This window comes from Salvelinus sp. IW2-2015, linkage group LG19 (assembly GCF_002910315.2).
Source record: "Salvelinus sp. IW2-2015 linkage group LG19, ASM291031v2, whole genome shotgun sequence".
Taxonomy (NCBI): Eukaryota; Metazoa; Chordata; class Actinopteri; order Salmoniformes; family Salmonidae; genus Salvelinus; species Salvelinus sp. IW2-2015.
The window spans coordinates 14,461,774-14,533,365 of NC_036859.1; the positions used below are offsets into that span (position 1 = coordinate 14,461,774).

Below are 71,592 nucleotides of genomic sequence, written 5' to 3' on the forward strand. Positions count from 1 at the left end.
TGTAATGATGTGCAAATAGTTAAAGTACAAATGGGAAATTAAATAAACATAAATATAGGTTTGTATTTACAATGGTGTTTGTTCTTCTTTCTGCTGTGGTTGCACACATATTTCACCCAATAGATATGTGAGTTTATCGACATTGGATTTGTTTTGGAATTCTTTGTGAGTCTGTGTAATCTGAGGGAAATACGGGTTAGGAAGTGCAGCTCAGTTTTCACCTCATGACTATCAAACTACTCTCCCCCTGTCATAGTGTTTTACAGCAATCGTGTAGTTATTTAGTGTCATTTTGGAATAAGCTCAATAACTATCTTTAGTTTAATTAGTATTTTAGTGGCATACTCCACTTCTCCACCTGTAGGCTACCTAATCAGTCAGTGCCCAGGACTGGATCAGACCAGACTGGACTACAACTAATGTCTGTGTCTGTGTTTGCTCAGGAGTGTGTGAGACTTAATTAGATATGAAGGTAATAGAGTGTATTCACAAACAACACACAGTACAGACTGAAAACACACTAAATGCACACATACTTCTTTGGTTGAGGTCAAGTGACATAACCCAAAACATTTACACACTTTTTGGAGATAAAGAGGGACCTTCAACCGAATAACAGGTTGTGTACTCCCACAGCCCTTTACAGCGTCAGATACAAATTACCTCCAAAAATGAATGACAAACAGACGATAGGCCAGAATACCACCACCCCTGAGATTTGGACTGAGCTGAAGGAGCTGAGAGACATGGTGCAAAACAGTGAGGACCAGACAGAGGAGTAACAATTGCTCTTGCTTGTTTGTTTCACTTTTGTGAAAGCATATTCAAAGAGTCCATGTCTGTTTTCATTATGATTACCATCTGAACATAAAATATCTCTTGGCCTGAGTTGCACCATCTATTTCAATTAGCCTAGAAATCAAATTCCCTGTTTATTACATGCCACCGAAACGTGAGAAATTTCACATTTGATCTCTGGGAGAGAGCGACCTCTACTGGCACACATCACCACTAGCCACATTACCGCAGGACTTTCACACTGCGCATGCGCTGTTTTGTGTATTCAAGCTAAACAACATGGCGGCGAAACGAATCTAGATCTCTATTTGAGTTTATAAAACGCCTTCGACGTGGATAGCAACTAATTGGCTATATTTATAGAATAATACTTCTGAAATAGAGAGGTAATTGTTTATATATATATTTGTTTAGACTATTTTGTGAAAAAATGAATTGTACCACGAACGTAGTGCAGGTGACAAACGTGTCGCCAAGCACAACATCCGAGCAGATGCGAATGCTGTTCGGGTTTCTTGGAACCATTCAAGAACTAAAATTGTTTCCACCAGAGTAAGTAGCTCATATTTGTTGAACGGTTGTCGCTAACTATATACAGTTATTGTTTATTTAGTTAATCACTTCCTACCACTTTGTGATTTGATTGATTTAAATGTAGTATTATTATTAACGATGCTAACGTTAGCATCAGGAGGCCCCATCTCTGGCCGTCCCCGAAACCTAAGAAGGCGAATCATTAACTACTATAGTTGGGTAACAATAGGTTGCTTAGCTTAGGTTGCTTAGCTACTTCGGGGATGTTTTGCTATATACAATCTACTATGGTGTCGCTAGCGGACTAACTGACGTTAGTTAACTACAAAAACGTTTTTTATTGCAGTGAATCGCCTCTGCCAGTGACGTCGCGTGTGTGTTTTGTGAAGTTCCAAGAGTCGGAGTCCGTGGGGGTGTCTCAACATCTGACCAACACAGTCTTCGTGGACAGGGCGCTGATCGTCGTCCCTTTTGCCGAAGGTTGGTGCTTTGTTCTTCCCTTTCTGTATGAATGATCCTTGATTGTATGATGTAGTGATGGGAGAGTGACGCCTGACGGCCCCATTGATTTCAGGATGGAGTTCTATGAGCCTGTGGTTTGAGCCACTGTTAAGTATGTATCCTAACTATTTCAGATTATATCAGTTTCACTTGCTTTAGCAATGTAAACATATGTTTCCCATGCCAATGAACCCCATTGAATTGAATAGTATCCATTTTTGATCTGACAAGCCTATCTGATTCTGTGATCAATGATGTCATGCCACTCTTCCTGTCCTATCTTGTACGATCCCTCTGCTAATTGCAATGAGAGAGGTGTCTACACCAGCTCTCACAACCCAGACCCTTGGTATACTGTGGAACTAAAGACCAAACCTATAACCATACACATATTATGTCTTATATAAAGTTGCTGCCACACTGTAAGGTCATAATGTCATCCATGATGCGTTGGACTTGGTAGACACTAAACACAGATGCCCTTGAGTAGTCTGTAGTAGTCTCCAGAGCCAATTCTTTGTCCTCCTCCACCAGTAAGCACAGTATACCAAGGTCTGCTTTAGGGACTGGGACTTGCTCCGACTGAGAGGGCTGAACAAGCCCAGACCCATGGGCAGACAGACGTTTCWCCTCAAAAGAAAGCAGAGATGAACTTACATGTGTATAAAAACTTAACCATGCTTTTTATTTTCTCCCCCATATTGGACTATCCTCTATTAAACTTCTCTCTGTTATTTGTGTGTGTGATTTGTTGTAGTGGAGAAGGCAAATGCAGAGCCCCCTCCTTGATGGCTGAAAGTGGTCCTCTGCCTGCCAACAGGGGATTGTAGGCATTTACAAAAGGCCAGCAAGCGTTCAAGCAGCCCCCCCAGACCCTTCTCTTTCTCTTTTTTCCTGTGTCCTTTCTTCTCTCTTTATCTCTCATTTTCTCTTCTTTAGGGTATTTTAGTTTAAATTGAATGCAGTAGCATAGATATTACTGTTAATACTATAATGCATATCACATGTATTACACAAATATTACTTGACTGCTCACAAGTACATATTTATCAAAACAGGTGTGTTAATAATCTGACCTGTATAATGTCCAATCTGGTTTTCTCATTGGATCCAAGTGGTAAGAAGTAAACCATAGCAGAGTAACAGAACAGTAAACTATACACTTCTCAATAACACAGATATTGGTATACCTGCATTTCATACTTTTTTCACCTTTAGCGTTAAGGCACTTCCTGGTTTGGGGAATTGGGTGGCCAATAGTATCCAATTTAAATATAGKAAGAAATTATATGCACTCACTCACCACTCTGTCCCTGAAATTGGCGGATTAAAATAGCTAGTCTGTGTGTTTTCGATGTTGACCAGTGATGCTGTACTTTAAGGTTCCTGACTGTATCTAGTTGTTAATTGTCTTAGATATCCACCCCACATGGCAATGGCAACTGGTTCAGTGCTCTCTCTTTAACAGTGGTCTTTCTTTTTTGTTGTTGTGTTTTACAGTTCTTTTTCCTGGCTCAGCCAGTCCTGTATACCAGGCCCCGCTGAAAATACCACCCAACCGTTTTGTCTCCTGCAGCTAAATTCTCTCCCCCATGTGCCCTTTTTAAATGTTGTTTGTGAGTGTGTGTGTTTGTGTGTCTTCTGTAAAAAAAAAATGTTAATTTTGCTATTGTATCTTGATTAAGATATTGTATGTTTTCTTTTTTTAGGTAGCAATGGCAACATTGAGATCTGAAACCATAGTTTTTTTTCTTTTTCTGATCACTATGTTAGGCGAACAAGCTAATCTAATATTGCCAAGATGATTTTACACTTAAACAAAAGGCATTGGTTCATTTGTTGCATATTTAATGCAGTGACAGGTAAGGTTCTTGGGAGCGTAGATATCACCTACCCAAAATGTGAATGCTAGCTGGGTTTTTTTTCTACTTATTACTGTATTGCTGGTAAGTAGTAGAAAATGTCAGTAATCACTGTTGACCTCCAACTCTCTGAAATTCTTTTTGTTTTGTGTATCTCGATTTTTCTCTGTGTGCTCCTTAGTAGTGAAGCCGCCAACGTGAGTCGCTTGTTCAATCTAAATGAAAATTGAGAGCACACCCCACTGGAGAAGCCGCTGTGCTAGCTAACGTTTGGTTCATGACTTAAAAAACACGTTCAGGTGATACAATCTTGGCAGTGTTCACTGGAGTAGTGTGTATTGTGATATACTATTTTCCCAATCTTAGTTATTTTTCAATCTACACTGATTAAAATAATAAAGGGAACAAGCCTTCTCAAATCTAGCAGCTATCAAAGGTAACAGTATTGAAACCTTTACAAATGTTTTTGAAGAATATTTGATCAAGTCATCTGTTTTTTTTGTTTTTCAAAATGCCTCTCCTTTTTAGTAGAGTCTAGACGTTGATGTTCTCTTCTTCCCCTAATGCCTGTTTGGTTTTTCTGTAGGCGTTATCCCGGAGGAGGCTAAAGCTTTGTCACTGCTGGCGCCAGCAAATGCTGTTGCAGGGATTCTGCCCGGAGGAGGTCTCCTTCCAACACCAAACCCCATGTCTAATCCACAGGTAGGACTTCTCCCAACACCAAACCCCATGTCCTATCCACAGGTGGGTTCTCAGCACAGAGATACAATGTTTAATTGTTCTATTTAATTCTGTGGTCCTTAAGTTATTCAAATTAAACATCTGTCTTAATGACTTGATAATAGTCCGCTTGTGTATATATAGACAATGAAAGGGTTAATGATGTGCTGTTGTTTTTTTTTAGATGGGTGGCAATCCTTTCGGCGGTCCCTCCATGGAAGCGATGGCAGCGTTCGGGTTTTCAAACCCCAATATGAATATGAACCCCCAGGTGAGTGTTGACTTGAAATCTGGTGATATTTTTGTGTGCGCACACAACTGCTGGTGTCGAAGGGAAATGTTTAAAGGATATCAGATCTCTAACTTGTATATTATATATTTCACACTTTTCTTCACTCTTCTTCCCCAACAGTCATTTCCCACTGACCAGCTTCTGAAGTTTATGTCGCAGGTGGATCCAAAGTAAGTCATCATGCCTCTAGAAAATGTCCATTACAAGACATGAAACACCTATGAGCTGTTCATTTGTTGGATGGCCCTCCAGTGTGTTCTAATTAAGCAATAAGGCCTGCGGAGGTGTGTTATATAGCCAATATACCACGCCTACGGGCTGTTCTTGTGCACGGAGGGCCTAGATACAGCGCTTAGCAGATGTATATTGGCTTTATACCACACCTCCTCATACCACAAACCCGAGGTACCTTATTGCTTTGTAAACCGTTTGCCAACATAAGTATGACAGTAAACAAGTCGTTTTGTGTCATACCCTTAGTATATGGTCTGATATACACACGCCTGGAATGCTGTTTCAGCCTATCAGCATCTTGGACCCAAACTACCCGGTTTATAATCACCACTAAATAATGTCCTCTTCTTCAGAATGAACCACATGGGTGTAGGGATGAACATGAACATAAACATGAATCCGGGCCTGAAGGCAGACTCCTCCAACAAAGAGATAGAAGAGGCCATGAAGAGGGTCAGAGAGGCCCAGTCACTCATCTCTGCTGCCATCGAGCCTGGGAGTGAGTAGCCCAAGCATTGCATCTCCAAAGGATATATTATGTCTGATAAATTACTGGTAGCCCTAGCTATAAGCTGTTATTTGCTCTACCAAAGTAACTTAATGTTTTGTTTATGCAGACAAGGAGAGCAAGAGGAAGCACTCGCGTTCCAGGTCCAGGTCTAGACGCAGAAGGTCCCGTTCTCGCTCCAGACACAGGTGAACACAAACTCTATTCTCCTGACAAATAATTTGGATTTTGTTAAAAAATAAAGGTAGTATGTTTTTTTGTTTGTTTTCATATTGAGGGCAGCGACTAATGTTGTGTTTGTGTGATCTGCAGGCGTTCAAAGAGCAGGTCAAGGCGACGCTCGCACTCCAGGAACAGGAGACGCTCCAAGAGCCCCCGAAGGAGGAGTGGGAGGTCCCACTCCAAAGACAGGAGCAGACCATCACCAAGCAAATCCAGGTGAGCCACAGAGCACAGACTTGACCCATTCTTAATCCTCAAACTGCACAATCTGAACTTCTGAGACAGCCCTGCGATTACTGTCTACCTCCTTATCACAACTCTAATCCCAATATACAATAAGAAATGTTGATCAGATGTAATTAACTTGTCTCCGATCCACAGGGATAGGAAGAAAGAGGAGCGGGATAAAAAGCGCTCCAAAACACCTCCGAAAAGCTACAGTACTGCCAGGAGGTCTCGCAGTATCGATCGGTTAGTGCAGCTTTCATTGGTCAGAGTTGTGGCTCTGTTTCACCATGCTGTCCCAACATGTTGTTGATTGGTCAGATATTTACTACATTTTTTTTCATGCTGTTGGGTATAGAAGGCGGAGAAGGAGTCGCAGTGCCAGCCGATCTCCTAAGAAATCCCCCAAGAGGAAAGTCTCCAGGACTCCCTCTCCTAGAAGGTTGGTGTTTTGGGGATCTCGATTCTCATGATTCTCATAGAACAAGAGAATTTCCTTAGTGAACACATTTTCAATATGCTGCCAGTGGTATTTTATTGCTATTTTGAGACTGAAAATGATGGGACATTTTGGTATACAAAGTGTAACTGTAAATGCCCTCAGAACACTCACTCAAAAATGTATTTAGATTCAAATTTCAAGGTTTTTTAAATCAACCTGGAAATAAGCCATTTTAGACAGTCAACTACTACACTTCTCTTTGGATTTGGAGACTTTGTTCCTTAAGCTTTTAACTCTCCTCTCCCTACAGACATAAGAAGGAGAAGAAGAGGGACAAGGAAAGAGAGAAGGACCGTGAGCGCAGGAGCGATAAAGACCGCAGTCGGGATGAAAGGAAGGAAAAGAAAGAAAGGAGTAAAGACAAAGAAAAGGAAAGGGAGAAAACTGATGGGGAGAAAGGAGATGTAAAGGTCAGCACCAATGTAGGATGTCCATGTTAATTTTATTTCTTCCTTCTGTATTTTGACCTCTGTTAGAGATCTAGCGTTTCCTCGCTGTATATGAAAGAATAACAAGTGATATGAAATGAGCGTCTGAAATATTAAACTTGGTCATTTCAAATTTCCTTAGGCGTCTTTGCAGGTTACCAGAGACTATGATGAGGAAGAGCAGGGCTACGACAGTGAGAAGGAGAGGGAGAGGCTGGACAAGAAAGATTCCGACCAGGACTCCGGAGCCCAGTCTCCTCACTCAGTGGAAGGTAATGGTACTGGGCTTTCCAAAGTCAACGGAGACGACCACCGTGAAGAGGACGACATGGATGTCAGTGATTGAGTCACCCAATAATAGAGACGGATGTATAGACCTCTATGTACCCAACCCTCCATTGTACCAAAACCTCCATGCCCCACCGAGCTTACTGTATTCGGGCTTCATTCAACTCAACTCGATCCTTTATCTCAGTTGAATTGTTAGTTTTCCTTTTGGATAGACTAGACAAACTAGATCAAGTAGAAGATGAACCGAAAGAATTTTCTGTTTTGTCATAATTTTCTGTATGTATTATAATTATTTGGTCCTATTTTGATGGTGAAAATGTGAAAAGGGTGTGGTTGGTTGAAAGTTTTATTGCTGTAATTTGAAAGTGGATACTATTTGGCAAAGTGTGCAACTTGATTTTCTTTTTTTAAGCATAGGGCTTACATGATGATGATGATGATGATGATAATGGCATTTGTGTATTTTTTGTTGTTTAACTCTAGTTTCTACACATTGCTAGGAGCAGAAGCAGCCAGTTACACTGCTTGAGAAGTTCACTGTATGTCCATTTTCATCAGACAACATGGCTGCTACATAGAACAGCGCTGTGGGCTTAGCTTTTTATTATTGAGCTTCTGTACTGAAGTCGCCTCAATAAATTCACCATCTATTCTCTGTCACTCCTATACGTGGTATATTGTGTTTATATCCCATCCGTTATTATACGGAAGATGTATACTTATACTGAGTCTTGTGGCGCTATAATAACCTGTCCTTATATCTCGCACCTATTCACAATACCCAGTAGATCTGATGCTCGTTGTAATTCTTAGAAGTTTGTATTGTTTTATCAGTGACTTTTTATATACAATAAAACCCTGGGGAAAGATTTGATTTATTTTGTTTTAAACTTCAGGTGCTCATTTTAGGTTTAGGGCAAAGTTTTAACATGGGCCCTTGTATGACCCAGTATCAAATGCTGAGCTATCTGAGGCCTGAATAGTATGGTTGATCAATAGAGAATTAGGCCAGGGTTTCTATTCAATCCGTATCGTGGACGTTCAGTGTGATTTAAAGGCAATGGTGCCGTGTTAGTGGAGACTGCATTCACGGTATATAGCCTACACTTTCTCATTAACTTGTAACATGGGTAGGGTATAAGGATGGGTGTGGTTTCGTGACAATGACCACAAGACCACCCATTCACCAATTTGACAGCTCCAATGTAGTTACACCGCCGACAAAAGCATTGAGGTATACATATGTATGCTACCGGGGGTTAACACTGATCTGATTGAATCCAAATTACACTCCCATTGGATTATGGCCAATGTCTTGGAGGCTTGACTCCATGGATTCAGAGACCTAGCTACAGTCTGTTGGAGACTACAATTAAAATACCACTGAATAAAATACAAAGAAACAGACAGTGCTGAGAAGTGATGGTGCTGGTGCTTTATTTAAAGGGATGGGAAGTTGGAAAGCTGCAATACATTTAGAAATACCAGTAGGCCCGAAGCCAGATACACATCTGATTTCAAAAACCATATGGATCTTACATTTTAATGAGCTTATACCGTCCAACTGTAAGCTCATTGAAATGTAATGAAATTGTACAGAAAAGTCTAAAGTAATACAGACAGGTATACACTCAATGAAAGTTGCAGTTAATGCTTAAACCACCTAAGTACATTTGACCAAAGGGTTTTAGTGTGATTACAATATTTATACGGTAGAAGTTAGTCTTCCTGAATAATCAGAAAGGATAGGGAGATGGTAGCAGGTATAACAAGTGTAGGAAATATACGCTCAAGAGTATACAAGTAATCCAATTGGGTCAACGTAGCATGCAATTAAATATACTTAATGTCAGTGCAGTATCAAACTAGAACAGCTTTCCTGATACCCCATCTGGGTTCGCTCACACACAATCTCACACACACACAACCCTTTAAAGTCCTCTCTCGCACACAAAACAGATTAAATTCACAGTCACTTGAAACAGACAGTGATAGCCAGGAGGTAAGATAGATGAGCTAACCTGCACTAGAGAGAAAAGGCTTGGGTGTTGATATCTTTGTAAGAATGCAGTTTTACACCATACTTTCTCCCAGCTGGTTTAAAAAAACATTCTTATGTACTGGAAATGTATTGCTACACAGTGTTGCTCCTTTGACACACACGTACAGTACATTTGGTACATCATTTTCTCAGTTCAGTTATGACATCTTTATATTTCTAACACTTCATTTATACCATAGTCATTTACAGGCAATGAATGTCCAAGGGTACTTAAATATGTTGAAAAAGGGGCAGTCCCCAAAGGGCAGACGCTAGATAAACTGGGTGCAGTGAGTGCTAAACCTGGAGAAGTGCACGCTTAAGATGTCACAGATGAAGCCAACTCCATAACGTTTCACAGAAGCTGGTTTGCAGTACAAAGCAGTGATCACGTAGTCGGTGAACAATAAGCTGTTACGGAGATGACATCAAATATTTTTTCAAACTCCTCATCCCCTCAATTCTTCTCTTCTGGAGTTTGACCTTGTGCTGTTGTTGCTACACAGCTGAAAATTGTTGATTCTTGTTTGCTATAAGGAAATATCTACAAAATGAAAAAAACTCAGGGCCAAGAGATAATTCCCCTTTTTCATCAGAATACACAGACAGATATCAAATAATACATTGGCATCCTTTTATTTAATCTCAACTGTCTTTAGTTGGTTCTTTTCCTTTTAATAGTGTAGGTAGGCAGAGTTCGTTTCTCTGTCAGTTTCCGAATGGGCGGGGCCGGGGAAACCTCTGGTTGCTACGACAACCAGGTCAGAGGTCAGGGAAGCGACTGGGATCCTCCTTGTAGTCCGCTGGGATGGAGAAGATGGACTCCTCAAAGTCATCATAGCGGAACTCCTGGAAGGTGACCGTAGCTGTGATAGTGGGGAACACAGGGATGTCTGGCACACAGAAATAGGAGGGGTTATTTAGAGCGTTTAATATGTCAATTTCTTCATTATTTCACAATATTTCACTTTTTTTTAACTGTAAAATAAAATTGTCCATGTGGCCACACAATGTACAGTAGATGCATACCAAGCTTGACTGGGAACCCAGGAGGAAGCTTCAATTGAACGAATTCTCTGAGTTTGTTGAAGTGCTTAAATGGGGCTATGACCTCCAACACGTTCAGTAACCTGGAAGACCGAAAAAAAGGGGGAAAGCTAAATCATTAGGGTCGGGGTTAAATCAGAAATGTTCTTACAGTACATTCTTTGATGAGGTCCCATTTAAACAATAAAACCAATAAGTAATAAAAAAAGAATTTAAAAAAAGAGTTCTTTGAAAAGCATTAGCTAGACACGAATCTGCAACAGCCTAATATATATTGAACTAGAACCTGTGTGCACAACAGTGATCAATACATGGACGTTTCCAATAGCACTGCAGTCAGTGATGAGACTGACCAGAGACTATTAGCCAATAAGAGGAAGGATTCTACTCACGACTCAATGCCCAAAGGGAAGTCCTGGCTCATGGCTACGTTCGCTTTGAAGTTCTTCTTGCTCTCCTTACACACAAGCTCTCTCCCAAGATGAGGTGCCCTAAGGATGAACACACACTGGCTAAGTCAGCATCATTGGCGTATACATTTGGAGGTTTAACAGTAAGCCACTGCTAGTAATGATCTTCAATGCACCGACTTGTCAATAACTCAATAATAAACACAGTGGCTTGAAATTCCTCCGGACAGTAGTGTCATCTGTGACCTTTCTTAAAAGGAATAATGCAGGGCTTACTTTCCGTGCTCTGCAGAGATGTACTCCTCCCAGGAGATAGTGTTAGGACCTGGAGCCAAGAGGGACAGCCTTCTCTGAGGCTGAGGGAAAGACCGCAAGGGAGAGGATCACATGTAGGCTTACTTTTATATCCATCTAATGTGCACCACACCCCAATCACCACTGAAGAAGAGACTTAAGGCCCAAAGCCTCCCTCATCCTAGTGCCTCCCTTCCATCCCTCATCCTCCCTCACCTCATAGTTCTGCTCCACCAGGTTCCCTCCTTTGCTCAGGCTCTCCACAATGGCCTTGTTCCTCAGGATGTCCTCCTCACTCAGGTGCTCCCGGCGCTTCCTGGACTCCAGCACCAGGCCGTTCACAGAGTAAAAGTCTGCCAGGAAGTTACCAACCCTCTCCTTCAGGGACAGACACAAGCCAGATGTATAATACACACTGGTGGCTGAGTTATGGCACCCTATTCCCCATACAGTACACAGATTATGAGACCCATTGTATTATAAGCTTTATATTCCAGTGACTGGCCTGGTTTGACCACAGGGTCGTATTCAGAACGACACGCCGTGAGAAAATGTTTTGCAACCGGTCAAAGAAATCTGTGTTCTAATTGGACAACTCTAGGTAGATCCCCATTTCAAAACATTTTGCCCCCTTCTGAACCGGACCCAGGACGGGGAGGGGTGCTTACCGTCTTGTCCTCCCTGAAGAGCCAGCCTATCTGACTGCGGGAGAAGGTGATGGACTTGGTGGACAGGGTGGCAGAATAGACGTCACTGCTCATCAGGATGTCCACCTCCTCCTCAGTCTCCATCTCAGACTCCTGCAGGGACACAACAGGCAGTCAGCCAGATAGGATCACGCTGGATGGTGACATGACTTGTGCACAATATTGAATCCGTGGAAATGTTAATTTTACTGTGACACCCTGCAGAGCTTTCAGTCAATACAAGCATTTGCAATACAAGCATTTCTGTAAGATCGGTTGGCTTGGAGGACGGTGATGTTAAATGTAGACCAGATAGCTCACCTCGTGGTGTATACGCTGGTACACCTTCTGCTCATTGTCCAGAACATAGAAGGACTTGGCAGGCGGAGCATCTCCGTTGAAGATGAAGCTGAGGTCTCCTCTCTGACACTTCATATCTGTGAAGTCTACCAGAGTGGTGTCCAGTCTGTCAGCGGAGAGAGGGGAGAGAAAGAGTGTACAGGGTTAACTCTGGAAGGTGAGTGGTTACAGACGCCAGCTATACTCCTCACAACTGTGAGGAGTATAGCTGGCGTCTGTGTCAGACGTGTATTTGATGCCTTACCTGATGTTGATCCCCTGCTTGTAGATCTTGCAGTTATCAGATGGCAGAATCCGGGAGAGCAAGGGCACTATGAGACGGGAGAAAGAGAAAGTAATGATCGACAGCATTTGATTCATAAGATTAACTAAGAAACTGAAGAGATAATACGTGGTATCATTACGTGGCATATAAATGAACACGGCCGTGGCTAGGCACTGAATCCCTGAGCCAAGAGACAGAGAGCCCCAAACCCACTGAGCAATTAACATCACACTAACAGCCAGGATAGAATGGGAACAGAACACTAATTAGATTGGAGAATGAAACGACTTGGCTAAGGTGTCCTCCACCCAGAATAACAATGAACGGAGACAGAGCGTGTGAAAGGAGATGTTGGCCCATCGCTGTAGCTTATTTTAACATATTGCAATATGATGTAGAGTCGACTCACCCCAACTTTGAAAGTCCCAGTGAAGCTCCAAGTAGAAGTCCCCAAGCTATGAAAAAAAAAGAAAGTGGTACATTATTATCTTGTCATGCAAGCCACAAAACACCAAACAAAATCGATCAATACTTTTTCTTTATAGCTGGAGGCATAACATGTCAGAGCATTTTAATAAGGGAAAGATTGTGTTTTGGTGAGCGGTAGGGGCTGTTACATTGGACAGATGCTAATGTTGGAGAAAAGGGGTAAAGGTATAGCAAGATAGTGGTTGTAAACCGAAACTCGGTATGGAGTGGACCAGACCTGCCTCAAATGCATATAAAATCCGTCCAAATACTTTTGGGACTATTCCATTTATTCCACTGTACCGGGCAAACTAAATCAAGTGCAGGTCAAGTATTTGACATATGTATATAGAGTGCAAAGATCCTATTTCTAACCAGACACTGTAGTAGTCCCTAGTCTAGTCGGCTGTCAGAACCTCACCTCTTTCAGTGCTCTTAGCAGCTTGGGCCTCTTGTCCTCCACACTCTCTCTGGACTGCTGCTTCAGCTTCCGCAGTAGAGCCGTAACTGAGGAGGGGAGAGGAGGGAGATAAACAAAGCACAACACCACACAAGAGAGACAATATATTCCATAGCCCTAGACATTCTATATGTGTATGTTTCTACACACACAGCAGAAGGGATTACAAAGGCACATGATCTTTCAAAAAGCAACTTTCACTAAAGTGAAAAGTGAACTTAGCAAACCCACACTTGAATGACAGTGAAAGTCATGAGCGATAAATCATTCAACCAAGTGATATACTGTAACAGTAATCCGATGGGGTTTAGGATGATACTACTCTGACACCGACAGTGTAAGTGAGCGGTAAGGTGACCCCAGGTCTTCTCTCCAAAGCGTGTCACGTCGCTGCATGTCATAATGAAACACACGTGTGTGACTGTTACAAGACATGAATGCTCAACACTGACGCAGCCAGCAATCTGGACAGTGGATTGTTGGTGCAGTAGAGTATTCAGGGGAGGCTGCGCATGATATGAGTCACCTTACACACTGCTCGTTCTAATATGCAATTAAATACAGGCTGAACCTCAGTTATATAACCCCACTTAGCAATCTGTCCAAAAACTCACAAGTCATAAGTGTGTGCTATCTTGCAATGAATTATAATTGGGGTGATCTTCTATCCAGTAATCTTGACCAGTGAGAAACATTAGAATGGGGATTTTGAGTGTGAGGAAGTGCTGACAAAGCAAGCACTCGCTGCAGGGGCAGAGCAGTGTTGCATGGTGGATATGGACACCTAGAGTGAGCTGCTGTCGCAGTGCGTGTGTGTGTGAGAGATGAAAGCCTAGTTACTATGACATTATCTGATCTTATGCAATTGAAAAAGGAGGGGGGGAAAAAAATCAAGGCTCCATCTATACGAGATTACTTTCTTTCTCTTCTCGCCGTAGGCCTCCCTCTCTGTATCTCTCTCAATAATAAGCCCTAGTACAGTGGTTCCCAACTCCAGTCCTCGAGTGCCCCCAACAGTACACATTTTATTGTAGCCCCTAGCACTGCCCTAGTATACGCTGCATTATTTTCATTTTACCACTACTAGTACTGCCCCAGTCACTGGCCAGAGTTTGGCTGCCTTTGCGTGTCCTTGCTGTACTGTGTGGCTAGAGCCATGCTGTCCTTTCCTCTGATCCCTGCCCCCCACACCCCTCACTGAGATCTGCCCTTCCCATGCCTGACCTCTGTGTCCCCCGTCTGCCAAATCATCCCTACTGCAGGACTGGAGCTGCATACTAATACATGCTGGGGTGACAGGGTCATAGCGCTAACCCGCTCAACATATAACAGGGAATTTAATAGGAGGGAAATAAAGATTTGCATACTGAACAAAAATATAAAACACAACATGTAAAGTGTTGGTCCCATGTTTCATGAGCCGAAATACAAGATCCCAGAAATGGTCCATACATAAAGAAACACATTTCTCTCAAATTGTGTGCACAAATTAGTTGACATCCCCGTTTCTCCTTTGCCAAGATAATCCATCCACCTGACAGGTTTGGTATACCAAGAAGCTGATTAAACAGCATGATCATTACACAGGTGCACATTGTGCTGAAGACAATAAAATGGCACTTTAAAATGTGCAGTTTTTCACAACACAATGCCACAGATGTCTCACGTTTTGAGGGAGCGTGCAATTGGCATGCTGACACCAGGAATGCGCTGTTGCCAGAGAGTTTTATGTTATTTTCTCCACCATAAACCGCCTCCAATGTTGTTTTAGAGAATTTGGCAGTACGTCCAACTGGCCTCACAACCGCAGACCACGTGTAACCACGCCAGCCCAGGACCTCCACATTTAGCTTCTTCACCTGCGGGAAGCTGATGACAGCTGATGAAACTGATGACAGCTGATGAAACTGATGAGTATTTGTCTGTAATAAAGCCCTTTTGTGGAACAAAACTCATTCTGATTGGCTGGGCCTGGCTCCCAAGTGGGTTGGCCTATGCCCTCCCATGGCTGCGCCTCTGCCCAGTCATGTGAAATCCATAGTTTAGGGCCTTAATTATTTATTTCAATTGACTGATTTCCTTATATTAACTGTAACGCTGTAAAATCATTTTAAATGTTGCATATTGCATTTATATTTTTGTTCAGTATACATTATCAGTATCTTTGGATATTATTTTAGTAAAATGATTTGCCTAACCTTAACAATTACTCACATGGAATTTTTGATGAACTAGCCTATTTTTATTTGATATTATGCAGGTTATGATTTTTTTGCCAACACGGCATTAAACAGAAAAAAACAGTATGCTAGTAAAGCCCATGGGGAAAACATGGCATTGGATTCAATCCTCTCTCCACTACTCCCACCATTTCAAAAAGGACACTCCACTTAACTGGCATTCCTTACAAACATTCAAATAATCAATACACATAAAACATATATTGAGGCCTTTAGTTTACAGTGCTGTGTTAAAGCATTAGGATGGGGCATTAAATGTGAACAGACAGAGAGGAAGCCAGCCAGCTGTAAAGCTGCTCAGTGCCCTCGCAGTCACACTAAGCCCCTGGCCAGGCTGGGTTCCAGGCCGTATGGCTGTGGATAGAGCGCTCAGAGAAAATCCCCTGCATGGCTTTGGCTGGCTAGGACAACCTACAACCCAACCTCTCATCAGCATCAGAGAGCAATCAGTTAGTCTACAGCCGGACAGCCCAGGAAGGATCCAATTAGGACAGCGTCAAACAAATACAAAACAAATAGAGGGAGGGAGGACCGTGAACTGAGAGAACCTGAGTGTAAATGTGTAGACTTAAATACAGGATAAACTAAAATATATGTAAAGAAAACTCAGGGATGGAACATCACTGTTCAATGATGCAGTATCTATAATATAAAATAATAGCTTTCCGGTCCCGGGTACAAAAAAGGATATAAAATAGCCCATATTCTTACTCATCTGCCGGTCTCCATAGCTGATGGCCTCTGCCAGGGGGCTCCAGCCCTGTGCATTCTTCACCTTCACAGGGGCATTATGGGCCAGGAGCAAGAGGGCACACTCTGTAGCACAAAAACCCCCAAAGAATTTAACAAACATCAAGCTACTTTTAGATTAATTGTTTTTGGCTAASCCTACTACCTGTGTCCATGGCCTTTGTACTTGGACAGTGGATTCTCATTATCATAGTTAATTATGTTACCAGTATATTACATTTTGACAGTTAATTTACTGTCTATGACCTTCACATAAGAGAGATGCTGCTTTGCATTTGAGTCAGACTAATCAATGGGATTAAGGGATCCTGTGGACCTGTCCCACCCATGAGACCAGCCGCTGCCATGCTGCTATGAGACTCCTAGACTATGTAACACACTGCAGTCTGCAGAGGTCAGCCAGGATAAGCTCAGTACGGCAGAACAGAAAGGGAATTTTATCCCAGAAAAAAAAGCCATATGGAGAATTTACTGAAGGAGAGCTGGAAAACATGGTGATTATGTTATGGGAATGGCAAAACCCCTGGCTGGACTTAGATTTAGGCCAGAGATGAGAATATGAGGTAAAACATCCTGTCAAACTCTGGTGATATGTGATGTTTAGAGGTAAGTAGTACAGATGTACTAGTCAGTCTGTTCCCAATGGGAAACAAGGCTGTTTGCATGTCTCTGTCCTGCCTATGTATCTATTATTCTCCATATCAGACATTCTTGATGACAAAAGTCAAAGCCCTTACCTTTGTGGCCCATCATCACAGCTAAGTGAAGAGGTGTGTTTCCTGGAAAGATAGACAGATAACTGTTATGAGATCATTTGTCACAGCTGGTGCACAAGGACAATGTTTGTGTAATTCAATGTACTTGTTGTGAGCAAGCACTGACTATGTTGGTCACATGATTGTCAGGTAAGATTTCATGGATCCAGAAGTAGAAGTGATAGCCTAGCTATGTGATTTCCTAGATCAATTACATGTACTAAGTTTGGGTTACCTAGATTTTGAAAACCCTTCTTATCCGTAGGGTTTTCAGCAGTTATCTCCCACGTTTGCTGCATGTTAACTCCAATTCTGACTCTGTGTTTTAACATTTAGAAACATCAATAATCACTGCTTGCAAAACAGTTTAAAATATATGCTGATATGCCCTTTATCTTTCATATCAGCTAGAAATAATCTTTCAAACAAAAAAATACACATATACTGTAGCAGTGTTGCACAGATCCATACGCTGTGTCTCCAGTTGACAAACTACACTTCCTCCCCAGTTATGCACACACACAGGTGTTCAGAGGATACTACACAGCTGAAGCCCAAGTGGCTGCCGATGTCTTCCATAAACATGTGCTGTAAAATGGAAATATGGCTGTATGGGAACACTACCCTTATAAAAACGTGTGTAGTAATTTAACCTTTTGACAATTATTTCCTGCTGATATGAAAACCGCTTTAACGGGCGTTCGGGCCTTATCAAAACACCCCCTGACAGAAGATACTAGCTATCATCAATAGGCGCTAAAGGTAGTTAGCGACTATAAATGGGTAAGGGTTACCAGGCACTCACCATGTACATCTTTCTGGGAGATGTTCTGGGTCCGAATGAGTGAGGACAAGCGACGCACATCTCCTTTGAACACACATTCGTGAACAGGGAATTCCAAATGGAAGCTCTCATTGCCATTGGTCAGAAGGATTGGGTTCTTGTTATTGTCATCGATGATGCTGACAACTGATTGATTGCCATTGATATTGTTTGCATTGATATTCGACAGCTGCTGCAGTACCAAAGGTTTCACCGTCTTGTTATGGTTCTTGTTTGATTTGTACGTGATGATGGTACCGTTGGGGGTTGGAGATGATATTGTCCCATTTGTAGATTCATCATAGGTTTCCATTATATCCCCATCCTTACTAGGCTTGTTGTTATGGTCTTTCCGCAACGTGCGAATCTTTTCCCCGGTCATGATTTAACGTAACTAACCAGCAAGCAGACTACCTACAATAAATGTTGTATTAATGATGTTGACTAATTGCCAACGACACCTGCAATTGCTACCTTAACAGTTAGTATTTAGCTAACCTAGTTAGCAGTTTTGCTAGCATAGAATGGATGTGGGTAGAGGTACAGTGTTGACAACATCAGAAACAACACACACACGTAAAAACAATGCAGATGGAAAATATACTCTCACTATTGTAACAATCGATTAAGAATGGAAATACCAAATTTTTCGGCTACATCCTTGATAACACTTTTTTCAAAAATGTGCCCGTTGCAGCTTGCAGTGCGGTTGTTTGCTTGCCTTGGTTAACTAACTAGCTAGAAAACAAGATTACCGAGTGAAAAGACCATCTGCCATTTTCCGTTTAGTATCTCACCAGAATGACAAACATCAGACCACGTTCCCTTAGATATCGCGATAATTAGTTGTGCATCATCTATTTAGAAACGCAAAATATTTTTTTAAGGCACACAAAATATATTGTTGTTAACTCGTGATGATATATGCATTGTAAAAGTACCAGCGTTGGGTATAATTTACAGTATTTGTTCTCAAACTTAAATCTGGCAATATGTTTGACGCCTACTACGGGTCTTGAATGAAGACACACTCCGTGTTTTTTTTCTTTCCCAAGCTTTCTGAAATTTGGTTTGAAACTCAATGAAAGAATGCCTCCAAAAAATAAGCAGAAGAAAGTGATACATCAAGATGAACTGCGACGGTTAATGAGAGAGAAACAAAGGCAAACGATAGATAAGAAGCGTGTCGAATCCCCATATGCCAAGTACAACAGTCTCGATCACCTTAGCTGCGTACTCTGCAACGAGCGAGTAAAGAACGAACTATTGTGGCAGACTCACATTCTTGGAAAACAGCACAAGGAGAACGTTTCCGAGCTCAAGGGGTCTAAACAAAGTTCTACAAGTCAAGGACCCCATCCTTCGCTTAAAAGGAAAGCTTTGGAATCTGAAGACACGAATGGGAAGAAGTTTAAACCAGTGGCAGGTACAGAGCAGTTATCTACGTCAGGGCTACCTGATGATTTCTTTGCTAAACCTGCCCCACCGGGGCCGAAGAAACGACCTGGAATATTGAAAAAAACGACATCTGCTAGGCTGAGTCTTTTGGCCGGAGTCTATGATGAAGACAGTGATGAAGAGGAGGCTGATGACCAGGGGGCAGATTCTAGCTTGGGTGTGCAGAAGGGGGCACCTGCCCCAGGACTCCCATCTGATTTCTTCGACAACAGCACCATTCCAGCTGTCCCAGCTGCTTCTCATTCAGGGTCTATCCTCAAACCAGATGAAACTGAGAAGAGTGTGGAGAAGAAGGGAAATACACCTGAAGCGCTACCAGAAGGCTTCTTTGACGACCCAGTGAGAGATGCCAAAGTCCGTAATGTCGATGCTCCCAAAGATCAAATGGATAAGGAGTGGGAAGAGTTCCAAAAGGAAATGCGGCAGGTGAACACCAAATCAGAGGCCATTGTAGCCGAGGATGACGAGGAGGGTCGTTTTGAGCGTCAGATTGATGAAATCGATGAGCAAATTGAATGTTACCGGAGGGTTGAGGTATTGAGAGATAAGCAAGATGTGGTGAAGAAGGTTGTGAAGGAGAAAACAGAAGACCAGGAAGACTCCAGCAGAAGTGATGAGGATGAAGAAGAGCTGCTCCACTTGTTGTCAAGGGACTGGAGGGCCAAAGGCGCCCTTGCTTAAAATTCCCAGGGCCTTTTGATCAAAAGGTTTCTCCAGATTATAAATAAGAGCGAAGTTGCATAGGAAGCCACTTCTTTTCTCCCTCCATGTCAATGACAAACATTTGTTGAGGATATCTAAAAGTGTTGTCTTCTACAGTTTTTATGTCTATATAAAATGCTTTTGTGGTAAATGCTGTTTTTCTACTGTCAGACTGTCGCACACTTGCAGAAATACTGTACTATCAGCATTCAATTAAAAAATTAATGGAAGCCAAATCCTAAATTCTCATTCCTGAAGCCCTTACACACAGCTCAAACCCATAATAAAATGCACACTAATTTAGTTTCCTCTGTGGTTGCACAACAAATATACAATCACAGCTAATACAAACAAAACATATTCAATTTACACCCCATCTGTTCCTCATTATCYGAACCTGGTGCATACTGGTACATGATACACTGCATTCCAAAACAAAAACTAGAGTCCTCCTTTATGAGGACCTTGACTTGAATACCGTCTAACATTTGAAAAAGTATGGAAACTACAGATTGTAAAATCCTGTTAATCCACATTTTCATTTATTCATTAGTGCTCGCACAAAACATTAATAAAATTCCCAAAGCACACATCTTTGTAGGGACAATATTCCTGTCGGAAATCTAAATTACAATTCAAAATCTGTTTTACCTAATTGAGTTACAGAATTCCACACCATTACCCTGCAAAACAAAATTACGTTCAAACAGTCCTTTATGTTAAATTGATAAATTACACATTCATTCATGTTACATTGAGAAACATGCAAAGCACAACGTCATAAAACAATTTCCATTACAATGCTGAGGATTATCTACAGTCCTCTAGCTATACAAAGCAGCCCAAGTCCCCCCCCCCCAAACAAGTCAATATTACATGATACCATATAAAACAATTCTACCATATTTACATCATACGACAGTGTTGAGTGATTTGACATGTTCTGATTTGTACATTTGCATTTCATCATGTAAAGGCCCACACAAAATTACAGAATCAAGAGGGATCAGTGCTTCTCTCACTATCAGTTACATTATCACAGCCAGGTGTGCTTACTTTTGTCTTTCTTCAGTACTACACACAACACTTACAGTACCAGTCAAAAGTTTGGACACACCTACTCATTCCAGGGTTTTTCTTTATTTTTACTATTTTCTACATTGTAGAATAATAGTGAAGACATCAAAACTATGAAATAGCATATGAAATCATGTAGTAAACAAAAAGTGTTAAACAAATCAAAATATATTTTATATTTGAGGTTCTTCAAAGTCACCTTGATGACAGCTTTTCACACTCTTGCTATTCTCTCAACCAGCTTCATATGGTAGTCACCTGGAATGCATTTCAATTAACAGGTGTGCCTTGTTAAGTTCATTTGTGGAATTTCTTACCTTCTTAATGCATTTGAGCCAATCAGTTGTTGTGACAAGGTAGGGGTGGTATACAGAAGATAGCCCTATTTGGTAAAAGACCAAGTCCATATTATGGCAAAAACMGCTCAAATAAGCAAAGCGAAACAACAGTCCATCATTATTTTAAGACATGAAGGTCAGTCAATACGGAACATTTCAAGAACTTTGAAAGTTTCTTCAAGTGCAGGCGCAAAACCATCAAGCACTATGATGAAACTGGCTCTTATGAGGACCGCCACAGGAAAGGAAGAACCAGAGTTACCTCTGCTGCAGAGGATAAGTTCATTAGAGTTACCAGCCTCAGAAACTGCAGCCCAAATAAATGCTGCAGAGTACAAGTAACAGACACCTTTCAACATCAACTGTTCAGAGGAGACTGTGTGAATCAGGCCTTCATGGTCAAATTGTTGCAAAGAAACCACTACTAAACACCAATAAGAAGAAGAGACTTGCTTGGGCCAAGAAACACGAGCAATGGACATTAGACTGGTGGAAATCTGTTCTTTGGTCTGATGAGTCCAAATTTGCGATTTTTGATTCAAACCGCTGTCTGTGAGAGACAGAGTAGGTTAACGGATGATCTCCGCATATGTAGTTCCCACCGTAAAGCAAGGAGGAGGTGGTGTGATGGTGTGGGGGTTCTTTGCTGGTGACACTCATTGATTTATTTAGAATTCAAGGCACACTTAACCAGCATGGCTACCACAGCATTCTGCAGCGATACGCCATCCCATCTGGTTTGCGCTTAGTGGGACTATCATTTGTTTTTCAACAGGACAATGACCCAAAACACCCTCAGGCTGTGTAAGGGCTATTTGACAAAGGAGAGTGATGAGTGCTGCATCAGATGACCTGGCCTCCTCAATCACCCAACCTCAACCCAATTGAGATGGTTTGGGATGAGTTGGGCCGCAGAGTGAAGAAAAAGCAGCCAACAAGTGCTCAGCATACGTGGGAACTCCTTCAAGACTGTTGGAAAAGCATTCCAGGTTAAGCTGGTTGGAGAGAAGGCAAAGCTGTCAAAGGCAAAGGGTTGCTACTTTGAAGAATCTAAAATATATTTGTTTAACACTTTTTTGGTTACTACATCATTCCATATTTGTTATTTCATAGTTTGTCTTCACTATGACTCTAAAATGTAGAAAATAGTAAAATAAAGAAAAACCCTTGAATGAGTAGGTGTCCAAACTTTTGACTGGTACTGTATATATACTGCAAATTGAAGTGATCACTYTAGTCCGTTAGTATAAGCTAATTTACATTGTATTATTGCTACATATGCTTCAGGAGTTAATATTTCAACATGATTCATTCTGAACTAGTTAAAAGTGTGTGTTTATAGCCCTTCAAATATTGCAGACTTAAAAACAAACTATGGTTGGGTTAAGGGTATGTCTACAGTCTCTGTGTTACATTAAAATCCAAATAAGAATACAGAAAATAACTCAAGACTTACAACAAAACATGTATAAAGACAGAAAATAAGCAACAACGATCTGAACTTATCTAAAACGGGAGTGTGTGTGTGGTAGGAACTACATTATAATGTGATATTTTGACCTTTCTCAACAATTCCTTTGACATCAACTGGTCTAAAATAAAAAATAAAAATAAATTCAGAAAAGTACAATTTTGTAAACTGTTCAGGAAAATAATAAGAAATATCGAAGCTTGGATCTGAGTTGCTTACTCTAGCTTAGGCGTGTAGGACCAGTAAGGTGTGTGTGTGTGTGTGTGGGGGGGGGGGATGCCAGTGCTACTGTTCAACATTCAGTTTGTTATTAATCATTTTGTTATTAAATACTTAGTTCAATAAAAGTGCAACCGTCTTTACTGTGAGGCACTCCACACACACCAGAGACCTCTTCTCCTTCCACTGCTGCCTCTGCCACTCCTCTTCTCACAGACCAGCAGCAGCTTTCATTTCAGCCAGTGAGAATCTCTGGTCCCCGTCTTTGTCGTAGCGATCCAGGCTATGGGGGTCTGGCGTTGCTGTGTCAAATAATTTCCTCAGGACTTGGTAAGACATTCCCTGAGAGGTGGGGTCGGTACCCGAGCGCTCAAAGAGCTCTTTGAGATCTATTGGAAGTAGGAGAGGTTTCAGGTAATTGTTAATTGGCCACAAAATAAAATGAATTCTGACTTTTACAGCTGCATTTCTCCTTGTGTATGCAGGATACTCTGTAAACAAGCACATTTCCATCCACAGTTTTTATGTGCGTAAAGTCATGCAGTATAAAATAAAATGACAGGCGTGARGGAAACAGGAAGTGTCGGTACAATGTCAAATGTCGAGAGACAATTTGTTCGTTCGACATGGTGGGATCTTTGTGTCGGTAAAACCATTATGCATCAATTGTCTTGGAAACTCCTTTATGTGCAAATATTGATATCATAAACCATGTTGAAAACTTGGAGTCACAGGATGAAATACTACGTTGTACTACCACTACGACGTGAAACGCATTAAGAGTTTATAGACAGATTAAATAAAATGAACTTCATGGTGGTTAAGTGATGGACGGTGATAAAATGCAATTGTGTTCGTTGTCCATTCCTTATGCCTGCCTATACCATAACCCCACTGCTAACATGGGGCACTCGGTTCACAACGTTGACATTGGCAAACCGCTCGCCCACACGACGCTGTCTGCCATCTGCCCAGTACAGTTGAAAACAGGATTAATCCGTGAAGAGCACACTTCTCCAGTGTGCCAGTGGCCATCGAAGGTGAGCATTTGCCCACTTAAGTCAGMTACGACGGCAAACTCCAGTCAGGTCAAGACCCRTGTGAGGACGACGAGCACGCATGAGCTTCCCTGAGACGGATTCTGACAGTTTGTGCATACGGTGGTTACATGTGGTCTGCGGCTGTGAGGCCGGTTTGACGTACTGCCAAATTCTCTAAAATGACGTTGGAGGCGGCTTACGGTAGAGAAATTAACATTAAATTCTCTGGCAACAGCTCTGGTGAACATTCTTGCAGTCAGCATGCCAATTGTGACATTGTGTTGTGTGACAAAACTGCACATGTMAGAGTGGCCTTTAATTCTCCCCAGCACAAGGTGCACCTGTGTAATGATAATGCTGTTTAATCAGCTTCTTAATATGCCACACTGGTCAGGTGGATTATCTTGTACTTTTCACACCATTCATTTTCCTTAACACCCAAAAGTATTAATTTCATWTTGAATGCTTAGCAGGATAGGAAAATGCAACTTAAACACTCAAGAGCACATACCTGGTCATCCCTACTACCGCTGATCTATCGGACTCACTAAACACAAATACTTTGTAAATTATGCGTTGGAGTGGCTATAAAAAACGACATGCCATCTGGTTTTCTTAATATAAGGAAATTGAAATGTATACCTTTAATTTGGACACTTAAGTATATTTAAAACCAAATACTTTTATACTTTTACTCAAGTAATATTTTACTGGGTGACTTTCACTTGAGTCATTTTCTATTAAAAATCCATAGCAGTCTAAACCCTGTCTAATCCGGGGGAGAGGGGTTCTACTAATGAGCCATATGGCATTGTTTTATGAAGGTCATAACAAGGATCATTTTGCTATTTGATTTAGAATTTTATAATATGAAGGAAAAAAACAATGTTGGCCTTACTGCCTTTTGAATTTTAAAATATGAAAAACATTTTCTCTCCCATTAGCCCATACAAACACATAGAAAAACAGATAGCAGCCCCCCCAGAAAATCAAAAGGATGTTTTTTCTGAAGTGTCTGAGAGATGCACATTTTGGGGAATATTCAGAGGTGGAAACTTTCCATGGGAGTTAATGGAAATATAGGCAAATTAATATTAATACGATTTAAATGTAGATTTGTTTTGCATTGGATATACTTACCATATCATATGGAGACAGAAACATAAACCGTTTACCTTATTATAATTAGACATAATTGCAAATTATTAAAACCTTCCAATAGAAATAAAAAAAACTATTTAGTTACGAATTCAACTTTAATTAAACGAGTTGTCTCTTCACATGGGATGATTTCACTGAACAACAAAAGAAAGGGAATATTGAATGATCCCCAATGATCCATCGCATCTCCTAAAAACGTTTTCAACATACATCTGTAAAATTAAACTAAAGCTTTGGTTGTCTTCCTCTCAGGCTTCCATGTCTTCTCCCTGGACCTCCTCAATGTCCACCTCTTGAACATCAGACTCTGAGGCCTCATCTTCGGCGGCTGTTGGTGGGATTTGTAGGATGATGGAGGCAACAGGGGAAAGAGCCTCAGATCCACAAAGTCCCTTCCACCAGGTGGCTGATGAGATATGTTGGCACGACTGCCATATTGCATCTCCATCCCAAAGCCCTTGCTTGGAAGTGTACTTCGCCAGACTGCCAAGAACCTTGCCCTCATCCAGGCCAAGGTGGCGAGACACGGTAGTGATGACACCATAGGCCTTGTTGATCTCTGCACCAGACAGGATGCTCTTGCCAGCATACTTGGGGTCCAACATGTACGCTGCGGCATGTATGGGCTTCAGGCAGAAGTCTTCACGCTTTTTGATGTATTTCAGAACTGCAGTTTCCTCTGCTTGGAGGAACAGTGAAGTGGGCAGGGCAGTATGGATTTCTTCTCTTACATCTGCAAGCAGAGTCTGAACATCAGACAGGATGGCATTGTCTCCCTCAATCCGTGCAATGGCTACTGCTACAGGTTTCAGGAGTTTCAGGCTGCTTACCACTCTCTCCCAAAATACATCATCCAGGAGGATCCTCTTGATGGTGCTGTCCATATCGGCAGACTGTGATATGGCCATTTCTTGGAGAGACTCCTTCCTCTCCAGGAGACTGTCAAACATGATGACAACACCACCCCAACGGGTGTTGTTGGGCAGCTTCYATGTAGTGCTCTTATTCTTCTCACTTTGCTTGGTGAGGAAGATTATTGCTATAACTTGATGACCCTTCACATACCTAACCATTTCCTTGGCTCTCTTGTAGAGTGTATCCATTGTTTTCAGTGCCATGATGTCCTTGAGGAGCAGATTCAATGCATGAGCAGCACAGCCAATGGGTGTGATGTGAGGGTAGGACTCCTCCACTTTAGACCAAGCAYGTTCGCAGAAATGTCTGTCACCAGTGCAAATACCTTTTGAGGTCCAAGACTGCCTTCAGCTCATCTGCAATGTAGAGACCAGTGTGTCTGTTGTCCATTGTGTCTGTGCGCTTGTAGAATACTGGTTGAAGGGTGGAGATGTAGTTAATTATTCCTTTCGCACAACCATTCGACCACCCATCAGAGATGATTGCAATACAGTCTACTTTCTCAATGATTTGCTTGACCTTCACTTGAACTCTGTTGAACTCTGCATCCAGCAAATGAGTAGATAAAGCATGTCTGGTTGGAGGGGTGTATGCTGGGCGAAGAACATTCAGAAATCTCTTCCAATATACATTGCCTGTGAGCATCTGAGGTGAACCAGTTGCATACACAGCTCGATCAAGACATTCATCAGCATTTCTCTGACTAAGTTCCTCCATTGAGTCAAAAAAACTTGATTCCAAGGAGGACCATGAGCTGTTGCTATCTATAAGGTATCTGATTCATCATTTTCACCTCGAATAGAAGTAGAGGGACTTTTTGTCAGAGGTTGCTTGTTGTGAGAGCTGAGGGAACTTTATGCARTTGGCCAGATGATTCTGCATCTTTGTTGCATTCTTCACATACGATTCGGCACAGTATTTGCAAATGTACACAACTTTTCCTTCTACATTAGCTGCAGTGAAATGTCTCCACACATCAGATAGTGCCCGTGGCATTTTCCTGTGAAGATTAGAATAAAAACAAGTAAAAAAATTAATAAATACAATTCCATGTAAATATAAATAGTAATATAAGTAGTTAGATATTTTTTTTTAACTCCTTTGTAAGATAAGGAATGTTTTATTTTAAAACATTTAAGTTAGTAGGCTCAAGCTAAAATTAACTAGCAGAAATTGTTAACAAGTTAGAAATTATTTAAAACACACTTTGCTGTAGGCTAATATTTACTAGTTAACAAAAAATGATGTCACGTAAAATATATTCACCCCACCCAGTATTGTAATCAAAACTTACCAGAAAGCATGTAGTCCTTGGTTCAGACAGCATAGTAGTGTAGGCTCAATATCATCTCATTAGTGTGCAAGATCTTGAGAAGAATCAGCTGTACAGTTAGTGTATATACAGTTGAAGTCAGAAGTTGACATACACCTTAACCAAATACATTTAAACTCAGTTTTTCACAATTACTGTCATTGAATACGAGTAAAAATTCCCTGTCTTAGGTCAGTTAGAGTCACCACTTTATTTCAAGAATGTGAAATGTCAGAATAATAGTAGAGAATGATTTTTCTCAGCTTGTATTTCTTTCATCACATTCCCAGTGGGTCAGAAGTTTACATACACTAAGTTGACTAACTTTAAACAGCTTGAAAAATTCCACAAAATGATGTCATGGCTTTAGAAGCTATGATAGGCTAATTGACATAATTTGAGTCAATTGGAGGTGTAACCTGTGGATGTATTTCAAGGGCTACCTTCAAACTCAGTGTCTCTTTGCTTGACATCATGTGAATATCAAAAGAAAATCAACCAAGACCTCAGAAAATAAATTGTAGACATCCACAAGTCTGGTTCATCCTTGGGAGCAATTTCCAAACGCCTGAAGGTACCACGTTCATCTGTACAAACAATACTACGCAAGTATAACACCATGGGACCACGCAGCCGTCATACCGCTCAGGAAGGAGACGCGTTCTGTCTCCTAGAGATGAACGTACTTTGGTGTGAAAAGCGCAAATCAATCCCAGAACAACAGCAAAGGACCTTGTGAAGATTCTGGAGGAAACAGGTACAAAAGTATCTATATCCACAGTAAAACGAGTCCTATATCAACATAACCTGAAAGGCCGCTCAGCAAGGAAGAAGCCACTGCTCCAAAACCACCATAAAAAAGCCAGACTATGGATTGCAACTGCACATGGGGACAAAGATCATACTTTTTGGAGAAATGTCCTCTGGTCTGATGAAACAAAAATTTAACTGTTTGGCCATAATGACCATTGTTATGCTTGGAGGAAATGGGAGGCTTGCATGCCGAAGAACACCATCCCAACCGTGAAGCACGGGGGTGGCAGCATCATGTTGTGTGCGAGCAAGGAGGCCTACAAACCTGACTCAGTTACACCAGCTTTGGTCAGGAGGAATGGGCCAAAATTCACCCAACTTATTGTGGGAAGCTTGTGGAAGGCTACCCGAAACATTTGACCCAAGTTAAACAATTTAAAGGCAATGCTACCAAATACTAATTGAGTGTATGTAAATTTCTGACCCACTGGGAATGTGATTAAAGAAATAAAGAAATAAAGAAATAAAGAAGAAATAAATAAATCATTCTCTACTATTATTCTGATATTTCACATTCTTAAAATAAAGTGGTGAACCTAACATACCTAATATAGGGAATTTTTACTAGGATTAAATGTCAGAAATTATGAAAAACGGAGTTTAAATGCATTTGGCTAAGGTGTATTTAAACTTCCGACTTTAACTGTACTTGACGGAAGAGTGTACTGCACATGTAATGGAAGAATGCATGCAGAGGGTTGCAATTCCATTGAATTGGGGATAGTTCAACCAAAACATGCCACAAGACCTAGAATTGCCTTGTGTATCCCACAAAAAAGGTTCACTGTTATAAGCTAACTTTTGATGAATTGAAGCAAAATTCCCCAAATTTCCGGGCTTAACATGACATGGAAATTTACCAGAACGTTTCCAACACGTTGCAACCCTAATAGTGCACTCGGAAATTATTCAGACACCTTGACTTTTTCCACATTTTATTACGTTACAGCCTTATTCTAAAATGGATTTAATATTTTTTCCCGCTCATCAATTTACACATAATGACAAAGCGAAAACAGGTTTTTAGAAAAGTTTGATAATTTATAAATGTATTAATATGAATTCCTTTAAAAACAAAAAATAAATATKTTATTTACATTATTCAAACACTTTGCTGTATGAAACTCAAAATTGAGCTCAGGTGCACCATGTTTCCAATGATCATCCTTGAGATGCTTCTACAACTTGACTGGAGTCCATCTGTGGTAAATTCAATTGATTGGACATGATTTGGAAGGGCACACTTGTCTATATAAGTTGACAGTGCATGTCAGAGCTAAAACCAAGCCACGAAGTCAAAGAAATTGTCCGTAGAGCTCCGAAACAGGATTGTGTCAAGTCACAGATCTGGGGAAGGGTACCAAGAAATGTCTGCAGCATTGAAGGTCCCCAAGAACACAGTGGCCTCCATCATTCTTAAARGGAAGAAGTTTGGATCACCAAGTATCTTCCTAGAGCTGTCCGCCCCGTCAAACTGAGCAATCGGGGGAGGAGGTCCTTGGTCAGGGAGGTGACCAAGAACCCGATGGTCACTCTGACAGAGCTCCAGAATTCCTCTGTGGAGAACCTTCTAGGACAAACATCTCTGCAGCACTCACCAATCAGGCCTTTATGGTAGAGTAGCCAGATGGGAAGCCACACCTCAGTAAAAGGCACATGACAGCCCGCTTACAGTTTACCAAAAGGCACCTAAATACCCTCAGACCATTCTTTGGCCTGAAGCGTCACGTCAGGAGGAAACCTGAAACCATCCCTACGGTGAAGCATGGTGGTGGCAGCATCATGCTGTGGGGATGTTTTTCAGCTGCAAGGACTGGGAGACTAGTAAGGATCAAGGGAAAGATGTAGGGAGCAAAGTACAGAGAGATCATTGATGAAAACCTGTTCCAGAGCACTCGGGACCTCAGACTGGGGCGAAGGTTCACCTTTCAACAGGACAACAACCCTAAGCACACAGCCAAGACAACACAAGAGGGGCTTCGGGACAAGTCTCTGAATGTCCTTGAGTGGCCCAGCCATAGCCAGGACATGAACCCGATCGAACATCTCTGGAGAAACCTGAAAATAGCTGTGCAGCGACGCTCCCCATCCAACCTGACAGAGCTTGAGAGGATCTGCAGAGAAGCATGGGAGAAACTCCCCACCTACAGGTGTGCCAAGCTTGTAGCGTCATACCCAAGAAGACTCGAGGCGGTAATTGCTGCCGAAGGTGCTTCAACAAAGTACTGAGTAAAGGGTCTGAATACTTATGTAAATACAATTTCCTTTTTTTAAATTCATTTGCAAAAGTGTCTAAAAAACGTTTTTTTTGCTTTGTCTTTATGGGGAATTATGTGTAGATTGAATTTAATCCATTTTGGAATAAGGCTGTAACGTAACAAAATGTGGAACAAGTCAAGGGGTCGGAATAGTTTCCGAATGCAATGTAAATACAAAAGTATGTGGATACCCCTTCAAATCAATGGATTAGGCTATTTCAGCCATTCGTTGCTGACACGTGTATYAAAATCGAACACACAGCCATAGACAAACATTGGTAGTAGAATGGCCTTTCTGAAGAGCTCAGTGACTTTCGATGTCGAACCGTTATAGGATGCCACCTTTCCAACAAGTCAGTTAGTCAATTTTCTGCCCTGCTAGAGCAGCCACGGTCAACTTTAAGTATTGTTTTTGTGAAGTGGAAACGTCTAGGAGCAACAACGGTTCAGCTGCAAAGTGGTAGGCCACACAAGCTCACAGAATGGGACCACCGAGTGCTGAAGCGCATATCARGGAAAAAATCTTCTGTCCTCGGTTGCAACACTCACTACTGAGTTTCAAACTGCCCCTGGAAGCAACGTCAGCACAAGAACTGTTCGTTGGGAGCTTCATGAATTGGGTTTCCATGGCAGATTAGCCGCACACCAGCCTAAGATCACCATGAGCAATACCAAGCATCGTTTGGTGGAGGAGGAATAATAGTCTGGGGCTGTTTATCATGGTGTGGGATAGGCCCCTTAGTTCCAGTAAAGGGAAATATTAATGCTACAGCATWCAATGACATTCTAGACGATTTTGTGCTTCCAACTTTGTGGCAACAGTTTGGGGAAGGCCCTTTCCTGTTTCAGCATGAAACGCCCCCATGCATAAAGAGAGGTCCATACAGAAATGGTTTGTTGAGATCGGTGTGGAAGAACTTGACTGGCCTGCACAGAGCCCTGACCTCAACCACATCGAACACCTTTGAGATGAATTGGAACGCCGACTGCGAGCCTGGCATAATCCCCCAACATCAGTGCCCGACTTCACTAATGCTCGTGGCTGAATGGAAGCAAGTCCCCACAGCAATGTTCCAACATTTAGTGGAAAGCCTTTTCAGAAGAGTGGAGGCTGTTATAGCAACAAACAGGGGACCAACTCCATATTAATGCCCATGATTTTGAAATGAGATGTTCGACAAGCAGGTGTCCACATACTTTTAAGAAAGATCGGGAAACATGTTTTTAATTATGATTATTTTTGGCACTAAACTATCTCCATATATACAGCCATAKATTTTTTCAACTGGTACCGGGGGACCTTTAGACAAGTCTTGTAAGGCCTGTGGGAGCCTCACCTTTCCACAGAGGGGTCATATTAGTGTGTAGCCCTTCTGTCTGTTCGGATGCAACAGACAGAAGTTGGCAGATTTGCTGTTCCCGACTTCAGACAAGTGCCAAAACCCTTCGGCGGGTTGTAGAGCAAAACGGAGAACCACATCTTGTTAGTAATAGTTTGTAGGCCAAACKGTTCGAACACTACATACAATTTTGTGAGAAAACCGATTTTCGGGACGTCTCATGGTCTGACAAACACTTTTATTGGTCACATACACATGGTTAGCAGATGTTAATGCGAGTGTAACGAAATGCTTGTGCTTCTAGTTCCGACCATGCAGTAATATCGAACAAGTAATCTAACAATTTCACAACAACTACCTTTTACACACAAGTGTAAAGGAATGAATAAGAATATGTACATKTAAATATTTGGATGAGCGATGGCCGAACGGCATAGACAAGATGCAGTAGATGGTATAGAGTACAGTATATACATATGAGATTAGTAATGTAGGGTATGTAAACATTATATAAAGTGGCATTGCTTAAAGTGACTAGTGATACATTTATTACATCCAATTTTTTATTATTAAAGTGGCTAGAGATTTGAGTCAGTATGTTGGCAGCAGCACAGTCTGATGGCCTTGAGATAAACAGCTTCTATCAGTCTCTCGGTCCCAGCTTTGATACATCTGTACTGACCTCGCCTTCTGGATGATAGCGGGGTGAACAGGCAGTGGCTCGGGTGGTTGTTGTCCTTGATGATCTTTTTGGCCTTCCTGTGATATCGGGTGTTGTAGGTGTCCTGGAGGGCAGGTAGTTTGCCCCCGGTGATGCGTTGTGCAGACCTCCTCACTACCCTCTGGAGAGCCTTGCAGTTGTGGGCGGAGCAGTTGCCGTACCAGGCGGTGATACAGCCCAACAGGATGCCCTCGATTGTGCATCTGTAAAAGTTTGTGAGTGTTTTTGGTGACAAGCCAAATTGCTTCAGCCTCCTGAGGTTGAAAGGCACTGTTGCGCCTTCTTCACCACGCTGTCTGTGTGGGTGGACCATTTCAGTTTGTCCGTGATATGTACGCCGAGGAACTTAAAACTTTCCACCTTCTCCACTACTGTCCCGTCGATGTGGATAGGTGGGTGCTCCCTCTGCTGTTTCCTGAAGTCCACGATCATCTCCTTTGTTGACGTTGATGTGAGTTTATTTTCCTGACACCACACTCCGAGGGCCCTCACCTCCTCCCTGTAGGCCGTCGTCATTGTTGGTAATCAAGCCTACCACTGTAGTGTCGTCTGCAAACTTGATGATTGAGTTGGAGGCGTGCATGGCCCCGCAGTCATGGGTGAACAGGGAGTACAGGAGAGGGCTGAAAATGCACCCTTGTGGGGCCCCAGTGTTGAGGATCAGTGGGGTGGAGATGTTGTTTCCTACCCTCACCACCTGGCGGCGTCCCATCAGAAAGTCTAGGACCCACTTGCACAGGGCTGGGAGGTGACACAGGGTCTCGAGCTTAATGACAAGTTTGGAGGGTACTATGGTGTTAAATGCTGAGCCATAGTCGATGAACAGCATCCTTACATAGGMATTCCTCTTGTCCAGATGGGTTAGGGCAGTGTGCAGTGTGATTGCGATTGCGTCGTCTGTGGACCTATTGGGGCGGTAAGCAAATTGGAGTGGATCTAGGGTGTCAGGTAGGGTGGAGGTGATATGATCCTTGACTAGTCTCTCAAAGCACTTCATGATGACGGAAGTGAGTGCAACGGGGCGATAGTCGTTTAGCTCAATTACCTTAGGTTTCTTGGAACAGGAACAATGGGATAGGGATTGATTGAATATGTCCGTAAACACACCAGCCAGCTGGTCTGCGCATGCTCTGAGGACGCGGCTAGGGATGCTGTCTGGGCCGGCAGCCTTGGGAGGGTTAACACGTTTAAATGTTTTACTCACATTGGCTGCGGTGAAGGAGAGCATGCAGGTTTTGATAGCGGGCCGTGTCGGTGGCACTGTATTGTCCTCAAAGCGAGGGAAAGAAGTTGTTTAGTTTGTCTGGGAACAAGACATCGGGGTCCGCAACGAGGCTGTTTTTTTTTTTGTAGTCCATGATTGACTGTAGACCCTGCCAAATACCTCTCGTGTCTGAGCCGTTGAATTGCGACTCCACTTTGTCTCTATACTGAGGCTTAGCTTGTTTGATTGCCTTTTGGAGGMAATAGCTACACTGTTTGTATTCGGTCATGTTTCCAGTCGCCTTGCCCTGATTCAAAGCAGTGGGTTCGCTCTTTCAGTTTTGCGCGAATGCTGCCATCAATCCACGGTTTCTGGTTGGGGAAGGTTTTAATAGTCGCCGTGGGTACAACATCACCGATGCACTTGCTAATAAACTCGCTCACCAAATCAGTGTATACATCAATGTTGTTGTTCGACGCTATCCAGAACATATCCCAGTCCACGTGATCGAAGCAATCTCGAAGCGTGGAATCAGATTGGTCGGACCAGCGTTGAACAGACCTGAGGACGGGCGTTTCCTGTTTTAGTTTCTGTCTGTAGGCTGGGAACAACAAAATGGAGTCGTGGTCAGATTTGCCAAAAGGAGGGCTTTGTATGCGTCGCGGAAGTTAGAGTAACAATGATCCAGAATTTTGCCAGCCCGGGTCACGCATTCGATATGCTGATGGAGGGAGGGGGGGGNGGGGGGGGGGGTTGAGGTCAGATCACCTTAAGGGAGAAATAAAAGTTTATGGCCTATATCACTAGTGTCCTGCCTAGCAGTAAAGAACAATGTTTGTTCAGATGTGTAGGAGACTTAGCATGAAAGGAACGGCTAAATATCTGTGCTTGTGTGAAAATGTTTTTGTCTAATGCAGCTGTATTGATCCTCTGGGAAGAATTAAACTTGGTTAAYCTTTCATAGTGTCCTTACTGTTTTTTAAAGGCTAACACAGTAAAAAAAAAACACATCTCTCTAGCTTAAACTGACAGATTTTTATGGGGATTCTTTTAAATTATGCTAATTAGACTTCCGTGGGGGCGCAGACATCGACTCTGGGGGTTAAGGTATGTTTACTTTTACTCAAGTTACAGCGGTGAAAGTAGATTTKATTTCTTACCGGTACGGGACACCCAAGTGCGCGTACACTTTTTTTAATACTACAAAAATTACTGGGTAGCCTACTCTGCCGACATTGACAACAACAAAAAAACAGATCAATAAAAACGATGTCTGATCCATATAAATCGGCCTACGAAAAGGGGAGACACAAATACAATATAACGTCCATCTAACCTGGAGGAAATTATTGTCCAAAAACAAACAAAAGTGGCACTGACCCAATGATAAAGACAGTGAATATGCACACTCACCGGTAATATGGCCAATATTCTTCGCTGGTGCCAATAAGATGTTCGCTCAATTAAGTTACGGATTTTGATAACTAAAAGACAGATTGGAGTCTTTTCATTGTCATCTCTTTACAGCAATAGCCATTTGCTTTCCAAACAGTTTTTCCGCGATGGTATTTTTAAATATTGCTATATGCCTGGCTGGATTYCTCTGCTTTTCACTGACAGTCGCAACTCAACAATATATTTGGTATCTGCAGTGAGCCCTGCACAAATTGCAGGCCCTTCCAACTGTAGGCTATGAGATTAAAACAATCCACAGCTTTTTTGTTGTTGTTAGAAGCTAATGATCCTCTGTGATCAAATCCTTTTTTTTCTGGTGTAGTAGCCTATTTTGAATGATTTTATTTATTTCTGTATAGACAGGAGTAAGCTAATTTTGGCTATTTAATTCTATTTACTTTAAGGAAAGCTTCCCCTAGCCTTATGGACACCCCGCCTATGCCTTGGCGTAAACACAACCAGTCATGTTTCCATCTGATTGTCAAACAATCACTTAAAGGTACMCCTGTAGGCTACATTCTGCGATTATCATTAGGCCTAGACTTGTAACATGAATTGATGCATCCACTGTTGTCCACGCACGCCTCGGTCTTGGCCACTCATCTCCGACTTGACAAAATGTAAGTGTTCTCCTCGAACCACAACTCAATTTACAGGGTATACCACACGGTTTCAGGTTAATTRGCTAATCTTTCCATGCGGCTGACATGCATTAATGTTAAATAAGGGTGTAATAGCCTATAGTTTATTGGGCATGTTGTATTAATTGTGATAGGCTCATGTTTTACCAGTACGGAGTACCCCCACTATTTATTTTGCCGGGATGCSATACCAGACCGACTTACATTCACCCCTGCTCAACTATGACAATTGGGTACTTTTTCCACCACTGCATATGACTAAGATTGTGATGTATTATCACAGATATTAAACTTCATAACTAAAAATGTATCCAATACCTTTCAGAGAGCTGACTCCAGGGAATGACACAGTCTTTGGGCTTTCTGTTCCAGACTCTCTCTTGGTGCGGTTTGGAGTCAAAAACCATGGACGTCTCGTTGGCTTTGAACCTGTGGATTTTTCTGGAGAAAGAACAGGCCAAAGTCATCCAAAGGTAACATTGTACATCACTGTACTTTTTTTAAAAAATGAAAATGTAATAGACAATTAAGCTTTCTTGTCTTATTTATACCATGTGTAGCTTCTGAAGTTGCTGCTTTAAGTCCATCTGCATTGGTGTCCCTCTCTGTGACCAGGTCCTTTACTGGTTCTGTTGCATCTCCACTGACAGCCAATGGTACAACTACCTCCACAATGTCCTTAGAGGTTGAAATGTACATTTTGTTTTATACACAGTACATTCGGAAAGTATTCAATCCCCTTTCCCTTTTCCACATTTTGTTACGTTACAGCCGTACTCTAAAATGGATTAAATAAATGTTTCTTCCTCATCAATCTACACACAATACCCCATAATGACAAAGAGAAAACATGTTATTAGAAATGTTTGCAAATGTATTAAGTAAAAAACTMAAATACCTTATTTACATAAGTATTCAGACCCTTCCCTATGAGACTCGAAATTGAGCTCAGGTGCATCCTGTTTCCATTGATCAACCTTGAGATGTTTCTAAAACTTGATTGGAGTCCACCTGTGGTAAATTCAATTGATTGGATATGATTTGGAAAGGCACACATCTGTCTAGATAAGGTCCCAGAGTTGACAGTGAAATGCAGATCCAATATTAAAAACTCTTTGGACGGGAATGCCAAGCGTCACATCTGGAGGAAACCTGGCATCATCCCTATGGTGAGGCATGGTGGTGGCAGTATCATGTTGTGGGGATGTTTTTCAGCGGCAGGGACTGGGAGACTAGTCAGGATAGAGGGAAAGATGAGCGGAGCAAAGTACAGAGAGATCCTTGAGGAAGCGCTCAGGAGCTCAGACTGGGGCGAAGGTTCAACTTCCAACGGGACGACCCTAAGCACACAGCCAAAACAATGCAGGAGTGGSTTCGGGACAAGTTTCTGAATGTCCTTGAGAGGCCTAGCCATAGCCCGGACATGAACCTGATCGAACATCTCTGAAGAGACCTGAAAATAACTGTGCAGCGACGCTCCCAATCCAATTTGACAGAGCTTGAGAGGATCTGCAGAGAAGAATGAAAGAAACTCCCCAAATACAGGTGTGCCAAGCTTGTAGCGTCATACCCAAGAAGACTCGAGGCTGTAATCGCTGCCAAGATGCTTCAACAAAGTACTGAGTAAAGGGTCTGAATACTTTTTTTTGTTGTAAAAAAAACAAAGATGACAACTTTTTGCTTTGTCATAATGGGGTATTGTGTGTAGATTGATGAAGGGGAAAAAACAATTGAATCCATTTTAGAATAAGGCTGAAACGTAACAAAATGTGGAAAAAGTCAAGGGGTCTGAATACTTTCCGAATGCACAGTAGATTGTTTTTGTACATTTAAGTGATCATAGCATAATTGATGGTATTGTGATACATGCGAGCACAACTATAAATCATGAACMCCCCAATTTGAAATGCATCTCAACTCCAGTGCAGTAAGAACAGTACTTCTTATCTGGGCAAAAAGCCACTGAGTGGCAAGCAGCTCTTTCTAAAGCTCATTCTGAATCTGTATCTTATCGGTCTGTGTGCCATAAAAGGACTATATAATCTGAACCATCTGTAACAGGACTTTCAAGGTGAACCAAAAGGAGAGCAATCATTGATAAACTCAATCAGAAATAAATCRGGTTTATTCCAAGTTGCAACAGAGGCACCTCCAGAACAGAACCAGAAAAAATGTCTAACGGTCCTCTTGGAGACGGGCCTTTTACATTCTAATCAGAAAGTGAAATGTCCTCTAAACCTCAGCCGGAGAAGCTTGAACCATGTACAAAGTCAAAACAAAAGACAATGACTTTGCCAGCAGCTACAAACGATATGGGGCGATTCCACGACAGGAAGGCCCAAAAATATTTTCGACCTCTCAGATTGTTGTGGCAGGTCTCACATTGGGAGGAAGGCTATTTGATATGCTTTTTACATTTGTATCACAAACCATATGAGAAAATCATGATGAAAGTGGCCATTTTAGGCCCCTTTTAGACCTATACATGCCTTCTGTAAGAACTTATGATCCGTGAACCATACATGATACAGACATCGTGGTGTCATTATACTCCTTATAGGTGTGCTCTAAAATCTGGAGCATGTCTAGATTCTGAAATACAATTTTTCACATAAATGTATTTTACATTAGTAAAAACGTGTATGAATATCTCAAAAGTACCCTTTATGATTTTGTAAATTTTTAGACATGTACTTTAAACAATACTCTACAAGTACATCAAATTATCAGAGTGGGTACTCTGTTACAGTACTTCTGAAGTCATGATACATTTTATGAGCACCACCACAGTGAATGGGAAAATGGATTCAAAGAGAACTCCTTCTACTGGTGATTTGTTGATGACCTATAAATATACAAAACTATAATGTAGTTTCTTTCCAAAATGCAATATATCCATGTTCAGAAATGTTTATTGTTTAAAGAAATTAAAGAGATTGGTGTTTTTTCACTATCTAATCATGGCATGGGGTTGTGTATTTGTTTGAAATCTATCATTGATGGTTTCATTTGAGACAAAAAAAAAAAGCAAAACGCTATATATAGCCACCTCACTTTCAGAGAAATAAGTAGTACTGCTAGGTTTTACACAGTCAAATGTAACGCATAACTACATTTTTAATAAAGCTCTGTACAAATGATACATTTGACATCAATATTATTGTAAATGTTGTATTATTATTATTATCATCATCAATTACAGTAGGAGGACATTTTAATCATTTAACAGATGCTCTTATCCAGAGGGACTTAGTTTGTGCATTCATCTTATGATAACTAGCTGAGACAACTAAATATCAAAATATCAAATATACAAATATTCCATTCCAGCTAAACAATGGATATATAGCGTTTTGCAAAAAAGAACATTATAACACACAATCTATGAATTAAATATCTGAAAACAGTCATATTTTACACATAAATAAAGGTACCCATAAGCAATAATTTCTGGTGAAAACAAAAGGTGAAAAATTGGTGGATATAGCGCTGTAGAAATAAACTCGTATAAATGTATAAAATGGATCACATCTTCAAAAGTAGCAGAGCACCCACTCTGGAAATGTGACACGTTGAGAGAGTACTATAATGTTCCAAACGACATTTCTAAAAAAATAAGATCAACCAAAAAGGGTACTTTTGAGTTATTCATATAAATATTTTTAACGTTGAATACATTTTGAAGTCTTAAATTACTGAATATTTATTCATCATAAATATTCCCATTACACCATCCATGTCATTACTCACACTGTGTGGTGTTGTCTGGGGAGAGCCCTGCTCCATGGAAGACACCCTCTGAGTGAGGTTGGACACAGCGGTTTGGAGATTCTGGATCTGGTCACCAGTCCAGGAGTGGTACAGCCCTTGGGTCTTGTTAACCTCGCTCACAACCTCTCTCAGGTGCGTTACATCCTGTAAGAATACAACACAAACAAGCAAATAGATATTATTTCTTAATCTGATTGATGGACATGTGTTAAAAATGAATGTTTGATTAAGGAACTGAACAGCACTACCATCAGTCCAGTTTGATTAGATAAATATGTAAGAAAAATAAAATCATATTAAATGAACCACGCTCTATTTTAACCCAACAAAGTACTTTTGTGTGAGAAAATGAATCCATGAGAAGAATACTCAGTATTCTACCCTTCATAAATGGAATGCTTTGAAAGGGTATGAGAATGGAATTGATCAACAGTAAGAGTAGTGTACCAGTACCTGATTTTGAGCTAATGTTGATGAGCGGTTGCTTGTTTCTTTTTCAACTGAGGCTGTCGATTTCACATTTGATTCTTTTGCCTCGGCATCCTATTTTGCCCACAGAGAATAAAATAGCAAGTCTTTAGTTGATCTGACAGAAACTGACCCAGATTCACTTTGCAGGCTGGCCTGTTTTATATGCCAAAAAAGGGATCAGCACTTGTGCGGATACTGTTAGATTGTTTCATGTAATGTGGATGACGCATGCACACAAAGATAATCCCATCCATGTTACACATTGAACATAGGGCCCCATGTTAATTTCACCTATAATCTGCTACGACATTCAAAAGGTGCACAACAAATCAGTGGGGAGAGTTGCTAGTTCTGGCAGCTATAACAAAAACAACTAAAAACTGTAGCTAGTTCAATGATAGATTAGTGTACTGACCTCAGTTACTTCTTTCTACTGGTCTAGATGTTGTATAATCTGTCATCTAGTTCATTCTGCAGCTCATGCATTTGGACACTGGTACCGCTAACTGGCTCAGACGAACTAAAAGCAGGCGTAGGTTCAAGCTGAAAAGAGTAGTGTGTAAAGGAAGCTAGTATTTTTATGTTCTTTACCATGGTCTTCTTTAGGTTGTCTGTTTCTTTCTTCTGGTCCTCAAGGGCCGTCTGCATTGTCTTGACATCATGCTGCACACTGGTTAAAGTGCTGCCGATTGTAGCCACACTCTGCAAATGAAAACATTTAAGCCTAACTTCCCAGATGCATAAACTTTTTTTAATGGCAATATGACAACCCAATAGACCGTGGGTGAATACCGGGCAATATTGATGGCAATAATTGCAAACAAACATGGCAAATACTTCTGAATATACAGTTGAAGTCGGAAGTTTACATACACCTTAGCCAAATACATTTAAACTCAGTTCCACAATTCCTGACATTTAATCCTAGTAAAAATTCCCTGTCTTGGGTCAGTTAGGATCACCACTTTATTWAAAAAATGTGAAATGTCAGAGTAATAGTAGAGAGAATGATTTATTTCAGCATTTATTTTTCTTTCATCACATTCCCAGTGGGTCAGAAGTTTACATACACTCAATTAGTATTTGGTAGCATTGCCTTTAAATTGTTTAACTTGGGTCAAACGTTTCAGGTAGCCTTCCACAAGCTTCCCACAAAGTTGGGTGAATTTTGGCCCATTCCTCCTGACAGAGATGGTGTAACTGAGTCCGGTTTGTAGGCCTCCTTGCTCCCACACGTTTTTTCAGTTCTGCTCACAAATTTTCTATAGGATTGAGGTCAGGGCTTTGTGATGGCCACTCCAATACCTTGACTTTGTTGTCCTTAACCCATTTTGCCACAACTTTGGAAGTATGCTTGGGGTCATTGTCCATTTGGAAGACCCATTTGCGACCAAGCTTTAACTTCCTGACTGATGTCTTGAGATGTTGCTTCAATATTTCCACAATTTTCCTTTCTCATGATGCCATCTATTTTGTGATGTCCACCAGTCCCTCCTGCAGCAAAGCACCCCCACAACCTGATGCCGCCACCCTCGTGCTTCACGGTTGGGATGGTGTTCTTCGGCTTGCAAGCCTCTCCCTTTTTCCTCCAAGCATAACGATGGTCATTATGGCCAAACAGTTCTATTTTTGTTTCATCAGACCAGAGGACATTTCTCCAAAAAGTACAATCTTTGTCCCCATGTGCAGTTGCAAACCGTAGTCTGGCTATTTTATGGCGGTTTTAGAGCAGTGGCTTCTTCCTTGCTGAGCGGCCTTTCAGGTTATGTTGATATAGGACTCGTTTTACTGTGGATATAGATACTTTTGTACCCGTTTCCTCCAGAATCTTCACAAGGTCCTTTGCTGTTGTTCTGGGATTGATTTGCAGTTCACACCAAAGTACGTTCCCCTCTAGGAGACAGAATGTATCTCCTTCCTGAGCGGTATGACGGCTGTGTGGTCCCATGTGGTTTATACTTGCGTACTATTGTTTGTACAAATGAACGTGGTACCTTCAGGCATTTGGAAATTGCTCCCAAGGATGAACCAGACTTGTGGAGTTCAATTTTTTTTCTCCTGAGGTCTTGGCTGATTTCTTTTCATTTTCCCATGATGTCAAGCAAAAAGGCACTGTTTGAAGGTAGGCCTTGAAATACATCCACAGGTACACTTCCAATTGACTCAAATGATGTCAATTAGCCTTAAAGAAGCTTCTAAAGCCATGACATCATTTTCTGGAATTTTCAAAGCTGTTTAAAGGCACAGTCAATTTAGTGTATGTAAAGTTCTGACCCACTGGAATTGTGATACGGTGAATTATAAGTGAAATAATCTGTTTGCAAACAATTGTTGGAAAAATTACTTGTGTCATGCACAAAGTAGATGTCCTAACCAACTTGCCAAAACTATAGATTGTTAACAAGAAATTTGTGGAGTGGTTGAAAAACTAGTTTTAATGACTCCAACCTAAATGTTTGTAAACTTCCGACTTCAACTGTACATATGAGAACCCTTACTTGTCTCTCTTTTGCGTCTCAATTATGCTTCAAATGCTTACATTCTGTATATTTCAGAGAAGTGATCAAGTTTAGATCTACCTTTTGGAGCTCTTCAACTGTAGTTGGAAGGTTGATTAAGTCTGAGGCTGATTTGATGTTGGCCTTTAGATGGTTCACCGCAGTGTCCAGAAAACTGATCTAATGAGAGAGAAGCATTCCAGAACACAGAACATTCAATTACACGTGGCAAACAGACTTCCCTTTCACTCTACAATCCAAACCTTGATTTAACCTGCTTTGGTGTGAGAGGTTTCACAACAATGGGGGTGACAGATGACAAAACAAGATAGTTCTACAGATAACATCACTTTCCCTTTAACACTTTACCTTTCTGTTAATCTCTGTAAGGTTGGACCACAGTTTGTTCAGACCCTTGTCTCCACTTTCAATATCCTCTAGCTTTCTCTGCTTTGTCTTCAGCTCTTCACTTAGTTTTGGTATTTCATGTGATGACACCTTCTGGCTGGATTCCACTGTAGAGAAAATATGCATTAAAAAAAACATACAATGTACTAAAACTGTAGTCACTGGGCTGTATGATTGTAAAACTCAGCCATAAGCAATGGATGTGCAAAGGTTAGCCTACTATTTATTGTGAAGTAAAGTGGGATAGTGTGTACTATTGTGGCTGAATTCATGCTTGAACCTGAAGGCCTTTTCTAAAGATTGACATGGGACAAATGACAGGTTGCAGTGTTTGTCTGATGGCTTACTTGTATGCAGCTTTTCTTTGAGGGAGTCTAGATCTTCTTTCAGGGCAATCTGCATCCATATCAGTCCGGCACAAGCCGTAACACAGGCAGCCAGTATGATGAACAGGAACAAGGGATAGCAGACATTGCAGCACTTCACGTAACTTCTTCTATGATGAATGAGAAAGTTTTTATTAATATTTTACATTCACAAGCTTTATGCATCATAGCCAAATAATGGACTTAAGGAGCCTAACGTTACTCCTTATAGTCCAAGGACCTTACACGTTCTGTTCAGAGGTGAATTGGCTCCATCAGCCAAAACAGCCAAAAACTCCATCTAAACGTGAATGGATTCTCAATTCCGATACGGTTCTAGAAACATAAATCCCTCTACTTTCATATCACATGAAAATTATTTGACAAATGCAAAGTACACATTTACTGTACACACTGTTTTAACGCAGTGACAACATGCTTGTGGCGTCCGTCTTCCATTCGGAGACACAGATAGCTCATTAGCAAAGTATATGCCTCCATTGTCAATGGAGCAGTCTGTCAACGCTATATTGGGGGTGCCGCACTATACCAGATGCGCATGCGTTTTGCCCTATGTTGTTTTTGTCGGATGTCTAGCCCGCTTTTTCCTGTACCTAATGCACGTGCTTCGCAGAGCTGCAGAACGGTTTGCTGCACGGAGTATATCATTTTCGCCCTGTTCGACCAAAGCTAATAATTAGAACAGATTAAAGTTATTCTCCCATCAAGCTACTGGTTTCATATACTGCAGGGCTACCAACAGACTGGTCAATCAAATCTATTAATAAAGCCCTTCTTACATCAGCTGATGTCACAAAGTGCTGTACAGAAACCCAGCCTAAAACCCCAAACAGCAAGCAATGCAGGTCTAGAAGCACGGTGGCTAAGAAAAACTCCCTAGAAAGGCCAGAACCTAGGAAGAAACCTAGAGAGGAACAAGGCTATGAGGGGTGGCCAGTCCTCTTCTGGCTGTGCCGGGTGGAGATTATAACAGAAGATGGCCAAGATGTTCAAATGTTCCTATATGACCAGCAGGGTCATATAATAATAATAATAATCACAGTTGTTGTCGAGGTGTGCACAAGGGCACATTACAACAATTAATCTAGTTTGTTTCTATTCTTCAGTCACCCATCTCTAGCAACATCAATAAATTGAACTGGTTGTTCCCATATAGATTACTGACTTCAAATCACTAGCTTGCTAAATTACGTATTAATTTTGCACGCCATTCTTTTGGCTGGTTTCAGTTACTTCTTTCTACTGGTCTAGATGTTGTATAATCTGTCATCTAGTTCATTCTGCAGCTCATGCGGTACCAGTGTCCAAATGCATGAGCTGCAGAATGAACTAGATGACAGATTATACAACATCTAGACCAGTAGAAAGAAGTAACTGAAAACTAGCCAACAGGGCTCACTAACCAAGTGTAGTAATAACGAACTGTCCTAGCGTCATTCTTAACTGAGACAGATTTCCAGTCGTTCAGCTGGTATTTTTTAATCTCTACCTACACAATAGTCATCATCATTTGGCCTCTGTATGGTGCCACCCCATTGGAACTTTTACGAACTTCCGTTTGTACCACTGCATGGTAATGCAACTCACAACTTGAAAGTATTGAACGCTTGCGGTACACTGAACCCACCGCAGCCTAGTGCGGCATCCCTAACTTTGCGGACTGCTCCATTGACAACTCGTGTGTTGCTTTATCGTGCGGTGGTACTATCCGAAGTACACAGACAGACTCCAACTACTGTAGCTAGCTTGAAGCACATGAGCGTCAAGTAAGGAAAATGCGGCTAGACATCCGGCAAAAGAAAACGCATATGGTGGACTACAGCATAGTCCACTCTGCCCTCTGTCTGTTTTCCGTAAACAAGCGCTGTAACATGGAAATATGACCGTGTGGGAACCTTAACCCTATAAAAACGTATATATCAATTTAGCCTTTTTAAACATTTATTTTATTTTATTATTTCTCACTGATATGAAAAATAAGGTCCGCAAGCGATGCGTGTTAATGTTCAGGCCGAGCGTCAGGGCTCTTAACAAAACCTCCACATACAGAAGAAGCCTTCGTCCAATGACTTGTGTAATGTAAATGGAACTAAGAGTCATGATCAAGGAGGGCTACATGTATCATTGATAGACATGTGTGACCCGTTTCAAGAAGCTAGGCGTATGTGTTTTTTTGGGCAAAAATGCCTTCTGGAACATGTTAAGTTTGTTAAGGCAGATGAAAGTTAACAAACTTAACAAACTTGTATACCATCTGGTAATACGAATAAAACATTAGAATTACGAGCCTAGTTGGTTTAGCCACAGAAAAAGTCAGGAACCTTCCCGCTAGCCATGATTGGCTGAGATAATGGTTGAGCTTGGACATGCCGAGAGATGAGTTTGGATTGGTCTGCCACGTAGCATGCTTCTGTCTATAACATGAGCTGCTCAGCATGTGTAGATAATCCTTGCTAATGTTGCCTTTTTGAAAGATATAACGTTAGCCATGGAGAACTGCAAAAGTGTTGCTATGGATCAACTGCCCAGAATTTAGCAGGCGCTATCGACAAAGATCAGTGGGAAAACGTTGTGATGGACTACTTTTTGCACACGGTCAGTGTGAACCGGAGTGACTTGACACAACGGGCCAAACAAGCTGTAGCTAGCTACAAACCAAACGGAAAGACACGCTGCCGTGGAGCGTTCATCCATGTATACGGGTAAGAGTCTAGCTTCATTTCATATATTATATGTTTCTAATTTTGTCAAAGTTGTTTTCATTGCAAGTTAGAGCGTAGTTTTAGACCTTGCTGGCTCGCTAGCTAACGTTAAGTGTATGATCTGTGTAGTAATACTATTTGTATCTCAGTAAGCCATTTGCATTTCTAGTCATTGCCTAATGTTAGCTAGCTAGCTAACATTGAACTTAGCTAACCAACTAAAGTCAAAATGTACATTAGCTTCATCTTTCTTCCCTACCCTTGCCACACTTGTTAGATATTATGCATATTGACAGCTTGATATCAAACGTCCTCGCCATGTGATTTATCATAGTAGCAGGATGCAGCAATCTAATTGATCAGACTGAAAACATGCAAGGAAAAGTGATCGGTGAAATTATGAAGCGAGTGGGACAGGACAAATACAACTTCACTCTATCCAATCAGAGCAGCAGGATCAATGTACAGCCCGCCCTTCTCTTTGAAGACAAGCAAACTAGACAGTTGAGTTTTGACCACGCACATGACTGACTCAAAGACACAGTTTGGTTTAGAAAGTCTGACTGACACGAGAAACATGCTTGCTGGCACCCACATCTTTATTTTTTATCATAGATAATAAAAAAGATATATACATGGATCATAATCGTATCCAGAAAATTGTCCACATCCGTTACGATACTAGTTTTGTCTGACTACTCGGCACACCACTAGTGTCTGGGTAAGCATCATCTAATAATGATACAATATTTCTATTTTTGATATTGCTACTACGCAAATAACCATTTCACTGTACTCTTTCCACCTCTGTATCCTATGAATGTGACAAATACACTTGTGAAGAACAACATGACCTGCACCAAAGTCAGATTAGGATATAGGACTAGATAAACGTGTATTTTTACCTGGAGTTTTTCCTCATTGTAGGCTACTACTTTCACCACTTTTAGTCTTGAAATCTTTGGTTGTTTATTACACTACCTTACTCACTCTATTTAGCACATGGCCTCGCATGTGAATCCTTAAAGAGATGGGTGGGGCTAAGGCTTTACAGGGTGTGAACTAGAAGTCGACCGATTATGATTTTTCAACGCCGATACCGATACTGATTATTGGAGGGCCAAAAAAAGCCGGGACTATTTTTTATAATATATATATATATATATATATATATATATATATATATTTGTAATAAATGACAATTACAACAATACTGAATGAACAATGAACACTTATTTTAACTTAATATAATACAGAAATAAAATCTATTTAGTCTCATAAATAATGAAACATTTGGTTTAAATAATGCAAAAACACAGTGTTGGAAAGTAAAAGTGCAATGTGCCATGCAAAAAAGCTAACGTTTAAGTTCCTTGCTCAGAACATGAGAACATATGAAAGCTGGTGGTTCCTTTTAACATGAGTCTTCAATATTTCCAGTTAAGAAGTTTAGGTTGTAGTTCTAGGAATTCTAGGACTATTTCTCTCTATACCATTTGTATTTCATATACCTTTGACTATTGGATATTCTTATAGGAGCTTTAGTATTGCCAAGCCTATCAACTCCCAAGATTAGGCTGAAGCCATAAACAGCGCTGTGCATCCCAGCATTGCTAAGAGCTGCTGTTTGAATGAATGCTTACGAGCCTGCTGCTGCCTACCACCGCTCAGTCAGACTGCTCTATCAAATAACAAATAATTTACTTAATTATAATATAATAAACACAGAAACAAAACGTTTATTCTTTCAGTGAAATACAGAACCGTTCCGTAATTTATCGAACGGGTGGCAACCCTAAGTTTAAATATTACTGTTACATTGCACAACCTTCAATGTTATGTCATAATTATGTACAATTCTGGCAAATTAATTACGGTCTTTGTTAGGAATAAATGGCCTTTCAACAGTTCACGAGCCAGGCGGCCCAAACTGCTGCATATACCCTGACTCTGCTTGCACTGAACGCAAGAGAAGTGACACAATTTCCCTAGTTAATACTGCCTGCTAACATGAATTTATTTTATCTACATATGCATTGACGTTTATGGTTAGGTACATTTGTGCAACTTATGTGCTTTTTTCGTGAATGCGCMTTTGTTAACTCATCAAGTTGAAGTAGGCTGTGATTCAATGATAAATTAACAGGCACCGCATTGACTATATGCAATGCAGAACAAGCTAGTTAACCTAGTAATATCATCAACCATGTGTTGTTAACTAGTGATTATGTGAAGATTGATTGTTTTTTTATAAGATAAGTTTAATGCTAGCTAGCAACTTACCTTGGCTCCTTGCAGCCACAAGGTCCCTTTGATGCTGCACTCGTGTAACAGGTGGTCAGCCTGCCACGCAGTCTCCTCGTGGATTGCAATATAATCGGCCAAAARCGGCATCCAAAAAGGCCAATTACCGATTGTTATGAAAACTTGAAATCGGCCCTAATTAATAGGCCATGCCAATTAATTGGTCGACCTCTAGTGTGAACGATGCTGAGTAGGTGTAGACAAAGAGCCTTTTATTTAACCTTTATTTAACTATGCAAATCAGTTAACTATTTCTAAATTTACATTTTTTTTATTTAACCTTTATTTAACCAGGTAGGCTAGTTTATATGCAAGTTATAGTTTATATACAAGTTCTCATTTACAACTGCGACCTGGCCAAAATAAAGCAAAGCAGTGTGACACAGACAACAACACAGAGTTACACATGGAATAAACAATAAACAAGCCAATAACACAATAAACAAATCAATGACACAGTAGAAAAAAAGAAAGTCTATATACAGTATGTGCAAAAGGCATGAGGAGATAAGGCAATAAATAGGCCATAGTAGCGAAGAATTACAATTTAGCAGATTAACACTGGAGTGATAAATGAGCAGATGATGATGTGCAAATAGAAATACTGGTGTGCAAAAGAGCAGAAAAGTAAATAAAAACAGTATGGGGATGAGGTAGGTAGATTGGGTGGGCTATTTACAGATGGACTATGTACAGCTGCAGCGATCGGTTAGCTGCTCAGATAGCTGATGTTTAAAGTTGGTGAGAGAAATATAAGTCTCCAGCTTCAGCAATTTTTGCAATTCGTTCCAGTCACTGGCAGCAGAGAACTGGAAGGAAAGGCGGACAAATGAGGTGGTGGCTTTGAGGATGAACAGTGAGATATACCTGCTGGAGCGCGTGCTACGGGTGGGTGTTGTTATCATGACCAGTGAACTGAGATAAGGCGGAGCTTTACCTAGCATAGACTTATAGATGACCTGGAGTCAGTGGGTCTGGCGACGAATATGTAGCYAGGGCCAGCCAACTAGAGCATACAGGTCACAGTGGTGGGTGGTATAAGGTGATTTGGTAACAAAACGGATGGCACTGTGAAAGACTGCATCCAGTTTGCTGAGTAGAGTATTGGAAGCTATTTTGTAGATGACATCGCCGAAGTCGAGGATCGGTAGGATAGTCAGTTTTACTAGGGTAAGTTTGGCGGCATGAGTGAAGGAGTCTTTGTTGCGAAATAGAAAGKCGATTCTAGATTTGATTTTGGATTGGAGATGTTTAATATGAGTCTGGAAGGAGAGTTTACAGTCTAGCCAGACACCTAGGTACAATGATGGCCTACCCCGGCCAAACCCTAACCCGGATTTTTTTTTTTTTTGTGATGCCCAATTACGACCGGTTGTGATATAGCCTGGAATCAAACCAGGGTCGCCTCTAGCACCGAGATGCAGTGCCTTAGACCGCTGCGCCACTAGTAGGTGTACCAACACATTTAAGGGCCATTTTCTCAAAAGTGGGGTTACAAGTTTATCAACTTTCATTGTTCCTCAACTGCAGTGTATTATTATATATCATGTTGTAGCTCTAAGTCTCTACTTTTATCATACGTWAAAAAAAAAWWWWTTTAAACGATTTAAAATGTTGCTACATAAGACCGAATTGAGGCAGTCAGTCACATATTTGGAATGGACGTTGTGTCAGCTAGATCGATCACTTACTTTCCAAAAGCAGCGACAGTACCAAGGTTGCTGAATTCATCATCATCTGAGCTTGATTCGGATTCTGAGTCTAGTGGAGGCTCGGTTCTGAGGAGCCTGTGGCCGGACCCCTTTTTGGTTTTCTTCCTTTTACTGTCCCCAAGTCCGATCAATGCATCGAGTTCTTTCCTCTTCTTCATCCTCTTCTGTGGGGTCAGCGAACCCGCTGAGCCCGACTTAAAACCGACCAAATCCAACGTTTTATCCAGTTTGGTTTTTGTATAAAGTCCTCTAGGTAGCTAGTCAGTACTACTAGCTAAAGTTGATTATCTGATAAGGCTTGTTGTTAGCCAACTAGCTACCTGGCTAACGTTAGCTAGCTAACGTCGTAATTTGAAACTACTACCATGAGCTACCAAGCATGTACCTAAGCTTGTTAGACAGCTAGCATGATATATTAAAAGCTCGTTGTCCTGGGTCAACGTCTAAAATAGTGAGCAACCCAGCTAATAGCTAGCAGCTATTTTGACACTGGCCGCTCAATCCACCGCCCAAGGCACAACCAGAAGTTAAAATGGCGATTTTGAGATAGCTACTGAGCGAAAGACGGTATACAGTGTAAGCTATACATCAGGTTACTTTTAGTAGCACTTCCAAGACAGTATACATCTAACCAAAAATGTTTAAATGTCTGTGCAGTCGTAAATGCATCTGACGCGCTAATAATGTTGTTTTGATGTTGACCATCTGACAGAGCCGCCTACACTGGCAGCTTCCTTGATGTTCTTCTTTGCTATCATTGCGTTCGCACATTTGGTTATGCATGCCGCCACCTACTGTGCCGGAGTGTGTGGTCAATCACGTTGCATTTTGTGATAACAAAAATAAAGGGGAAAGGAATAAATTGCACCACCAATTTACGCTACACCTATATACCACCATTTAACCCTTGTGTGGRGTTCATGTTGTGTTATTCACCCAATGTTCGCGGGTCTGATGGACCCACAACATTATTGGGTTTTTAAAACAATACAGCCATAACAATTTACGTAAAAATACTTAATACTTAATACTTAGATGTTGACTTATATCAATTACAAGCAATAAAGACAGCTTACATGGTTAATATTTGCCATTTACCTCTGCTAGATCACATTTATCAATAAAAGTGCCATTCGTTTGCTTTGATAAAATGTAATTTATGTAAACAAAAATCGATTCTTATTTTTTTTWWTTTTTTATTTCACCTTTATTTAACCAGGTAGGCTAGTTGAGAACAAGTTCTCATTTGCAACTGCGACCTGGCCAAGATAAAGCAAAGCAGTTCAACACATACAACAACACAGAGTTACACATGGAATAAACAAACATACAATCAATAATACAGTAGAAAAATCTATATACAGCATGTGCAAATGAGGTAGGATAAGATAAGAGAGGTAAGGCAATAAATAGGCCATGGTGGTGAAGTAATTACAATATAGCAATTAAACACTGGAATGGTAGAATGTGCAGAAGATGAATGTGCAAGTAGAGATACTGGGGTGCAAATGAGCAAGATAAATAAATAAATACATTATGGGGATGAGGTAGATTGGATTGGCTATTTACAGATGAGCTATGTACAGGTGCAGTAATCTGTGAGCTGCTCTGACAGCTGGTGCTTAAAGCTAGTGAGGGAGGTAAGAGTCTCCAGCTTTAGTGATTTTTGCAGTTCATTCCAGTCATTGGCAGCAGAGAACTGGAAGGAGAGGCGGCCAAAGGAAGAATTGGCTTTGGGGTTGACCAGTGAGCTATACCTGCTGGAGCGCGTGCTACGGGTGGGTGCTGCTATGGTGACCAGTGAGCTGAGATAAGGCGGTGCTTTACCTAGCAGAGACTTCTAGATGACCTGGAGCCAGTGGGTTTGGCGATGAGTATGAAGCGAGGGCCAGACAACGAGAGCGTACAGGTCGCAGTGGTGGGTAGTATATGGAGCTTTGGTGACAAGACGGATGGCACTGTCATAGACTGCATTCAATTTGTTGAGTAGAGTGTTGGAGGCTATTTTGTAAATGACATCGCCGAAGTCGAGGATCGGTAGGATTGTCAGTTTTACGAGGGTATGTTTGGCAGCATGAGTAAAGGATGCTTTGTTGAGAAATAGGAAGCCGATTCTAGATTTAATTTTGGATTGGAGATGTTTAAAGTGAGTCTGGAAGAAGAGTTTACAGTCTAACCAGACACCTAGGTATTTGTAGTTGTCCACATATTCTAAGTCAGAACCGTCCAGAGTAGTGATGGTGGACGGGAGGGCAGGTGCGGGCAGCAATCTGTTGAAGAGCATGCATTTAGTTTTACTTGCATTTAAGAGCAGTTGGAGGCCACGGAAGGAGAGTTGTATGGCATTGAAGCTCATCTGTGGGTTAGTTAACACAGTGTCCAAAGAAGGGCCAGAGGTATACAGAATGGTGTCGTCTGCATAGAGGTGGATCAAAGAATCACCAGCAGCAAGAGCGACATCATTGATGTATACAGAGAAGAGAGTCGGCCCGAGAATTGAACCCTGTGGCACCCACATAGAGACTGCCAGAGGTCCGGACAACAGGCCCTCCGATTTGACATACTGAACTCCATCAAAGAAGTAGTTGGTGAACCAGGCGAGGCAATCATTTGAGAAGCCAAGACTGTTGAGTCTGCCAATAAGAATGTTGTGATTGACAGAGTCGAAAGCCTCAGCCAGGTCGATGAATACGGCTGCACAGTAATGTCTCTTATCGATGGCAGTTATGATATCGTTTAGGACCTTGAGCGTGGCTGAGGTGCACCCATGACAAGCTCTGAAACCAGATTGCATAGCGGAGAAGTTACGGTGGGATTCGAAATGGTCGGTAATCTGTTTGTTAACTTGGTTTTCGAAGACCTTAGAAAGGCAGGGTAGAAGAGATATAGGTCTGTAGCAGTTTGGGTCTAGAGTGTCTCCCGCTTTGAAGAGGGGGATGACCGCGGCAGCTTTCCAATCTATGGGTATCAGACGATATGAGAGGTTGAACAGGCTAGTAATAGGGGTTGCAACAGTTTCGGCAGATCATTTTAGAAAGAGAGGGTTCAGATTGTCTAGCCCGGCTGATTTGTAGGGGTCCAGATTTTGCAGCTCTTTCAGAACATCAGCTATCTGGATTTGGGTGAAGGAGAAGTGGGGAAGGTTTGGGCGAGTTGCTGTGGGGAGCGCAGGGCTGTTGACCGGGGTAGGGGTAGCCAGGTGGAAAGCATGGCCAGCCGTAGAAAAATGCTTCTTGAAATTCTCAATTATAGTGGATTTATCGGTGGTAACAGTGTTACCTAGCCTCAGTGCATTGTGCAGCTTTGAGGAGGTGCTCTTATTCTCCATGGACTTTACAGTGTCCCAGAAGTTTGAGTTTGTGCTACAGGATACAAATTCCTGCGTGAAAAAGCTAGCCTTAGCTCTCCTAACTGCCTGTGTATATTTGTTCCTAACTTCCCTGAAAATGTGCATATCACGGGGGCTGTTTGATGCTAATAATCAAGACATGGGTGGAATAAATCGTGTTTATCTTGAACAAATATAAATGAAACAAGGTTTTCATCACTATGGATGTTTATTGCTTTGAACTGAAATAACTTTTGGATCAGAGTGGTGTGTGTGTGTGTGTGTTTAACCTTTATTTAACTAGGCAAGTCAGTTAAAGTCTTACTTACAATGACGGTCTACCCCGGCCAAACCCGGACGACGCTGGACCAATTGTGCCCCGCCCTATGGGACTCCCAATCATGGCCGGATGTGATACAGCCTGGATTCGAACCAGGGACTGTAGTGACGCCTCTTGCACTGAGATGCATTGCCTTAGACCGCTGCGTCCATGTGTGTGTGTTAACTATTTAACTGTACTAGAATGCTTAAAAGGCCGCTAAAATGTTAAATATCGTTATTCGGTATCAGTTTTCTTTGGCAAGGAAAATATCAGATATCAGTATCGGCCAAAAATGTAATATCAGTGCATCACTAGTAAAAACACTTAGTTCAGGAATTTTACATCTCACTCACTCACATATATAGTTACAGCAGGCCAAGGTAGGCGGGTCAGACACACACACACATGGAACAACATCACTCACACTTCCGGTATTAGAGTTGGTTCTGTTGGTTTTGCGGATGGGGCACCAGCATCCTCCTTTTGAATCCTCCCCATGACGGCTGCAGAAGCTGGGGTCCTTGGGATTTGTTGCCTTCTCTGGATTTGAGGTCTTAGCAATGCCTTGCCCAGCTCCTTGAGAAAGAGCCATCTCATCTGGAGCTTCCCTTTGTTCCAATCTGGGTCCAACGCCATCCAGATGACAAACACGTTGTACGCCGAGATGTCCAAGATGTTGAAGAATATCACAAGTGGCCAGCGTAGGGTTCTTCTTTTGCAGCTGTAGCCAGTCACCAGCTTGTCTAAATTGTCCACCCCTCCTTTTGTGGCATTGTAATCCATTATGATTTCATTTTTTTTATGTTCCTGGTCACAGATTCTCCCATCCCTGTGCAGCGTACTCATGAGTACCACATTGTTGCCTTTCTTTGGTACGTAGGACACTAGGGACGTGTCGGCAGTGAACACAAACACAAGCTAATTTATAGGCCTGTTCCGTGTATTCAATAGATGGGGTGGGAGCACTGGCTTGTTTTTTCGAACTGTTCCGACCATCGTCAGCTTCCTCTTGAGGAGCTCCTATTTCCCAGCTTGTGCGAAGTAAAAAAGTTATCGCATGTGATGTTGTTGCCACGGAGTCCCTGTGTCACATCCACTGATGGCTTTTTGGCCATCAAGGAAAATTCTATGTCTGGCGCAAAACCCAACACCTGTCATCACCCCCGAGAACAGCATGATTCTGGTGGCAGAATCATGCTGTGGGGATGTTTTTCATCTGCAGGGACTGGGAAACTTGTCAGAATTTAAGGAATGATGGATGGTGCTAAATACAGGGAAATTCTTGAGGGAAACCTGTTTCAGTCTTCCAGAGATTTGAGACTGGGACGGAGGTTCACCTTCCAGCAGGACAATGACCCAAAGCATAATGCTAAAGCAACACTCGGGTGGTTTAAGGGGAAACATTTAAATGTATTGGAATGGCCTAGTCAAAGCCCTGACTACAATCCAATTGAGAATCTGTGGTATGACTTAATGTTTTGTGTATTTGTTTCACAATAAAATATATTTTGCATCTTCAAAGTGGTAGGTATGTTGTGTAAATCAAATGATACAAACCTTCAAAAAAATCTATATTAATTCCAGGTTGTAAGGCAACAAAATAGGAAAAATGCCAAGGGGGATGAATATTTACGCAAGCCACTGTATACTCCAAAAACATGTAATTAAATAGGAAAACAAACCCAGTAAAATTCAACATTTGTATGAATGTAACCCTCTGTTGAACATCCTTATCAAGCCAAAACACAGAAAATTGACTGGCAAACGCTTGGTAATTAATACCCGTCCTGCAGAGCTGCAGTGTTCARTCGGCTATACAACCTGCAAACCCGTGCCATTCGCCACCAAGCACCAGTGCGGACCAACCAGTCAAATAGTAAAGAATAATACACATGGTCCTTTGGGAGTATACATTTGTATGTATTGTAGCGACCCGCACAGACAGCGGTGTGTTATGTGGTAGGCTATTAGTGGGTTGTGTTGTACTTACCAGTGTTCGCGGGGTCCAACATGCCAATCAACCTGCTATCTGCCAATCACAGGGATGCCTGGAATGTTCTGATGCCGGGCATCCTGGTGTTTGGCGGAGTGGCGTGGAGGGGGGTTGGGCAGGGGGATGGAGCATTGGAAGTTAAGACCAGGTTTAGCCATTGTTCTCTCTCTTACGTCTGGGCTTCACAAGAGAAGGTCACGGTTTGCTTGTGGGGTATCTTTTATTTATTTGGCGTGGGCTATGGCCAAACAGTAGCCTGTGTAAAGTTGGGTTAATAAACCGTCAATTCGTAAACTCAACCCTCTGTCTGGACAATTGTTCCTTTATGATCTTGTCAGGTCATTACAGTATTAAACATGCTCAGATTATGTTAGTAGGGTATCTTCTTAAGGCATGGAAAGAGAGCTCATTGGCTAGCCTTAGGTAGCGACTAAGCTAATTACCGTGCCATCTAATTACTGCACTATCTAGCACCGTGGCAATACAGCCGCAGCTAGTTGGTAAAAGCTAATTGTGCAATGTACTGTAAATAAAATACTATTCAAACTATATTGTCCTTGTGAGAACATGTCACCCTATACATACCATCATTGTTCATAACGTTAAGTTACTGGATGAATATTTGTCATTCTTTTGGCAGCAGGGTGGAGGCACGTTACTAATCAAGATATGACTTCACTAGTTGGTCCTTGGTCGCGTTAGCACGGCTATTGCAGGGTCACAGTATGAGCCCACAATGGCTAGTTAGTATTTTGTCGCCTGTCCTCCAGTGGATGTGGGTGCACGACAATGTATTCTTTGGCCTTGGTTGGGTCTAAGAATGTCTTCTGCTCGCAGGAGGGATTAGTGTTCTTCAGTACAGCTGGGTAAAGTATGCCGAACTTGGTGTCCAGAGCGGTGTAGGAGCCCCCTCACCTAGTTTAAAGCTGACCTCTCCTTCATGACTGCCGTGGTGTAGTCCGGGTAAATGTGAATATTCCGGCCACCCGTGGGTGATGGGAGACACTTGTGCTGCCTTACTGAAGATATCCTCCTTCTCCTGAAGGTAGTGACATTTAACTGCTATGGGTCTGGGTAGCTCCCCATTCTTTGATTCGGACTGTATGCTTCTGTGCTCATGGTCATGGGTGGGGGTGTAAACTAGGCCTAGAATTTCCTGTAGCTATTTAGCTATGGACAGGGTAGACCGCATTCCGCCTACGGTCTTGAGTCCCTCTCTCATGCAGAAAATGCAACCGTTCCCCCTGCGCTGTCTGTTCTGGAGGTCCTAAACCTTGGAAGTGAGTTTGATGACATCTGATGATAGCCGGGTGACTTGCTCTTCCAGTGTCACCACTTTGTCGGAGTAAATATTTGCGCCATCTTCTAGGCTATTCAGATGGGTGTCATGTCTCGCCAAGTCTTCGTTAACAGAGTCAATGTATATGTTGACCTCGGTGGCGAGAATAGCTATTTGTGTGTATAGGTCAGTGGATAATGACTCCACCTTAGCCAGCACAGTGTTAATGATAGCCGCCATTACCATGGCTCGGTCGGGGGGATCAGAGTCCATGACAGGTGAGCCCGAGGCTTCTACAGAAGCCTGCTTCTTTGTGGCCCGCGGCTGTTGTTGTCTCGACATTTTACCATTAAAAGGCCAAAAAAAGTCAGATTAGTACATTGGGATCGATTCCAAATTAAATGTTACAAAATTAACACGGTGGGGGAGGTGTTGATCAATATTAATAGTAAATTGTTCGCCCTGGATAGGAGCACCGAGAAAATGCGTCTTCACATGTTGCTGCTCACCACCGCCCCCCCCAAACTGAGAAACTTTAACGCAAGGGTGAAAACGTACTCATAATATTCCCCCAAAAACTGAAATCAAAGAGCCAACAAAAAACCTTAGTCTTATTCATGTCTACTCAGATCCCTACAAAGGCTCTGGGGCCTGAGAGGAGGGGGGAACTTATTCTGAGAGTATTCCCTGCAATGTTTTTCGGATGTGAAGTCCTTGAGATCCAAAAACCTTTTAGCTGCATTCACAATGACATCCAGTTTCTTAGATTTCTTGTTAGTTTGGCCAGTATAATTGATCATCTGCGCAATAAATGCAAAAAGTACACTTTCTTCACGATCAGTGTTTCAGGATTCCTTAACTGCTGAACAACATTCTCAGCATGCTGCAGGGACACACACTGCCATGTCTTCCTCATCTCCATTCGGTCCTTCAACTATTTCCACGGCTTACTTATTACACTTGCAACATTGTAGTGGGTTTTGCACATACACTTTCAAACCGTATCTCACATACCCCAGCATTACGTGTCGGGAGAACGTCATGGATACAGCACTAAAACCAATAGGCTTTCATCCCTTTTCCCATCCACAATACGAGCCAAATGACGATTCCCTGTGTTAATACTAGGGATACTTTAAGTAAGTTGTTAAAGTATCCCTGTTGATACTTCCCCCAAAAGGTCTGTTAAGTCAGTGCACAGAATTATGTCTCAGAGCCATCTGTACATTGTTCATAATTTGTCTGCATGAGGAAATATCACTKATCTCAATGAGTACCAAAGGTTGTACATTTACTACCATCTATTTGAATACATTCACTGATGTAAACAATTCCTTAAATTGAACAATTTCTTGAATTTGAAATCATATGGTTTTGGGCACACGTTTAGCAATTAACACTGGAACTTCCATGGTTGAAGTATTCTTCACTTTTCTTCTGGTACTTAAATGGTTTAACACTTTTGCTGTTTAATGCTACTGTCTCTGATGTACCCTTCTCCATTTATCTTCCCCGACATAGCATCAGTGGGGAGCCATCAGTTCCTGACAGAGCTGAGTTGAAGCTGCCAAGGCCCTGTTGAGTGAACTTTGACCTTGGCCTGACCTATCTCCTCTAGAGTGGAACCCCACTGTGAACCTCCTGGCTGGAATTGCCCTAACCTTTTTGCACTTGACCCTTCGGCCTGTATGGACTACTGCGCTATAGGCTACAGTGCACGTGCTTATTAGATCWTAAATAAAAGTGAAATAAAAAAATAAAGACCCAATGCATATCTTTATTCTATCAACTCACTAATTTCACTCACATTCCTACTTAAGTGATTGATACCACTACCACACGGTTCTCTCTGTACACCAAACCTGCAAAGGTCGGGGGTAAGAGGCCACTAAGTTCCAGTGAAGGGAAATCTTAATGCTACAGCATACAATGACATTCTAGACAATTCTGTGCTTCCAACTTTGTGGCAACAGTTTGGGGTAGGCCCTTTCCTGTTTCAGCATGACAATGCCCCCGTGCACAAAGCGAGGTCCATACAGAAATAGTTTGTCGAGACCGGTGTGGAAGAACTTGACTGGCCTCCACAGATCCCTGACCTCAACCCCATCGAACACCTTTGGGATGAATTGGAACGCCGACTGCGAGCCACGACTAATTTCTCCATATCAGTGCCCGACCTCACTAATGCTCTTGTGGCTGAATGGAAACAAGTCTCTGCAGCAATGTTCCAACATCTAGAGGAAAGCCTTCCCAGAAGAGTGGAGGCTGTTATAGCAGCAAAGGGGGAACTAACCACATATCAATGCCCATTATTTTAGAATGAGATGTTTGACGGGCAGGTGTCCACATACTTTTGGTCATGTAGTGTACTATGATACTCTGCCTTTGTGCTGCAATGGGAATGAACAGGATATAAACTATTGTGCGGAAGCAAATACATCCAGTACAGCAGTAGAGAAATTTAAGCAGTAAAAATMTAATCAGAGGCTCACCTCTACTTAGAACACCTGGTGTGGGGACATGCGTCACGCTGTGGGTCTTTGCTAAACCCTCAGCATGATGCTCCAATTCAAAGCATCGGGGGATGTTTCATCTCTTCGCCGGATTTTTCACTTTTTCATCTCGGGGTTAAGACTGAAAAGGATGGCATTTTAACATGCCGCCTAGTCACAGCCATGAAGCAGGGATTGGGTGGTATTACCAGTCTACCATACTCTTGATTACAATAAAACACTTGTTTGCACACTTTGTTCACAGTAGGGGTCCCCCTATTCTCATCAGGACTTATCCCCGCCAACGCAACTGTCTGTCAGGCAGCGATCTCTCTCGTGCGTTGAGTGAGAATGTAAATTGTTGGCATGATGGGAGATACTGCATAGAATTGACTACTAATTGGATGCTTTCATCTGACATGACAGCCTGTTCGAATACAGATTAACAGCGTCAGTTCGTGGAAGGGCCGCTCCTGGAATACTGATTCTGCTCACTCAGGGCTATGTTACCCATTTATTGTGGTCCACGGACCTTAATGTGTAATAGCTGTATCCATACATCTCCATCAGGAATTATATTTGAGACGGTCTTATTGTCTGTGATGCAAGGCCTAAGGCTAAAACAGTATGTGGTACTCAGTTGAAGAAGAGCTACGCTGAACAAAAATATGTAACGCAACATGCAACAATTTCAAAGATTTTACTGAGTTTCAATTCATATAAGGCAATCAGTCAATTGAAATAAATTCATTAGGCCCTAATCTATGGATTTCACATGACTGGGAATACAGGTATGCATCTGTTGGTCACAGATACCTTGAAAAAAACAGTAGGGGCGTGGATCAGAAAAGCAGTCAGTATCTGATGTGACCACCATTTGCCTCATGCACCACGACACATCTCCTTCACATAAAGTTGATCAGGCTGTTGGTTGTGGCCTGTGGAATGTTGATCAGGCTGTTTGAAGTGGCTGGATATTGGCAGGAACTGGAACAGGCTGTTGTACACGTCGATCCAGAGCATCCCAAACACGCTCAATCGGTGTCATGTCTGGTGAGTATGCAGGCCATTGAAGAACTGGGCAATGTTCAGCTTCCAGGAATTGTGTACAGATCCTTGTGACATGGGGCCATGCATTATCATGAATGGCACGACAATGGGCCTTAGGATTTCGTCAAGGTATCTTTGTCCATTAAAATTGCCATTGATAAAATGCAAATTGTGTTCATTGTCCGTAGCTTATGCCTGCCCATACCATAACCCTACCGCCACCATGGGGCACTCTGTTCACAACGTTGATATGAGCAAACCCCTCGCACACACAACACCATACAAGCTGTCTGCCATCTGCCCGGTACAGTTGAAACCGGGATTCATCCGTGAAGAGTACACTTCTCCAGCGTGCCAGTGGCCATCGAAGGTGAGCATTTGGCCACTGAAGTTGGTTACAACGCCGAACTTCAGTCGGGTCAAGACCCTGGTGAGGACGACTAGCACGAGATGAGCTTCCCTGAGAGGGTTTCTGACAGTTTGTGCAGAAATTCTTTGGTTATCTAAACCCACAGTTTCATCAGCTGTCCGGGTGGCTCGTCTCAAACCATCCTGCAGATGAAGAAGGCAGATGTGTAGGTCCTGGGCTGGCGTGGTTACACGTGGTCTGCGGTTGTGAGGTCAAATTCTCTGAAAAGACAGTGGCTTATGGTAGAGACATTAACATTAAATTCTCTAGCAACAGTTCTGATGGACATTCCTGCAGTCAGCATGCCAATTATACACTCCTCAAAACGTGAGACATCTGTAGCATTGTGTTGTGTGACAAAACTGCACATTTTAGAGTGGTGTTTTATTGTCCCGAGCACAAGCTGCACCTATCTAATGATCATGCTGTTTATTCCTCAAGAGTCTAGTGACACACCCGTGTGTCAATTTAAGTAACATAATAAAAAAATCCCTATCCAAATCCGTCAGTTTAAGATAGAAATATACCCTCCACCCCTACTAACCCCTCCATCCCTACTATGGGGGGGATAATAGGGGTGGAGGGGATATTAGGAGTGGAGGCGATGGTAGCAGTAGAGGGGATATCGCTAGCGTTTTCATGGGCTGTGTCTCAATCTGCCGCATCCGCCTATGGCGACCTCCCGCATCTGCGGTGGAAGGTGGCCGASCTAGAATGGTGGTTTTCAGACCATGAGACATCCCGAAAATCGGTATTCTCACAAAAACGTCTGTAACGTCCCAACAGTTTGGCCTACTGACTAATATGACCCCACGAACACGATGGTGTTCTCCACAAGTGTCACAGGACTCGTCTGAAGGTAACCCATACAAATGAATATGTATTAAAAAAATACTAAAAAATWAATAACACAAATTTATACCTCCTAGATATAGGACATTTTTCAAAATCTTATTCCTTATGATTTATTTTCTGACTGTCTTTTTGCCATTTATGAATGTGTTATTCAATGCGCTTCAATTTTTCTTGTATACCTTAAGGGGTCCTAAAATTCAAAATCAAATAGCTAAATGATCCATGGTATTACCARCTTAAAACAATTCCATATGTTAGCTTAGTACTCAAACCCCCCCCCCCCCCCCAACGGCTTAGACTTTGATTATAATCAGCTTCTTGACATATGTCGCCTGTCAGGTGGATGGATTATCATAGCCTACTCACTAACAGGGATGTAAACAAATTTCTGCACAAAATTTGAGCGAAATAAGCTTTTGTACATTTGGAACCTTTCTGTGATATTTTATTTCAGCTCATGATACATGAGACCAACGCTTAACATGTTGCTTTGATTATTTTGCTCAGTATATGTCGGGTCTATAAGAAATATATCTATTAAGATCATTGGTCTCTACACAGTATGCTTCAAGCTACTTTTTTTCTCTCAGAATGAGCTGGTGTATATGCTATTGATCATTCATTGACATTCATCTTGTACTGCACATTGTTGGTTCAACAAAGATTTAGCCTCATGAGACATTTGAGACATCCAATTGGAGTTCACTAAATGGAATATTAGAAACCAGTACATGGGCATTTCATCCTATACCAGAGCTATTCTATCACAACATTGAAGGATCACATCACTGCTGGTTTTTATTCTTTCCTTAAGGTTCCACGGTGTGAAATAATGCTGTGTTGATAACCCATCCACTTAACCCGGAAGCCAGCCACACCAATATGTCAGAGGAAACACAGTTCAACTGATGACTGAAGTCAGCCTGCAGGTGCCCGGCCGGTCAAAAGAAGTCGCTAAAGCGCGATGAGCCCCCGCCAAACCCTACCCTAAAAATGCTGGGCCAAATGTGCAAAGCCCCAAGTGACATAGCCTGGGATCAAACCCAGGCCTGTAGTGATGCCTCAATAACTGCAATGTGATGCAGTGCCTTAGACRGCTGCTCCATTCGGGAGGTAGTTACTCTTCTGTTTTTTATAGTATTTGCTTGTGTATATCAGCAGGGGGCAATGTTCTCATATAATACAACTGACTCCTGCCATGCCTGTCAGATAGAGCATGGCAGAGAGTTAGTGTGCAGTGCAGAGTTGACTACCCAGCAAAAAAGGTCAAGCTTGCAGATGGAGGTATTGTTATTGAGGTGTCAGCAAAATGATATGTCAGTTTGATAGTCATTTTATTTCAATCATGTGATCATCAATAATGAATTTGCATATTTGTTGATGATCAATGACATATTGTTCATTAAATATTTACATATCTGTCAGTGCGTCTGTAGTTTGAACATACGGTACCTGTCAAAAGTTTGGACACACCTACTCATTCAAGGGATTTTCTTTCTTTTTACTGTTTTCTACATTGTATAATAATAGTGAAGACATCAAAACTATGAAATAACACATATGGAATCATGTAGTCAACAAAAAAATGTTAAACAAATCAAAATATATTTTTGATTTTAGATTCTTCAAAGTAGCGACCCTTTGCCTTGATGACAACTTTGCTCACTCTTGGCATTCTCTAAACCAGCTTCACCTGGAATGCTTTTCCAACAGTCTTGAAGGAGTTCGCACACATGCTGAGCACTTGTTGGCTGCTTTTCCTTCACTCTGCAGTTGAGGTCAGGTGATTATGGAGGCCAGGTCATCTGATGCAGCACTCCATCAATCTCCTTCTTGATCAAATAGCCCTTACACAGCCTGGAGGTGTGTTGGGTCATTGTCCTGTTGACAAACAAATGATAGTCCCACTAAGGGCAAACCAGATGGGATGGCGTATCGCTGCAGAATGCTGTGGTAGCCATGCTAGTTAAGTGTGCCTTGAATTCTAAATAAATTACTGACAGTGTAACCAGCAAAGCACCCCCACACCATCACACCTCCTCTGAACAGTTGATGTTGAGATGTATCTGTTACTTGAACTCTGTGAAGCATTTACTTGAATTCTGTGAATAATGTTTGGGTGCTGCAATCTGAGGTGCAGTTAACGCTAATGAACTTATCCTTTGCAAATCATATCAAATCAAAGTTTACTTGTCACGTGCGCCGAATACAACAGGTAGACCTTACAGTGAAATGCTTACTAACCAATAGTGCTAGAAAGGTGTTAGGTGAACAATAGGTAAGTAAAGAAATAAAACAACAGTAAAAAGACAGTAAAAAGACAGTGAAAAACAGTAGCGAGGCTACATACAGACTCCGGTTAGTCAGGCTGATTGAGGTAGTATGTACATGTAGATATGGTTAAAGTGACTATGCACATATGATGAACAGAGAGTAGCAGTAGCGTAAAAGAGGGGTTGGCGGGTGGTTGGTGGCGGAACACAATGCAGATAGCCCGGTTAGCCAATGTGCTGGATCACTGGTTGGTCGGTCCAATTGAGGTAGTATGTACATGAATGTATAGTTAAAGTGACTATGCATATATGATAAATAGTCCGGGTAGCCATTTGATTACCTGTCCAGGTGTCTTATGGCTTGGGGGTAAAAACTGTTGAGAAGCCTTTTTGTCCTAGACTTGGCACTCCGGTACCGCTTGCCATGCGGTAGTAGAGAGTACAGTCTATGACTGGGGTCGCTGGGGTCTTTGACAATTTTTAGGGCCTTCCTCTGACACCGCCTGGTGTAGAGGTCCTGGGTGGCAGGCAGCTTTGCCCCAGTGATGTACTGGGCCGTACGCACTACCCTCTGTAGTGCCTTGCGGTCAGAGGCTGAGCAATTGCCGTACCAGGCAGTGATGCAACCAGTCAGGATGCTCTCGATGTTGCAGCTGTAGAATATTTTGAGGCTCTCAGGACCCATGCCAAATCTTTTAAGTTTCCTGTGGGGAAATAGGCTTTGTCATGCCCTCTTCACGACTGTCTTGCTGTATTTGGACCATTCTAGTTGTTGTTGATGTGGACACCAAGGAACTTGAAGCTCTCAACCTGCTTCACTACAGCCCCCTCGATGAGAATGGGGGTGTGCTCGGTCCTCCTTTTCCTGTAGTCCACAGGGATAGGTTGTTATTCTGGTACCACCCGGCCAGGTCTCTGACCTCCTCCCTATAGGCTGTCTCGTTGTTGTCGGTGATCAGGCCTACTGTTGTGTCGTCTGCAAACTTTAAAAAAWATATATATGTATTTCTTTTCTCTCCCCTTTTTCGTGGTATCCAATTGGTAGTAGTCTTGTCGCTGCAACTCCCGTACGGACTCAGGAGAGGCGAAGGTCGAGAGCCATGCGTCCTCCGAAACACAACCCAACTTAGCCGCACTGCTTCTTGACACAACGCACATCCAACCCAGAAGCCAGCCGCACCAATGTGTCGGAGGAAACACTGTACACCTGACGACCTGGTCAGCGTGCACTGCGCCCGGCCCACCACAGGAGTCGCTAGTGCACGATGAGACAAGGATATCCCTGCCGGCCAAACCCTCCCTAACCCGGACGACGCTGGGCCAATTGTGCGTCGGCCAATGGACCTCCCGGTCGCGGTCGGCTGCGACAGAGCCTGGGATCGAACCCAGATTCTCTGGTGGCACAGCTAGCACTGCGATGCAGTGCCTTAGACCACTGCGCCACCCAATGATGGTGTTGGAGTCGTGCCTGGCCATGCAGTCGTGGGTGAACAGGGAGTACAGGAGGGGACTGAGCACACACCCCTGTGGAGCTCCAGTGTTGAGGATCAGCGTGGCAGATGTGTTGCTACCTACCCTCACCACCTGGGGGCGGCCTGTCAGGAAGTCCAGGATCCAGTTGTAGAGGGAGGTGTTTAGTACCAGGATTCTTAGCTTAGTGATGAGCTTTGAGGGTACTATGGTGTTGAATGCTGAGCTGTAGTCAATGAATAGCATTCTCACATAGGTGTTCCTTTTGTCCAGGTGGGAAAGGGCAGTGTGGAGTGCAATAGAGATTGCATCCTCTGTGGATCTGTTTGGGCGGTATGCAAATTGGAGTGGGTCTAGGGTTTCTGGGATAATGGTGTTGATGTGAGCCATGACCAACCTTTCAAAGCACTTCATGGCTACGGACGTGAGTGCTACGGGTCTTTAGTCCTTTAGGCAGGTTTCCTTTGTGTTCTTGGACACAGGGACTATGGTGGTTTGCTTGAAACATGTTGGTATTACAGACTCAATCAGGGACATGTTGAAAATGTCAGTGAAGACACCTGCCAGTTGGTCAGCACATGCCCAGAGCACACGTCCTGGTCATCCATCTGGCCCCGCAGCCTTGTGTATGTTGACCTGTTTAAAGGTCTTACTCACGTCGGCTACGGAGAGCGTGATCACACAGTCCTCCGGAACAGCTGATGTGCTCATGCATGCCTCAGTGTTGCTTGCCTTGAAGCGAGCATAGAAGTGATTTCGCCTGTCTGGTAGGCTCGTGTCACTGTGCAGCTTGCGGCTGTGCTTCCCTTTGTAGTCTGTAATAGTTTGCAAGCCCTGCCACATAAGATGAGCATCGGAGCCGGTGTAGTATGATTCAATCTTAACCGTGTATTGACGCTTTGCCTGTTTGATGGTTCGTCGCAGGGCATAGCAGGATTTCTTGTAAGCTTCCGGGTTAGAGTCCCGCACCTTGAAAGCGACAGCTCTACCCTTTAGCTCAGTGCGAATGTTGCCTGTAATCCATGGCTTCTGGTTGAGGTATGTACGTACAGTCACTGTGGGGACAACGTCCTCTATGTACTTATTGATAAAGCTAGTGACTGATGTGGTGTACTCCTCAATGCCATTGCAAGAATCCCGGAACATGTTCCAGTCTGTGATAGCAAAACAGTCCTGTAGTTTAGCATCTGCTTCATCTGACCACTTTTTTATAGACCAAGTCACTGGTGCTTCCTGCTTAAATTTTTGTTTGTAAGAAGGAATCAGGAGGATAGAGTTGTGGTTGGATTTACCAAGTGGAGGGCGAGGGAGAGCTTTGTACGTGTCTCTGTGTGTGGAGTACAGGTGATCTAGAATTTTTTTCCCTCTGGTTACACATTTGACATGTTGATAGAAATTTGGTAGAACTGATTTAAGTTTCCCTGCATTAAAGTCTCCGGCCACTAAGAGCGCCGCCTCTGGGTGAGTGGTTTCATGTTTGCTTATTTCCTTATACAGCTGACTGAGTGCGGTCTTAGTGCCAGCATCTGTCTGTTGTGGTAAATAAACAGCCACGAAAGGTATAGCTGAAAACTCTATAGGCAAGTAGTGTGGCCTGCAATTTATCACAATATATTCTACTTCAGGCGAGCAAAATCTAGAGACTTCCTTAGATTTCATGCACCAGCAGTTATTTACAAATATGCACAGACCGCCCCCCCCCCCCCCGTCTTACCGGAGTGTGCGGTTCTATCTTGCCGGTACAGCGTACATCCCGCTAGCTGAATATCCATGTCGTCATTCAGCCACGATTCCGTGAAACATAGGATATTACAGTTTTTGATGTCCCGTTGGTAGGATATTCGTGATCGTACCTCATCTAATTTATTGTCCAATGATTGCACGTTGGCGAGTAGTATTGACGATAATGGCAGCTTTCCCAGTCGCCTTCTCCGGGTCCTGACCAGGCATCCGGCTCTTTGTCCTCTGTACCTGCATCGCTTCCTCTTGCAAATAACGGGGATGTCGGCCCTGTGGGGTGTTTGGAGAATGTCTTGTGCGTCGTCCTTGTTGTAGAAAAAATCTTTGTCTAATCCGAGGTGAGCGATCGCTGTCCTGATATCCAGAAGCTCTTTTTTGCCGTAAGATACGGTTGCAGAAACATTATGTACAAAATAAATTACAAATAACGCAGAAAAAAACATAACAACACAATTGGTTGGGCACCCGTAAAACTGCTGCCATTTCTTCCGCCGCCATTTTCTGGGTGAACAACAGAGGTAACTCTGAGTCTTCTTTTCCTGTGGCGTTCCTCATGAGAGCCAGTTTCATCATACGCTTTATGGTTTTTGCGACTGCACTTGAAGAAACTTTTCAAGTTCTTGAAATTTTCCAGAGTGAATGACTTTGATGTCTTAAAGTAATGATGGACTGTCGTTTCTCTTTGCTTATTTGAGCTGTTCTTGCCATAATATGGACTTGGTCTTTTACCAAAACTTTTTTGGTTACTACATGATTCCATATGTGTTATTTCATAGTTTTTATGTCTTCACTATTGTGATGTAAACAATGTAAAAAAAATTATATATATTATTCTACAATGTAGAAAATAGTAAAAACAAAGAAAAACCCTTGAATGAGTAGGTGTCCAAACTTTTGACTGGTACTGTATATGTACCATGGTTTTCTGATCCACGCCCCTACTTTTTTTAATGTATCCGTGACCATTTTTTTTCAGTTGACTGATTTCCTTATATGAACTGTAACTCAGTAAAATAGTAAACCATTTATAATTAGGCTTTTTAAAGGCACATTACACTTAAAAATCTAAAGTTTGTCTGTTTTCAGAACTCAGAAGTTGTCTTCTGTCAACAAATTTTCCCATCCTAGACCATCTGTAGATCCAGCTGTTTGCAAACAATCCAAAATGAATGGAAAAAATGACCACCAAATAATTTCCAGATTTGCGGTGCTTATCTTTTACACTAAAAACTAAAGCTCTTGGTGTTATATTAGATTGTAAGCTGTCATGTTCAAAGCATATTGATTATATTGTTGTAACGACGGGGAGAGGTTTGTCTGTAATAAAGAAATGCTCTGCTTTTTTAACATCACATGCAACTAAACAAGTCCTGCATGCTCAGGTTTTGTCGCATCTTGACTATTTTCCAGTTGTATGGTCAGGTGTGGCAAAATAGGATTTAGAAAAGCTGCAGCTGGCCCCGAACAGAGCAGCACTTCTGGCCCTCAAATGTACACAGAGGGCCAATGTCAATAACATGCAGGTTAGTCTTTACTGGTTTAAGGTGGTAGAGAGATTGACTGCATCACTACTGGTCTTTGTTTTAAGTATTGACATGCTGAAAGTACCAAATTGTCTGTTCAACCAGTTCATTATTTGTAGTTAAAATGTTTGTTCCTGTTCCTGTCCATTAGTGTTCTGTATTTGTTCTGTTCTGTGTTTGTGTCGACCTCAAGAAGAATAGCTGTTGTTTCTTCAACAGCTAATGGGGATCCAAATAAAAATAAATACAATTACTAATTTGGCGTTGAGGCATATGGCACAATGCTCTAATTGTTTGCATGCGTAGTGGACTCTTGACATTGTACTACTTTTGAGATCTGAAAACACCTGACAAACTTTGATATAAACTGCTAAAGGGGCGTTACACTCAAAAATTAAAAGATAAATTCTCAGATTGAGTACAAGAAGATGCCGAAACGTTGGTGGTTTACCAATAGACATTACTGGGAGCTTATACATTGTGTGTGACTATCTTTACTTTATAGCCTACAGCTTACTCATCGTTAATCAGCACCTCTACTAACTTTTTGGGGGTGTGCACCAGCTCATGCTTTTTACAAGATAAATGCACACCCCATGCAATTGATTGCGTAGAGCCAGCTGTATGCCTCAACACCAACAGGAAAAGAGGAACACCATATGATTTCCAGATCTTATTTGGTGCTTATCTTTTCTTATTCATGTGGGGGTTTTGCATATAGGTGTATCTACACAAGTAATGCCCTGGGATGTGGACTTAAAGGGATTGTTCACACAAATTACAAAATTACAGATCGGTTTCCCTACCCTGTAAGCAGTCTATGAACAACATAAGACAGCAATCCATGCTTGGGTTTTGTTTACCTGGTCACTGTCTCCTTTTTAGCTTTCATAGCACAAAACCAATGTAAGTGAAAATCCCTGATATTAGCATTTTTCGCTTTTCATTTCCAAATCATCTTCAAGTAACTTTATTGAGCTATACAATCAATTGTTGACAACTTTGGGATGATTTGGACTTGGAATGTGAAAATGCTTATATTGAGGATACCCCCTTGCATTGGGGGGGTGAAAATGCTTATATTGAGGATACCCCCTTGCTAAACAAAACCAAAGCAGAGAATGCGGTCTTACCTTGTCCAATGACTGCTTACAGGTTAAGGAAACGGATGTACCAATGATGCAATTTGGGTGAACTATCCCCATAAGACTACTTTTCAGGTATCAAAACATCCGACAGACTTAAAATGTTTTGAGTGTAATGCCCGTGTAGGGGTTGTGTAGTAATGTAGTAGTCTAATAAACAGAACAATTGTATTAATCTAAACTTCTTGTTGTTAAGATGGGCAGATAAGGAAAGAGGGCTGCATCAGAAGCCAGCGTGGAAAAGCATAGAGTGTAACTGTACAGAAATCCAGAGCTTCTTGAGGAATACAGAAGAAAGGAAAAGAGGTCAAAGGTTGCAGACAAGAGTGTTATTGCTGACTCCCTTGTCCTTACAGAAGTGTTTGGTAACAATGCACAACATTGATTTTATACCTGTGTTGTAACCAGGGCTTTTTTAATAATGTTCAATGGTAACATTAGAAATGTTAGGAGCACCACATACAATTTAGAAGCACCAGAAAAATAGATTTTTAAATTGATTGAGATATGGCCTACATTGGGCCAACGTGAATCCCTATCTACTTTTGAAGCTCATCTCCTGAAGAAGATAGCCATTTTCCTTTCTTTCTGTGACACCAAATGTTTGCATATACTGTTACCAAGTTGTTAGTAGGGCTGCACAATATGGGCAAAAAAATRATATCGCAATTTTTCAACCAAAGATTGCGATTTGACTTGCGCTATAGATCAGAACACTTGGGTGAACTGTTGTAATCATAGAAATATATTGGTTATTCTAATGCTATGGTTGGTGCTGTCGGGCATGACAACAAATGAAAAAGCCAGGTAGGAGTTATGATAGGGTAGGAACCAAAGTGTTGGCAGATGTTTCCCAGGGGACCCTAATCACATTTGAATAGCATTTAAACAAAGATTTTAGAATAGGCTATCTGATTCAGAACATGCCATTGCACAAACCACATGCTGATCTAGATTGTAGCACCACCACTTGTAGCAACCTGTATTAGAGCTAATGTTTGCTTTGCCCTAGCTAGTGCATTTAGGTAAATGGCATTTAGCTAGCCAGCTAGCTATTTAGCGGTTAGCATTATTTTAGGCGTTGTTTGTAACACTGTAAGCCTACACTAGTAAAACTGTAATCATGTTATTGCATGCTAATGGAGTTTAGATGTGTTTGTTATTACACAAGAGGAATAGGGAGGAGCTGGGCAGTGGTGGGGAGTTAATGATTAATTTGTTGTGATGATTAAAGCATTGCTTAATGCTTCAGATTGTTAATATGTTTAAAAATTATATATTTTTTGCTCTTGATGAAGCACTATTTGCTCATTACCATAATGCAGTCTCTCATCTACTGTAACATGGATCTCATTACCAAAATGCAACATCAATGATAAAATATTCCTAGAATAATATTACAGAATTCAAAATATTTGAGCTGTGCATAAAATAATTTGCTCTTTATATTTGTGTACTTTTTAAACAATAATAATAATAGTTTAAAACATAAATAATAAACAATCCAGGTTATGAACATGCCACACGTTACAGTAATGAGAACTGATTAAAATGGAAATATATTTCAAATCAAAATGTCATTTTTTTTTATCAAATATATATTTTTGTAACTCTCCAGTA

General features: G+C 41.8%; 4 protein-coding genes across 10 annotated transcripts; 2 read left to right on the top strand and 2 right to left on the bottom strand.

Annotated features, from left to right (window-relative positions):
* The first annotated feature begins 1,049 nt into the window (after nt 1-1,049).
* On the top strand, nt 1,050-7,777 carry LOC111979204 (serine/arginine-rich splicing factor 11). 6 transcript variants are annotated; one of them, XM_024009579.2, is made up of 12 exons: nt 1,050-1,350; nt 1,679-1,812; nt 4,282-4,439; nt 4,600-4,686; nt 4,828-4,877; nt 5,295-5,440; nt 5,559-5,637; nt 5,762-5,887; nt 6,053-6,142; nt 6,255-6,338; nt 6,649-6,820; nt 6,969-7,777. In XM_024009579.2, exons 1-12 carry the CDS (start codon nt 1,229-1,231, stop codon nt 7,170-7,172), a joined length of 1,452 nt encoding a protein of 483 aa, XP_023865347.1. In that variant the 5' UTR covers nt 1,050-1,228; the 3' UTR covers nt 7,173-7,777. The 6 variants fall into 6 exon arrangements, with proteins under 6 accessions (XP_023865347.1, XP_023865348.1, XP_023865349.1 ...); XM_024009580.2 differs by having other exon boundaries at nt 6,649-6,808; XM_024009581.2 differs by having other exon boundaries at nt 4,282-4,397.
* Nucleotides 7,778-9,778: 2,001 nt separating this feature from the next.
* LOC111979203 (ankyrin repeat domain-containing protein 13C) lies at nt 9,779-18,529 on the bottom strand. The gene is made up of 13 exons (XM_024009577.2): nt 17,699-18,529; nt 16,876-16,917; nt 16,100-16,204; nt 13,110-13,195; nt 12,630-12,675; nt 12,200-12,266; nt 11,917-12,061; nt 11,578-11,709; nt 11,126-11,287; nt 10,892-10,971; nt 10,598-10,696; nt 10,188-10,288; nt 9,779-10,051 (listed from the first exon to the last, which is right to left on the bottom strand). The coding sequence occupies exons 1-13, from the start codon at nt 18,096-18,098 to the stop codon at nt 9,921-9,923; spliced, it is 1,596 nt and encodes a 531-aa protein (XP_023865345.1). The 5' UTR covers nt 18,099-18,529; the 3' UTR covers nt 9,779-9,920.
* Nucleotides 18,530-18,710: 181 nt separating this feature from the next.
* Nucleotides 18,711-19,951, top strand: LOC111979205 (zinc finger protein 830). The gene has a single exon (XM_024009585.2). The coding sequence runs from the start codon at nt 18,806-18,808 to the stop codon at nt 19,853-19,855; it is 1,050 nt and encodes a 349-aa protein (XP_023865353.1). The 5' UTR covers nt 18,711-18,805; the 3' UTR covers nt 19,856-19,951.
* Nucleotides 19,952-22,752: 2,801 nt separating this feature from the next.
* LOC111979427 (EF-hand calcium-binding domain-containing protein 14) lies at nt 22,753-50,758 on the bottom strand. 2 transcript variants are annotated; one of them, XM_024009961.2, is made up of 10 exons: nt 50,073-50,758; nt 43,337-43,482; nt 42,951-43,096; nt 42,663-42,761; nt 40,675-40,785; nt 40,066-40,155; nt 39,592-39,756; nt 36,393-36,519; nt 36,160-36,282; nt 22,753-23,370 (listed from the first exon to the last, which is right to left on the bottom strand). In XM_024009961.2, exons 1-10 carry the CDS (start codon nt 50,249-50,251, stop codon nt 23,192-23,194), a joined length of 1,365 nt encoding a protein of 454 aa, XP_023865729.1. In that variant the 5' UTR covers nt 50,252-50,758; the 3' UTR covers nt 22,753-23,191. The 2 variants fall into 2 exon arrangements, with proteins under 2 accessions (XP_023865729.1, XP_023865727.1); XM_024009959.2 differs by having other exon boundaries at nt 43,337-43,485.
* Nucleotides 50,759-71,592: the final 20,834 nt, after the last annotated feature.

Excerpts from the sequence above, each read along its gene's own strand:
- LOC111979204 (XM_024009579.2), top strand. The coding sequence starts at position 1,229 with ATGAATTGTACCACGAACGTAGTGCAGGTGACAAACGTGTCGCCAAGC. Across the intron at positions 5,441-5,558 it reads TGCTGCCATCGAGCCTGGGA|ACAAGGAGAGCAAGAGGAAG; the intron begins GTGAGTAGCCCA and ends TTGTTTATGCAG. Across the intron at positions 5,638-5,761 it reads CGTTCTCGCTCCAGACACAG|GCGTTCAAAGAGCAGGTCAA; the intron begins GTGAACACAAAC and ends TGTGATCTGCAG.
- LOC111979205 (XM_024009585.2), top strand. The coding sequence starts at position 18,806 with ATGCCTCCAAAAAATAAGCAGAAGAAAGTGATACATCAAGATGAACTG.
- LOC111979203 (XM_024009577.2), bottom strand. The coding sequence starts at position 18,098 with ATGACCGGGGAAAAGATTCGCACGTTGCGGAAAGACCATAACAACAAG. Across the intron at positions 13,196-16,099 it reads CTATGGAGACCGGCAGATGA|TTACGGCTCTACTGCGGAAG; the intron begins GTAAGAATATGG and ends TCCCCTCCTCAG. Across the intron at positions 10,972-11,125 it reads TGGTGGAGCAGAACTATGAG|CCTCAGAGAAGGCTGTCCCT; the intron begins GTGAGGGAGGAT and ends TCTTTCCCTCAG.
- LOC111979427 (XM_024009959.2), bottom strand. The coding sequence starts at position 50,251 with ATGAAGAAGAGGAAAGAACTCGATGCATTGATCGGACTTGGGGACAGT. Across the intron at positions 42,762-42,950 it reads TTACAGAGATTAACAGAAAG|ATCAGTTTTCTGGACACTGC; the intron begins GTAAAGTGTTAA and ends CTCTCTCATTAG. Across the intron at positions 40,156-40,674 it reads ACAACCTAAAGAAGACCATG|GATGCCGAGGCAAAAGAATC; the intron begins GTAAAGAACATA and ends TGGGCAAAATAG.